At 33.2% G+C, this 72,089-nt stretch overlaps 1 pseudogene; it reads left to right on the top strand.

The window, feature by feature from the left end:
- Positions 1–24,280: 24,280 nt before the first annotated feature.
- LOC149576874 (putative LRR receptor-like serine/threonine-protein kinase At1g67720) lies at positions 24,281–56,893 on the top strand (annotated as a pseudogene).
- The last annotated feature ends 15,196 nt before the right edge of the window (positions 56,894–72,089 follow it).

The raw sequence follows: 72,089 nt of genomic DNA, 5'->3' as shown, positions 1-72,089 counted from the left end.
ACCTATATCTAATTGTAAAGATAATTGAAAGATAAAATTGATACATTATTCACATGAAAAATTGACTTGAGAGATCTTCATGCTATTGGACATAAATATAGTACCTTCTAAGCCATGTTACTATCACAAACATAGATCCTATTGGTTATTCAATACCCTCACCATCAATGACTGTAGATGTCTGTTTCTTTTTTGCCTCAACACATCGACATAGAAAGTAATAAATTCCTCCATCATTATTTTCATTTGAAAAAACTGGATACACACGACCTACATTATATGAAATGATAGGTTAATGCCAAAATTCAAAGTAATAAATTGTAGCCAAGTATAAATTTGATAACTTTGTACCTGGTTCAACTAGGTAAAGTATATGCTCAAAATATGTTGATGCTTCAACATTTTTGAGATGTCATGTTGTAGGAATTTGATATGAATCAATTGGATGAAAGGTCTAGAAGACCATTGGTCAACCCACTCTTTTTATTCACATTTATGCCATAAATGATGCCTACAAGAAGAGCAAGATTACGCAAGCTTTCTAGTATGAGTAGCTAGTCATGCTACATTTGAACTTTGAAATGAATGCATCTCACTTGATCCTCTAAGTGTACAAAAATCTTTAAAAAATTCAATTTTAGGTTCACATATCAACCAAAAATATCTAGAAGTCATAGTTGTCATCGTATAATTACACCATTGCAAAATTATTTCAACATTTTCTAATATTGCACCAATTTTGTTGTTTAATTCCTCTCTACTAAGGAATCTTTTCATACATGGTCCAACACCATATTTCTTTCCCTTTCCATGTTCCACCTTAGTGAATTTTCAGAAATGGTGTACTCCATGTGTCAAATGTATCCTACTCAACAAGTATAACATCCTTACATTCTTGAATTGTACGATCCAATTATCAGACCATATAATGCATTGATTACAAAAATCTTTAAAAAATTCAATTTTAGGCTCACATATCAACCAAAAATATCTAGAAGCCATAGTTGTCATCATATAATTACACCATTGCAAAATTATTTCAACATTTTCTAATATTGCACCACCTTTATTGTTGAATTCCTCTCTACTAAGGACTCCTTTCATACATGGTCCAACACCATCTTGCTTTCCCTTTCCATGTCCCACCTTAGTGAATTTTCAAAAATGGTGTACTCCATGTGTCAAATACATCCTACTCAACAAGTATAACATCTTTTCATTCTTGAACTGTGCGATCCAATTGTTAGACCATATAATGTGTTGATTGTATCTTACATATCTTTCCCTCAAATTCTCATAGAAAACTCTAAATAATTCTTCTGCATACTTTTATGAATGACTTCAATCTATTGGAAATGTAGAGAAGGCTAGATGATTTTGATGGGAGGGGGGGTGGGGAGGGGTGAATCAAGAACCAATAAAACTTTAACTTCAATTCACCAATTAATTCTTCATAAACTAATTTGATCTAGTTGCATGCATGAACTTAGACTAAAAGTAATAAAACATTAATAAGACTCAAAACAATATTTGGTAACCCAAAAACCTTCCAAATAGAAATTAAAATTGGGGTGGGGATCATACCTACAAGCTTTAGTATTGCAGTATAAAGTTGGCCTGTTAAGACATACAAATGATCACTTTTGATGATCTACTCTGTTAGGAAAAATAAAGACTATTAGGTCCACCTTGTAAAAGGATATATATAATACAATAAATTATTTACTCGGATAGGAGATTCTACATAATATTGTTAAGTCCACCTTGTTAGAGGATTTGACTGATGCACCTATTAGGATGAACCAGTAGTTGATCTCTTCTTTGCAACTCGGTTTGTTGAATGAGATTTCTTTGATGTAGAATGATCACCTTAATGTTATGGATGAGACTCTATTTTTCCTTACACTTCTTGTAGCCTTAAAACTCATATGTTATTCATATTTCATAGTTAGTACATACTCATTTGGATATAAAAATTATATCTAACAATTATACCAATCCAAATAATTACCTTCTAAAGTCAGCTACAATATAATATTAACAATAATCATCTAGTTAGCTTAGTGCTGACACTCGAGTTCACAAGTCCACTTGGGTGATATTCTGATACTTGGCAATTTAGTGAACTCAACAATCTATGGTACTTGGTTGACACTAGTGCTCAGTGCAAATCGATCACTCAGGAGTAGGTGTGAACTCGATTAACATTGATGACTCAACAAAAATTGAAGAGCTCAGTTTACACTTCAATAACTTGGTTACTATTGCATCTCGGTCAACACTGCTATCTTGCCTTCTCAGTTAACATTCTATGATCATTTGACACTGTTTACAAGGTTTACTCAGTACTACTTAGTGACAATGTAACCAAACAAATGACTCAATGTTTTGGCACTAATTGAAAAATTGTTTGGCCATAAGGTCAACAATCTCCCCCTTTGGCATTAGTGACAAAAATACTTGTCATAACAAAACAAAAAATTGAATACTCAAAATGATGAGTTAAAACTCCCCCTATCAATTTACCTAGGTCTTTAGCTCAGTTTTGACTACTATGTTGATACTCGGTTGACACTGACTCTATTTTTTTATTTTTCAAAATTGTCTTTGTAACTTTTCTATATACATAGATTATTTCTTCCTTGTACAAAAGAATCCTTAAATTATGTATAAAACTATATTTCTTTCTTTGATTCCTCACATGCTATATTTTCCCTTTGTTGATACAAATGGAAAAAATACATATTTATAAGGTAATACTAAAATGCGAGAGGAAATTAGTATGTACCTTCAAAATTAGAGACATGGTTTTGTCCCAATTTTCTTGCAAAACTTTAGAAGCATGCAAAGCTATCTAAACTTCAGCTGATAACTCAATCATATGATAAAAAATATAAATTTTTTTTTCATGGATTAATGTCTTTACATGAACAATGTTTTTCTAAATTATATCCATGTTTGGAATTATCAAACTCTAAATTTATGACAACGTAACCTTAATTCTTGTTTCTTCTCTCAATAAATTTGCCTGAAAGTTAGACAAATACCTGATCTTGACAAAATGTGTTGAGCTAGTACTAAGGTCAAGTGATAACTAGTTTTCACTTGCCTTCAGATCAATATCAATCATTGACATCTTGTCTCTAGTTTCCTTGTTAAAATTTGTGATATCAATTAATTTTATGAACAAGGAAACAACATTATTAACAATGCTTTCAAAGGAAATAATAATAGTGGACATTTCCACTTGATCTATGGTAATCTTCTATGCCACATTATCCAAAACTTTATTCTCAAATTTTCTCTCTTCCAGCTGCACTAGTTTATCTTGACCATTCAAATATTCATTGAAATTGTAGACTATGATAGAAAGTTGATCAAAAATAGAGTTCTTTTCATTAGCTTCAATACTTAGTGCATCAAGAAATAGACCTTTGATGGCTTCTAGCACATTATTTATTTTTATCTTCTCTTCTCTAAACTTCTATTGTTTGGATCCTTTCCTCCAAAGTTCTCCAAGAGCATCCATTTGATCAAAAGTAATATTGGAGGGATCCCAATCTAGAATTACTATGTCTTCACATAGATCAACTTCAGCAGTGGCAACTTCTATCTCTTTCCCTTTAACCTTTGAAATAGGTGAAGGAATGATTTCCTTACATTTACTCATATCTTCAATGCTCAATTGAGGCTTGACTTAAAGTAGATCCTAACTAACTATTTGATCTCCCCTATCCTCTTCATCATCATTCACATCATTTATCTAAAAAACTTCCTCAGTGGGTTTTATAGCATTCAATCCATAAATTTTTCCATGCATTTTCATTGGATTGCACAATAGATTCGGTATCATTTGATAGAATAAAAAATGCATTGAACTTAGGAGTTAACATTTGTTCATGCTTTTTCAATGCCTCCTTCACTTCTTTGTTTGATAGGTTTTGCATTAGCTTCCTCAACATTTGATCATGGATATCCTTGGCAACATTACTACATTATCCCAATAATTTGATAATGCCTTAATTGAATATCAAGAACTTTTGTTTTTAACTCACTTGGAGAGTATTTTTTTTTCCATCTTTTCTACTAAGGTTTATTCTATTTGCATCCACTCTCCTTTATTTCTAGTCTCATACTTAAGAAATTTAAAGATTTTCTTACCTCCACCTTCTTTGAGTCACTTCAGTCTTTCCTCAAAGGTTGGAGTAGACCTTTTGAATGATATATGTTCCTCTTATTCTTCATATTCTTCTTCATCTTTAAGTTTGAGATTATTTCTTGATCTGGTGGGTTTACTAGTGGTAAAAGAAGAAGTTTATCTTATAACTCTTTTTGATATAGATTTTCCCATTTTCTTAGGTGTTTTTTCTTCTATTTCTTCTTCTTCCTCATGTTCCTCTTCATATTCTTCATTATATTCCTCTGCTTCATCTTCCTCTACAATTTCATCAACCTTACCTACTGTGAGTAGAAGAGGGGAGCAATATTTCACATTCTCCTTCTTAATCTTTTCTACCTTCTTCCTTCCTCACTTCAAAATTTGAGGAATTTTGATCTCAAGTAAGATCCTAGTTTTAACTTCTTCATAGTTTCCAAAGTAAGGTGCTTTTGGGTCTACAGGACCATTGACAAGAGCCTCAATGATGTCCTTAGTATCATCAATATTCACCTCATAGCCAAGAGTTCTTACCCATGCAACTCTAGGTCTGACTACCTAAATATATACCTTATCACAATCTACAAGGAAACATATGTCTTGTTCATAGTCATCCACTAGTTGCTTAGAAATTTTGAATCTAGTTTACATCCTTTCTCTGAGATTTTCAAAATATGCATCCATGATGCCCTCAAAGTTTCTCCATTTTAAATCATGAATTTATTAATCTGATACACAATGGGTCTATCCTTCTTCCATACTACATTTCCCTTAGAAGGAAAAAAATTTTGAACATAAAAGAATAAGCAGACTAAAAGTGAACCAAACTTACATGGATTTTTCTTTGATTCCTATATGCTTTCCATGTTTTTAATCAACTAGTTTAGTGGCAATTCAACGACGTCAAAAGAAAGATTATTCTTGACTACCTTGAAGGCCAAGTCCATAGCTTCACATGTAACATTGTTTGGTCAACTAGAACTATATATCTTATGTGCAATCACATGAATACCAAACTTCATTTCCATGTTAGTGCCTCCATTTAGCTTTGTTCCTTTTCTATTCCACTCGACAAGAGTCTTTTTTTGTAGCTCAACTCGACCTAGGGTTTTGGTTGTCTTGGCTTTATCAAGCATGGGAAACCTAGTAAACCTATGAATCATTTTCTTCTTCATCTTGATAGGTTAATCAAGCCACAATTTTATATTATGAATAGGGTTCAGGATGAACCTAATCCACTTATTTTGAAAATTCTTTGGCATATGCAAAATATGGGTTAAACCCATCACTTCCAGATTTTGTGCTCAGGTTTGAGGTTTCCATCCACACAAAATGCCTCATATGCTTGATTTGTCTCTAGACTTCCTAATTCTTGAATTGAATAGTGATAATAAAATCTGATGTCATGATTTAATAATACCTTTTGTTTAATTTGTAAGTGTGCACCGACTGGGTCCAATTCCTCCACAATCATAGAACAAAGCTTGAACTTTGGGTTTGTATGCACAATATTCCTTACTAACATCTTGGATCCCTTCTAAACCTTACTACTACATGAGGATGCCATAATGCTTGGTGACAGAAGAATAATCCTTGATGGATTTTCTCTGAATTTCTTGGGGCTTGAAGTTTCTATTCTCTGTTCACTGTTGAATTTATAGTAAGGAATGGAATCATTTGATTCTATCTTTTGTTCAAATTTTTTATTTAAGTTACCGTAAATGCATCGTATGATGGACAGACTTGTGAGATCCTGTTTAGCTCGGTAGACATGACATACTTGTATAAAACCTTTAGTCTACAACTCAGGTCTTAAAAACACCATCTACATTCATGCTCGATTATGTCTCTAATCTTGGTAAATATTGGTTAGAACTAACTTGTGCTCAAATTTGGCTGGCTAGATCATGCAGCTCAACTTTTCCTAGTAAGGTTTGATATATTGATTCAAATTGATATTCAACTCAATGATCCCTATGTATCTAAAATCTTGATTTGGATCTTCTTCTTACTGACTAGAACTAATATATAATATTTCTTTGAATTATAGTTCCAATGATATCCATGGATAATTATCTTGAAATGGTTGAATCACCCAATTCATTTACTTGGGTGTCAATGCTCTCTTGACTTTGACTTGCATTCTTTAGAGATTTCTTTACCCATTGTTACCCCATTTGATTTCTGATATTGTTAGGCTTTGCTTTCTTTTCATCTTCAACTATAGCTCGGTTCATGCAGTTCTTGGTTAGATGACCAAGTCCTTTGCATGCAAAATATCTCTTTGTAGGGTCTCTCTTCCTCATGTGAGTTCCTATACAATTTACTCCAACTTGTCCATGCTCACCACACAAGTGACATCTGTACCATGTGTTAAAATCCCAACCAAAGATAGATTTTACAATTTCTTTTGTTGGGTTCGATTTCTTGGTTTTTCATTCTAGAGATTTGTGCTCTTGTTTGTTGCATTTGAAACATTTTCCTTCAAACTTAGTTTTCACTTTGCATTCTCTTCTTTTGTTACCTTGCTTGTAAAAACTTTAACATTCTCCACTAAATTTTTATTTACCATTGCTCCATCACTTTTTTTATGTTTTCCCTATCTTTCCACAATGATTACATGTAGGATTTTTGTTCTTCTAAGCTCCTTGTTATGATGATTCACCTTCATTTATATAGCCTAATCAAGTTTTGCCTTTATGTCTGAATTGACTTTTCTTGTCCAATTGATTCATGTTTTCTTGATATTTTATTATCCTCTAATTGGTTTGTTTTTCTATGTTGAGATCATTTAGCAATCTTGCATTATCTATCCTCATGTTGATAACCTCTTGATTTGCATAATTGAGTTGATTTATCAAATCTTCTTGCTAAAGAGATAGGTGTTGAATTGCATTATCCTTTTGTTCTATCTTTTCAGTCTATAATCTTTTCTCTCTTCTTCTTTTTTTTAATAGCTTCACATATTTTGACTGACTAAATTTATTGTTCTCTTTTTAGTTATCTAACTTCTTCATGTAGAGTGATATTTTTTCAAGTATATATTTAATTATTGCATCAGCTTCTTCTAAATTTATGTCTTGACAAATGTCTTGAGTTCATTCTTGTATGTAGAGATTTTCATTTATCTTTACTATTATTTCTTTCTTTGAAAGGATTTAGAGAGTTGCTCCTTTAGTTTCTTGAATTGATCCATGTCCATCTGTAGATCCAACTTTTTATTTTCAATAACTTTCTCTATTTTGTACACTTCCATTGCCTTTGATCTTTCCTCAAGCTACTAAGTTTCTAATATTTAAATCAAACACTCTAATACCAATTTTTGGAAATGTACAGAAGACTAGGTGGCTAAGGGGGGGGGTGAATCAAAAACTAATAAAACATTAACTTCAATTCACCAATTAATCCTTCATAAAATAATATGATCTGATTGCATGCATGAAAGATTGAAAGTAATAAAATATTCATAACACTTAATATAATATTTGGTAACCCAAAAACCTTCCAAATAGAAAGAACAACTCGAATGGGGATCGTACCCACAAGCTTTAGTATTGTAGTGTGAAGGTGGCCTATTGAGGCATACAAATGATTACATCTAATGCTCTACACTCATAGGAGCAATAAAGACCAGTAGGTCCACCTTTTAAAAAGATTTATATAATATAGTGAAGTATGTACTCAACTAGGACATTCTACATAAGATTCTTAAGTCCACCTTGTTAGAGGATTTGACTAATGTACCTATTATGATGAACCAATAGTTGATCTTTTATCTACAACTCGATTTGCTGAATGATATTATTTTGATGTAGAGTAATCACTTTAATGTAATGGATGAGACTTTTCTTTTCCTTATACTACTTGTAGCCTTCAAACTCACATGTTTTTCACATTTTAAGGTTAATACATACTCATTTGGATATGGAAAAAATAGCTGAGAAATATACCAATCCAAATAATTACCTTCTAAAGTGGGCTACAACATCATTTTAACAATCTTCACCTAGTTAGCTTAGTGCTGACACTTGGGTTCAAAAGTCCAATCAGGTGATATTCTAATACTTGATAATTTAGTGAACTTGGAAATATCTAACACTTAGTTGACATTAGTGCTCTATCCATATTGATAACTTCGGAGTAGGTGTGATCTCGATTAAAATTGATGACACAAAAAATATTGAAGATCTTGGTTAACACTACAATAACTCGGTTGCTATTGCAGCTCAATCAACAATACTATCTACTCCACTTGGTTAACATTCCATGCTCAGTTGACACTATCTGGAAGGTTTACTTGGTGATCCTTGATGATAATTTAATGAACCAAATGACTAAGTATTTTGGCACTAATTGACAAATGGTTTATCCATAAGGTCAATTCAATCATCATTGATATACAAGTAATAGTGTCTTAAAACCTTTATATCTTCCTTGGTGCTATCTTGTGCATGAATAGATGTCATTTGTAAGAAAATTGACACTTGTATAGAGTTGCAATACTTTGGTTGCACTTCATTTTTAGGTTTTAGTGTATATATTTTAGTGAATTCAACAATTAACACAATCATACCTAAGAGAAAAGTGTCCTTACACAAATTGAAATTTTTATCTAACCATCTAGCTCTATGCGTCTAACATATGTACTCATAATTTTTTTTTTCTTGAAACAATTTCATAAAATCAGCTACACATAAATCACTTTTTATTAATTTAGACCTCTTAAATTCTTTTCCATCTTTAACACCATATGTAATTAACTTGTACTTTCCAAGAGAAACTAGTGTCTTACCAATTTGATGTGTGTATCTACATGTAGGCATCTATGCAACTTTTGTAAACCACCACATTGAGGGAAACAAACTCTAAAACAAATGGTTGTATAATAAATCCACCCATCATATTGTTTACATAGTACACTTGCAATAAATTCTCTTAATGACTTAGGAGGTAATTGTAGACCACATTTCTTCAATATATCATTGGTATGCAAAGTAAAACATATATAATGATAAACATCATGATACATAGAAAGCTCAACATAAACCCTACAACAACATGTAGTGCATCTATAATTTATCTTAACAAAAACTGGTATGGTCATCTCAAAAAATCTTTGGCTAGTTGTATTTTGAGAAAAAACATTGAAGAAATATTTTATAATCTTGAGTTTGAGTCATATCCAAAAATGTGTCACGTGGCTCATGGTTTGTTTTGAACCAATTTGTCTTTTGATGACATTTCTTTTTCTTTGGTGAAGACCCTATGTTTTCATGCCAAAAGTTTTCAATTAATGTTCTTAGTGCATCATTAGTAACTTTATCCTTACATGAGATTCTACATTGGAATGACCAAAAAGAAGTACTATTAGAATTCTCAATTTTATCTTGCTTCACTAAGACTTTAACTAACATTTTTCTACTTATCCTTAATGATTTACTTGTTTTTCTTATGCTATGAGATTTTTCCATTTTCTTTCCCATTATGGTTTATGTGAGGACATGTCAACTTGTATTAGCATCTTTACTACATGATTTTGATCCAATAGATTAGTATGCATCAAAAAGATTTTTAACAATGCTTCTTTCACTACTATTTTCATATATTATTAACCCTAAATTTCAGATGTTTAAGCCTTTTAGCAACAAGTTGGCATCTTCCACTTTGATTTCATTTTTAAAAATTGTTATTCAAAATCTTTTTAACAATTCTTCTATAATTACTTTCTAACATTTTATCATGCATTGGCTTCAAAATATTTTCATCAATGTAAGTTAGAAACTTTGGGTTTCTTTGAAATATTGTAGGAGATGTTGATGTACATGAATGCTCTATATTTTAATTATTTTCATTATGTGCATTCATCATTTCAACTTGAGATGTCTCATTGTGGGCATTAGGTGATGTAGGTGTATTTGTCATAATCATTTCAATTGGGGTATCTTGAACATTTTTGTTTGTCAAATTAGGTGCATTTTTGAGATCAATATTAAAAGGAAAATTGTAATCATGCTTACATTGAAGGCATTTGATGATGTAATTATACGTAATCTGCTCATGCTCCCTTGTTTTTGCCTTTGTTGGGCCTAATTTTTCAATCATTCCTCTCTTATTTTTTTCTCATGATTGTCCATGTAAATTTCCCTATAAATAATAACATGAACAAAATACACAATAAAATACAAATAAAACAAATTTATATGATTATTTTATGCTCAATCACAAGATACAAATATAAAATAACATGCAGACACAAGAAAATAAAGAAAATTCATCATTTCCAAGAAAATTGCGTTATAAATAATAACATGAATACATGATCAAATACAAAATTAAACAAATTTTCACCACTCTTTTATGCTTAATAAGAAGATACAAACAAAAAATAAGATGTCGGTACAAGAAAATATATCAAATTTAATATTGCTAACCAAAAAAAAGGCTAAATACTTGCATATCTAGTGCAGAAATACATATGAAACAACAATAGAATCTTGTGCACCTCAATGAAACAACATAATGACCTTTGGCATGTTATTTTATTTACACTTTTCATAAACCAGTCTTGTGTTCAATAACTTGATCTGGCTATTGTGTCCTAACTATAATGTCCATAGGATCTAATAACTCAATTGGATTTTACAAAACTCGATTAGGTTATGTATAACTATTACAAATAGAGAGATGAGGGATGTGTGTGTGTGTGTGTGTGTGTGTGTGTGTGTGTGTGTGAGAGAGAGAGAGAGAGAGAGAGAGAGAGAGAGAGAGAGAGAGAGAGAGAGAGAGAGAGAGAGAGAGAGAGAGAGAGAGGGTTTTAGAGTGGGGGAGAAAGTAGTTAGGGGTAGTGAGAGAAGGATGTTTAGGGTTGGAGATGTGGAGTTAGGATTTAGATAGAAAGAGATGTATGTTAGGGCTTTGAGAAGGAGGGAGAGAGATAGGTTAAGGGTTTAAGAGGGAAGGAGAGAGGTAGGTTAGGGGTTTGAGGAGAGAGACGATTAGGGTAGCCTGGATAGATAAGGGTTACGTGTTAAAGGAAGTGGTTTTTAAGGGTTAAAGAGAAAGAGAGAGGTTATCAATATACGTGATTGCATATACAATAATAGATAAGAAATATTTAATTATATGGGTATAAGCAAGAAGTTGGGTCTCAAAACTATAGAAATCCACATATTGAGATCATGCTCTTTTAGAAAAGGGCACCCATTTTTAAAAATCGGGCAGCTATATTAGGCTAAGATGCCTGATTTGAATATCAAAAAATGGGCTTCCATTTTTTAAAAAACTAGGTATCCTTTTTTTATTATCAAAAAATAGGGGCCTATTTTTAAAAAAATAGAAAATATGAATTTTTGGAAAACAAACACCCATTTAAAAAAAATAAAAATGGGTACCCATTTTTCAAAAATTATGTGCCTATTTTTTATTTTTGGAAAATGGGTGCCTAATTTTAAAAAATTCATTTTTTGAAGCTTTTTTGTGAGTTTTAAATGTGTTTTAAACACCAATTTTACTTTTTCAAAATGGGCACCCATTTTTTAAATTTCAAATAACAGGTGCCTATTTCTTACAACATGAGGTGGATTTTTTTCTCCTGCTTTAAATTTTGGTTTGGGGTAGGCTTGGTGAGACCAAGCCTATGCCTTGACCTCTCAAGATTTGGCGAAGGTATTGAACTGACAAATTCAAGTCTTGCCATAATTTTTAGAGGGTCTTCCCCATCAAATGTTTTTAAGAATAAAAAACACATTAAAGTTCTCACTTTGTTAATTTTTTAAATATATATTTTATATTGTTATGACTTTTTTTACTATTTTTGTGGTATTTTTTAATCAAATGTGGTACCCAACTGTAAAATAGTGAGGTTTACCAAAATTTGAATAACTTTTTTATTTTATGTTTTTTCTTAGATTAATTTATATGTCATCAATCTATATACATTTATTTTAAATTTATTATAAAAAAATTGGAAAAATAATTTTTTGATCAAATTATGGTGTTCATAAATGAGAGGATTTAAATTTTATCTTTATACCCAATAAAAAATTAATAATATAATAATTATAAAATAAAAATAAAGGAAAAATAATTTCATCAATGTTTGGTGTGTTAGGTAACTTCTTTTAAAAGGATTTATAAAAAATCATTTATTTGTGTCAAATTATGGTTTCTGTACACAAGTTTGGTATGGTTCTCAAACATGTATTTTGATAAAGTGGTTTTTAAAGATCCATAGAAAAAAAAAGTCTATCATATAAGTACACAAATGAATTATATGTTCAAAAAGTAGCTTCTAGGCACTACAATTTTTATTTCTGAAGTTGTTTCTATATTCAATCTCTAAATGCCTCAAGTTTTGACATCAATTGATAAGAAATTTCAAAAATAGGAAAAACACTTCAACTTTTATCCCAAAAGTGACACCCAACTTCTTGCACTTACCCATATATGAACTTAGGTGTAAACTTATACAAATAGTTATAAATCTATATACATGATATTGAATTATATAGTTATAAAAATATATATTGAATATTTAATTGTAAACATATTTTTTTAAAATATTTAGTTTATTTATAGTAGATATAACCCGATAGGGTTATTCATGACTCGATCGAGTTATTACTATCAGAGTAACCTGAAAGGGTTATCTGAATATAATGTATTTTGCATTCACTCATTAATAACCCAAGCAATTTATTTCTCAAAGAAACTATATTAGGATCTTAATAATTTCAACACATTTTCACTCCAATAACCCATTTGGGTTATTTGAAAACATAAAACCTGATTGGGTTATGGCTTGGATTTAGCCTTGGCAGTCGACCCAAAAAATTAGGAGATCATTTTCACTTCAATATAATCCTTAGGACATTTCTTCATCTTCTAAGATGAATTCTCGTCTTTCCCTTCAACAAATTTCTAAATGATAAAGTGGGTATCTCTAAAATCACCACCATAATTAGACCCATCTTCTTACCTTTCTATATATGTAATTTTTTCTTTTTTCAAAAACATTGCCATTATAAACATTAATTAGTTTTACCACTACCCTCATTGTCCTCATAGACATATGTCTAGCTAATTTTTAATAACTTCTAATATAGTTAAGAAAATGCAAAAGAAATTACATATTATTTTTCAATACTCTATTTTATACACTTATAAAAAAATGCATTTTCAATTATTTTGATGCAAGTTATGATTTGTACATGAACAATTTCTATATCTAGTCACTTCAATAATTCATAAAAAATACTCATATGAAAATTAGACAAAAATACACAACTTCCAAATATCACTCTTAACTATCATTCTACGAAAGGGAACTGAAAAATATTGAATATAAATAGGTATTTTGTGTAGCACACGAAAATAATTATGTTATGTTTTCTAAAAAACTTAGCGACTATTTTTTTGTGTGCGTGGGGTTCCAACCACTTAATCATATCTATTTTGTAAAAAATCTATTAAATTAGAAAGTAGATTTAGAGTATTGTAATTTATTGTTTTTACACATCTTGTCATTTTGAGTGGATGATAAGCAAACATCTCGTCCAAGTTCAGGGTTACACACTTTTAACAAAAGGGTTTCCACTTATACCCCTTTTTGTAAATGATCTTGGTGCAGTTACCCTATCTTCAAATTCCCATTGAAGTTTAGAAATTGCTAATTTCAAAAAGAAAAAAAAAGGAGGCATCTTAAACCCTCTTTTAGTACCACAACTTTGTGTACTTACCCAAGACTCAACACAAATTTTTGTGATGATAAATCAGTACTTGGACTTTCAAAGAACCATGTTTTTCACAAAAGGAGAAATGACATTGATCTAAGATTTTATTTCATAAGAGAACTGGTTAGCAACGGAGAAATTCATCTTGACTATTGCAGATTTGAAGACTAGCTAATTGATATTTTCATCAAAGCATTTCCTAAGAAAAGCTTTGAATATCTATGAGAAAATTTTGGAGTGACTGAAGCTAAAGAAATTGAGGAATGATAGAAACAACAATTTCTTCATGTGGTGGATTAAGTGATACTTCATCTACTTGATCGAATGAACAAGGATGAATTCACTGAAAAAATAAGCATGCATCAGTTATAGTTTAGATGCATTTCTATATGCTTAAAATAAGGAGAAAATATTGATCTCCAAGTTTATTACATGTAGAAGTTGTAAATTATAATATTTTATAGTTAGAACTTAAACTCTTTGAATAAGGATCTCCTATATTCTTTATGTATACACATAGAACTACATCTGTTGTATTTAATCATTATTTTCTTCAATCATGCTTTAGTTGTGATAGCATGCATCTATTGTTCATACCTAAAAATTTAGGTAAAGACCCACCATTGATGGTGTGAAAGATTGTTTAAATAGAGGCATTGTAAAGTCATTTTCATGGTACAATGAACTTTTAAAAAAATGAGTTTTTAATAAGTGTATTTTGTTGTAGCAACGTGCATGATTAATTGGTTTTAATTTATGTTTTTGGCTTTATCTCCTCTCCTTTCTAACAAAGGGGACATTTTATTGATTGATAATACAAAACTGATTACAATACCTCTCATTTATAGAGAGTTTCACATCATAAATAAATTAGTAGATCAATTACAAATCAAACTCTTATATCCATGATAATCATTTATTTCTACTAATTAAACAACCACAAATCTAAATATACCTAGAGTTTGAATTGATCAATTCATATTCTTGTGATCTAACTTCTATAATCAATTTAGTCTCAACAAAGAAATACGGAGATCAATTTTACATGACTGCATGCATGAAGGAGAAAATATTTTTGCATGATTCTTCATGAAGAGTTAATAGGGAGATATTATCTCATTCCAACACTAGTTTGGTTATTCTAAATGCATGCCAATTGTTTATCAGTTTTGAAAGAATAGAAAAGATTGGTCCCATTCAAAAAATTTGGAGAATCCAATTTCCTAATTTGATTTCATGACTTGGTTTGAAAGTCAATTCAAGTATTTTGAATAGTTGAACCTTGTCAGTTTACTTATTATTAACCAATTCAAGAATCAATTGTACATTAGATAAAAGAGGAATTTAATAATTGTTTCAATGTGCAAGTTTTCAGTCTGGTGAAATTTCCAAATTTATGATTAGGAGTTTCGACTTGTCTTGTCATTGGCAACCCAAAGATGAAGTATAAATTTCAAAGAGTTAGTTATTTTAAATAAATTTCTCTATGCTAATATGTGACTAATTTGGAGATGATGTTTCAGTTTTAATTATGTGGCCCTTTGTTGTCATGCAATCATTATTATTTGGTCAAGTTTATATCCTTTGTATTGCATGCTTCATATATAGTATTTATTCATGAATTTTAAGTGAAATGACATTATTTTAGGAGTGAAGATATTCAAATTAATATTCGATTTAGCAAGATTTTTATGTAGTATGAACAATGAAATTTCAATGAAAGTTTTGCTACATGAAGATGATTGTGAAATTAGTGGATATGAGAATATTGAAAAAAAAATTTATTATGATAGCAAACTGAGGGCTCAATTTGTCGATGTTTTGATTCTTTACAGTTTGGGAAAATGTGTTTGTATGCTCTACATCAAGTGGTATGAAAGCTCAGTGAATGATCCGGGTTAAGAAAATATTTGGATATTTGATTTTTGTTTATGAATTTTTGTTATAGATGCATGTCCACTCACTAGAGGGACATGGACATGAAATTCTACCCAAAGAGCCATAGGAGATGATTTAGAGCCTAAGAACGAGGTCCAATTGATTGCTAAAAGACCTAGGGAGAGAGGCAAGAGAAGACTTTTGGGTGAGGCAAGTTGTTTGTTTGATATGTGGTATTGAGGAGTGGACTTGGTGGGAGTCACTTTGAAAACAGTTTAAAAGAGGTATCAAAGAAGAGTTGAAGATGAAGAGGCAAATAATTATTGTGTAGGTTAGAAGTGATACATTTCCTTAAGACATGGAAATCATTCAAGCCCAAGATTATTGTGCAAAGGCACCCAATCATTAGGAATCATGCATTTTGATATATTAATGTCATATATTACATTCAAATATAAAGTTTAAAAAATCCAAATATTGATATTCTAAATGTAAAAGCAAATGAATATTGCAAATTATATGTCCAAGAAGCTATTCCCTCATTTGGAAGTTGAAAGAAGATTGTAACTAAAAGAATGTAACTACCCTCATAAATATTAAAGGGATGCATATTGATTAAAGGAGTCCAAATGATGGATTTCAAAAGAAATTGAAAGTGACCTTTGAATGTTGACAACCAAGAGTATTTCTTACTTTGAAATAGAATGATTATAAAGTTTTAGTTTTTCTTTCAAGATTGGCTTGGTTTCATTAATTTATGATTATGTTTTGAGGTCAATTTCTGTTACTTTAATCATTCCTTAAGAGTCCCAGTTTATAATCCATATTATCAACTTCATTATATTTGGACTGTGATTGTATAGATCATGGATTGGTTATGCATTTTAAAGTTTCAAATTTAATCATGAGCCAGTTATTAAAGTAATTTTTCATGTGGAAAAAAAAAATCAAATAGTTAGAATATGATAGTGCATATCGATGACAAGGATTGATTACTAACAAACTAGAACCATTTTTCTTGTGATATTTGTTTGAATGGAACCTAATTTGGCTATTTCAAATACATGAAAATTGTATATCAGTTTTGAAAGAATGCCAAAGCTTGGTCCCATTTGAATAATTTGGAGAATCCCATTTACTAATTTGATTTCATGAATATGATTGAAAATTGATTTAACTATTTTGAATAGATTTAATTGGGAAAGGTTGAACTTCATGGGTTGACTAGTTGTTAACCAATTCAAGAATCAGTTGTACATTAGATGAAAGAGGAATTTAATAATTGTTTCAATGTGCAAGTTGTAGGTTTGGGGAAATTTCAAAATTTTTGATTTGGAGTTTTGCTTGTCTTATCATTGGTGGTCGAAAGACGTGGTATGAATTTCAAAGAGTTGTTTACTCAAATAAATTTATGTATTCTAATATTGCTAACTAATCTTATGGGATATCTTTAGTTTAATTTATTTTTATTTAAGAAGTAGTTTTTTGGTAGTTTGATTATGTAATGATTAATATAGTTTTTTCTCAACTGCCTGAACAGTTTTTAGGTTGTATATATTCTCTTGATATTATAATAAATTTTCTATGTGTGCATTTCCATTTCACATTCTTTGGGCCTATTACAGTGGTATCAAAGCCACATTGTTGGAGAAAAGGAATTTAGATTGAATTGTGATTCCAATGCATTCTTTAATTTCAATCATTGAAATAGTTCTTTTTGGATAAGAGAATTACCATGAATGGTTTCGAAAAGTTAAAAATACTCTTATTTTTAATGATTTGTATGATGATATTTGTGAAAGAAAAGATGAAAATGAAGAGCCAAAGTAGCCTACAGATGTAAAGGAACTCGTCATCTGGAAGGATAAAGACAAAATGGCTTATGCTCTTATGACTGCCTCCATTACTAAAGAGGTAAGTAGACATATAATCACGTGTAAGAGTGCATTTGCAGCATTAAAGAAATTCAAAAATATATATGATTCTCATTCAGAACTTGAAATCATTCAATTATTAATGAATTTATTCAACTTAGAAATGAAAGATAATGACCCAATGAAGTTAGCCTCCAAAATTAGGGCTTTATTTTATGATATTGAAGCCACGGGTGTAAAAATAGACCTACAACTCACTAATTTTAGTAAAGCTCTTTATCCTACCTATTCACACTATCTTGAATCTCTTCAAGCTAGTGAAAGGATGAAAGATATAACATTTGACAAACTTGTAGAGAAGATTGCAAAGAGGGAAAAAGTATTTGAGAAGAAAAGAACACTTTCAAATGCTACGACTTTGTGCCTTGCACAAAAAAAAAAGGGGCAACCATCCAAAGATGAGCCTTCTAGACATGACAGTAGCAACAGAGGTCATGGAAGAATACAGTCTAGAGGTAGAGGGAATAAAAATTATCAAGGTGATAGAAAATATTCTTAGTCACAACACTAGCATAGCAATTATCAACAAAAAGAGAGGCAATCTATGCAATGCTATAGATGTGGAAAAATGGGTCATAGTGCCAATAATTTTTGAACTCCATGTGAGAAGATTTGTGACAAGAAGGAGAAGGCACCAGATAGAGGTAACCCTCTTGAATCTGCACATTATGTTATAATACATTTTAGTGTTGGGATTGAAGAAGTTTTTAGTACTTCAAATTCTAGTTTGAATGATACTTGGTTGTTAGATACTAGAGCCACATGTCATATGAATTTTAGAAGAGATTTTTTGAGACATTCAATGATCAAGGGGATGGAGTAGTATATTTTTCTTACAAGGCTGAGTTAAAATCATCAGGCATTGGATCTATTAGACTTAAATTACGAGGTCTTACTGATTACATACTTTCTAACGTTCTATATCTTCCACAATTGAAGAGAAATTTAATATCACTTGTACATATTAGACAACAAGGTCATTCAATACATATGTTTTATGGTATTATTGAGATTAGAAGAGATGATGATCATGTGATTGTAATGGCTAGAGTGGAAGATGAAAAACTTTTATATTTGAAAGGTACTTCATCAAGTTCTCAGAATTATGCAAATTTCTCACAGCATGGTGGTCATATTTCCTCTAGCTTGCTATGGCATGCAAGATTTGGTCGCATTAACTATGATAGTCTCAAAATTATGAAACAAAATGGAATTCAAGGACATCCCACTATCCCAAACAAATTTCTTGATGTGATGCTTGCATTTTAGGCAAACACAATAAACAACCTCTTCATGATTCTATATTTAGAGCTTCTAGAATGTTGGATCTCATTAACTCAAATTTGTGTGGGCCTATGCCTTTTCCATCAGCAAATGGAAATAAATCCATAATGAATTTTATTGATGACTATACCAGGATGTGTTGGGTTTATTTATTAAAAGAGAAATCTCAAGCTTTTGATACCTTCAAAAAATTTCATTTCTAGATTGAAAATGAGACTCAACTCAATATTGAAACCCTAAGAAGTGATAATGGTGGTGAATACACTTCTAAATATTTTGAAAACTATTTGCAGGAAAATGGTATTAAGCATCAAACAACCATTCCTTATAACCCACAGCAAAATGGTGTAGTAGAACATATGAATCAAACACTCTTGAATATGGTAAGACCTATGTTGTTTTTAAAAAATGTTAAATTAATGTTTTGGGGAGAAGCAGTTCTTTGTGCTGTCTACATAAAGAACAAAAGTTTTTTTGCTGCACTACAAAGTAAAACTTTCTATGAAATATGGCATGGCCATCTTCCAAGTGTCAAGCATTTTAGGGTTTTTGGTTGCACATGTTATGTTTTAATTCCTACTCAGCTGAGAAATAAATTAGAAGCTAAGAGTAGAAAATGTATTTTTTTGGGATATTCTACTACTTCCAAAGCTTATCATCTATATGATGAGGAGAATAATATTTTTTAAAAAAATCTAGAAATGTTATATTTCTTGAATTTGAAAAAGATGCACACAGTATTGACAAACAACTTTCTCATCTTGATAGATTTCATCAAAAAAATTCTATCATGAATGGGATAATGAACCTTTAACTCTTGAAGGGGGAATTCCCTTTCTAGGTCAATCTTTAGAAGTTACAAAGAATGAAGAACCCGTTGAAAGAGAAGACAACGGTTCTAAAAAATTTGAAATTGTTTGTGAAGAATTTGTTGAAAAAGAATATGAACTAGCTTGTGAAGAATCTAATTCAAAGGCTCTAGAGATTGATAAAAAATTAGAGCAATCAATCCATAGATCAATGCAAACCAAGATAATTCCTAAGAGGTATGAAGTTTTTGAATTAAATTTTTCTATTGTTGATGAACCTTCTTCATTTCAAGAAGCAACAAAAAGTGATGCATGGAGAAGAGCAATGCAAAGAGAGTATGATGCTCTCATAAAAAATAGAACTCGGAGGTTAGTGGATCCTCCAATTGGAGCCAAACCTATTGGCTACAAGTGGGTATATAAGAACAAATATAAAGCTAATGGTTGACTTTACAATCACAAAATAAGACTTGTAGCAAAAGGATATGCTCAAAGAGAAGGTGTTAACTACACTCAAACTTTTGCTCCTACAACCAAGTGGGGAACAATTCGAGAATTGTTTTCTTTGCCAGCACAAAAAGGATGGAATATACATCATATGGATGTTAAAACAAGCTTTTTGAATGGAGATTTGAAGGAATATTTCTATATGTTGCAACCTCAAGGTTTTGTTATCATAGGAACAAAAGGTATGTAAATTAGTAAACAATTTGTATGGTTTGAAGCAAGCACCACGTGCTTGGTATGAAAAATTAACTAAGCACCTCCTCAAATTAGACTACAAGCATTTTATTCTAGATGATGCAACTATCTTTGTCAAGAAAATTGGTAGATCAATTGTGTATCTAGTTGTATATATTGATGATCTTCACATCACAGGCAATAATGATGATTATATAGAATCTATTAAGAGAGTTGAAAAAATGTTTTGATATGACTGACTTGGGATTACTTCATTATTACTTAGCTATTGAAGTCATCCAAAATCCTAAGTTCATTTTTATTTCTCGAAAAAAAATATTGGAGAGTTATTATATAGATTTGGCATGAAAGATTGTAATTCTAGTTCCACTCCAATGGAGAAAAATATGAGGATTTCATCCAATGAAGGAAATGCTTTTGAAGATCCAACAAAGTATAGGAAGCTTGTTGGAAGTTTTATTTACCTCACCACTACTCGCCCTAACATTACCTTTGTAGTAGGAATTTTGTCTAGATTTATGCATAAACCATGTGAAGGGCATTGGATTATAGCACAATGAGTTTTAAAATATTTAAAAGGAACTCAAAATCTTGGCATAAATATTCAATATTTTCAAACTTCCATCTTACTTCTAGTTATTTGATGACCCTAGGATCAGCTACTATTACTTGGAGATCAAAGAAACAAACAATTCCTGCTAACTCTATAACTGAAGCAGAATATGTAGCAGCAACTTAGGCTATGAAATAAATTGTGTGGCTAAGGAAAAGTCTTGATGACTTGTAGGAGAAACATATAACTTCAACAAATTTATTTGTTGATAATAATTCTACAAAATAATTGGCCAAGAATCCTAAATTTCATGATCAAACCAAGCACATCAATACCAAATATCACTTTATTCGATATCATGTTGAGGCAAAAACTATACAGGTGAAACATGTTCCATTGAAGAACAAATTGCTGATATTTTTACTAAAGCACTAAGATGTGTTAAATTTGAACAATTTTGAATGCTACTTGGCATGACAAATATCCCTTCAGCTTAAGGGGAGAATGCTGACTAATCCTTTGGGATATCTTTAGTTTAATTTATTTTTATTTAATAAGTAGGTTTCCAATAGTTTGATTATGTAATGATTAATATAGTTTTTTTTCAATTGCCTGAACAATTTTTAGGTTGTATATATTCTCTTGATATTATAATAAATTTGTTATGTGTGTGCATTTCCATTTCACATTCTTTGGACCAGTTACAAATATGTGACCAGTCTGGAGATGATAATTTGGTTTTAATTATGTGGCCATTTGTTTTCATGGAATCATTATTATGTGGTCAGATTTACATCATTTGTATTGCACGATTCATATATAGTATATATGCATGAATTTTAAGTGAAATGAAATTTTTTTGGGAGTCAAGATGTTCAGATTGAAATTGGATTTAGCAAGATTGTTATGCGGTATGAGCAATGAAATTTTGATGGAAGCCTTTCTAAAAGAAGATGATTAAGTAATTAGTGGATATAAGAATATGTAATTTCCTTCTTTTATGATATTAAATGAGGGGTCAAATTGTTAATGTTGTGATTGTTTATAGTTTAGGGAAAGGTATTCAGATGGTTTGCATCAAGTGTCCATAGGGTTAACCCCATCATTTGTAGCTCCACCACTAAGGATTCATCATATGTAATATTTTCCCCCACTAGCCATAGGATTAGTCCCTGACGTTTTTAGTTCCACAACTAGGGAGGTAATGAAAGTAGCGCCCACCTCGTTTCTCCCAACATTGGAAATACCTGGAGAAGACATGTTCTCCATATTTTTTTGGGTAGAAAATTATAATCAGGGTCAAGGTCATCAATATTCAAGCATCTTTGGCACAAGGGGGTACAATTCTTGTTAAACCAATGACTAAGACTGAGTTGGTGTAGTGGTGAAGAACTTGTATTTTTGAAAGAAAGATCGCAAGTGCAAATCGCATTAGAAAAAGGTATGTAACTGATGTGGTGATCTATTAAAGCCTAGACTTAGTTCTAATCACCTACTCCAAAGTGATGGAAGTGCCCAAACAAGTTTCCTAACCAGGTTCACATCTCCCTCCAATGTGGAACTGCACCTGGAGAATCACTTGGTATGTCAACTATTATAGGATGCCCTCCACTCTTATAGCAAGCTCCTGTTGTGAAAAACAAATCACAAATTAAAAAAAATTGCTGGGCACGTGAAGGTGCCGAGTGACAGTTTTGCTCGCCACCTTAAGGAGCTTAGTGGCAGGAGCGTGCCGAGTGAGCTTAGCACCTAAAGGAGCCTAGTGAGCTCGACACTCAAAGGAAAACTTGGCACCAATGGATGCCGAGTGAGCTTGGCTTCAACTATAGAGAAAAGACCAAGTTGAGTGACCAGGTTTATAACATGAATAATTTCACCATTAAAACTATAGAGTCAAAACTTAAAATATTCAACAATAATCTTCTCAAATGCAACAAATAAGGGAAGAGCAATGGATTCACGTATGCCTGCTTGCTTTCTATTCATCTTTGAATTAAAATATTACAAAATCTAGGAGCATTCGACTTCAACCAGGAAAAACCTAAAATAACCCTAAAACTTTAAACTAATAAAACTTCAAACTTTAAACTCCAAACTTGTAGCTCTAATGGCTGCATACAATAACATTTGGAGCAATCACTACTTCTGAGGTCGAAACCAATAAAATACAAACTTACAAAATGACCAGAGAAGAAATACGTGCATCTCTAGGCATGAAATGAACTTCCTTCTATCTCTGCACTTTGACAACAGGATCTGCTAATCACTTCTTTTTCTCTACAACTTCTAATCTCTTCAAAATGGCTCTCCCTCTCTGTCCAGATGGTAGGTGGGTGTTTGGATCTAGGAACAAGAGAACCACCGCATTAAATTCCAACACCTATTTGGACCATTTCTAACATTTTACCTTGTATTTGTGAATAAGCTATTTCACTCATCAGCAGACTTGCAAAAATTAGAACGAGCACCTTCACAAAGCACTTCATCACTCTCCTTCAATCAATGAATGTAAGCGAACTCATGTTTATCATATAAATTCACCTAAAATCATGTCATGCGTAAGTAAAAAAACTCGTCGTTTCAAATGGGTCATCTACGACTTGGACGGGTCGCTAACAGTGTGGAAAACTCCTCCATTAATTATGATTGGTGTTGGAAAAGCTCCTTTATTAACAGACGGTTTAGAAAAATCAGTATTATGAATGGGTCATACACGTCATGGGATTTTCTTAAGGTTTGACCAAATAATTCTGTGCTTGCATTCAATTTCTTTTACTTTCGGACACATCACCAATTAGTTATAATGTTGTATCTATTAAAATTCAACTACATAGTTTTGACATTACTTTATATTTTATAGATCAATGAATTGAATTGTGAGAATTGATATGAATTAAATAGTATATTAGTTTGACTTACAAAAAGTAAGTCAATTTTGACTATTTAACACTTTCAATCTAAAATTCAAACATTAATACTATTGCATTCACCAATAAACTAAGACCCATTAACTATAAACTATTATTCATATAAACCAAAAAAGTTGACTTCCAAATTAAACAATTGAATTGAATTCTTATACTAATGTAAAATATTAGACAACTTCAAATTAGATCTGCCTTTCTCTATTAATAGGTTTAACGATCGATTTGATCTATATTGCTCATTTGTATTGAAGAAATATTGGGGATCTCTGTGGAAATATGCTCCTTTATCATCCTCTGTTTACGAAGATGTACAAGACAGGTTACAAAATCAGAGCTTTGCCTATTTTTTGTTTCACCACAAACATCCTTGTCCTGTTTGTCTCAGTTGCCGCTCAGCCAGGTAACTACACGCATATGCACGAATTTCGCCCCCAAAAAAACTGCTTTTTAAATGCTCTTTTCGTGCATTATTTCGATAGCTTATTATTGCATGTTGGCGAAACAGGATTCCTCAAGATCGATTGTGGTGGGAGAATGAATTCCACGAACCCGGAGACGAAAATGACCTGGATCGCGGACTCCAATTATGATCAATCACAAAATCTTCCTCCCTTTAGTATCTCCATCAAGACGGAAGGACTGCTTGTTCAGAAGGTTCAAACAATCAACACTGCGCAAGATAATGAATGGACAAGTGAAAAGATTTTGACAAGTCCAAACGGGGTTCTTTACGTTTGCTTCATTCCAACTTCCGATGACAGCGATCCTTTCGTCTCTGCAATCCAGTTGAGACGTCTTTTGAGTGGGATGTACAGTTTGCAAGTGAAGCCAGGGACGATGTTGAGCTCTGTCGAACGACGTGATCTTGGTATTAATACAACCGACCGTGTCAGGTATGTTAATTTTTCATAATTCATTTACATATTAATCTTACAACAAATTGACAAAACAAAATTATCTGATTTATAATAATTAATAATATGGGTTAAAATACAGATAGACAATAATACACATATACCTAAGAAATCTGAGTTTGGAGAAAAACTTGAGTTTGTAAAAAAATATGTAAATGTTAGATCTTCTATTTAGTCTAATTATTGTAATTGAGTACTAGGGTACATTGGGATGGTGGGACCAGGGACGAGTTTGGGTAGTACAACATACCAAATTAAAATACTTGAACATAGGAAAACTGTAACGTGAATTAGAACCAGAGAACATTCAACATAGTAACATATTACATACTCAATAGTAACATTAAAATATCAAAATTCATATATAAATTCAAGTACCCATCTCAGTAGCAGCATGGCTGTTGAATGACAGAGGTGGGTACTTCAAAATTTAGGATGGGGTGGAGTCCCAGAATTACACAGCTTAATAGAAAAAAAATGAAAAAATCTTTTGTTACAACAAATCTTTTCTTAACAAAACTGGTGCTAAATATCCAACTAAAATTACTTTAGGACACTCCACTCGATCTTTACAACTAAACAACTGGAAAATATTAACAAAATATTTATCAACTTCTTCAACACATGGAGAAATCTTTCTATGTATTTAGATTTTATTCTTTATAAGGAGATCTCGATTATATGGAATAAAATTTTCAAGTTTATATTTACATTCAATATCTTGAGTCTACAGACTAATTGGTTTTCCTTTGAATCAATTAGGTATCCTCAAGATGATTCAATCGGTTTTGGTCGACAGACAAAGGTATAGCTTTAGATAACAAAACTTTACCAATATTATCCAGACGTTCCATGGATTTCAACGATCAAAATAATAGCAACAATGTTCCTCCAATCTCTATGTTGCAGTCAGCCCTAACTGTACAACAGTCTACGGAACCGTTGGCTTTTCATCTGGATAGGCAACTTATTAAAACCTTAGTTGTACTTTACTTTGCAGAAATTGAGGTTGTTAATTTTTCTGAATATAGGAAATTCAAAATTATAAGAAAGACAGAAAATGTTTGCAATGTAAGCTTGGATGTGAAAAATAATTTTGTACAAGTGCCCCTCATATACGACTCAGAAGAGCAGGTAGACTTTTCTCTAGAGGCTATACACAATGAGCAAGGTAAATCCAACCGCGGACCACTCATTAGTGCTTTTGAATCTTATAAAATATTTGACAGCGAGACGGCAACTGAAAGGAAAGGAAAGGAAAGGGGGTTTTATAGTCCACAACACTATGCCATAGTTTTTGGGTTTACATATGGTGACAGTGATATAGGACTACCTCGTACTCTTTTTTGAGAGGCGCTTGGCGCTACAAACAAGGCGTACATACCCTACCCCCCAGCGGGATTTGATGTAGGCAATGGTAAGCTCGAGTGCTTTATGCTTATGAGATGGATTACTCTACGAATTATTATTCATGAAATAAAGGTCAACTACACTGTTAAATCATAATAACAATATATATATACAATTTGACTTATTGCGATTTTTTTTTAATGTGTTTGAGATTGATTTTATTATAAAAATGATGATTTGAGAATGATGCGTTTGAGATACAGTCGGTGCTCTTTTATCAATCAAAACGGCTTTTGGCATTAAAAAATGGATATCAGATCCTTGCTTTTCTATTCCGTGGGAGGGAATCAAGTGCAACAAAAACTATACAGTTAGAGTTGTAGAAATGTAAGTTGAATCATATCACTTACATGTTATTTTGTATGTTATAGCAATTGGGTCGTGTAGGGAAGGCTGATGAGAGTGTGTTTATCTCATTGTAATCATCAGCGATCTATCAGGAAGGAATTTGTCTAGACCACTACGAAATCATATCAACGACTTAACTGAATTGAGAAGCATGTGAGAACTCTTCGTATCTTAATTTTTCTTTTCATTTTCTTAACGAATTGAATATAGTAAAATCTTTCTGATTTTCACAATCCAAGATCATTTTTGTTGTACTTTTTGAATTCGATTGAATATCCCGTTTTGTGATTCATTATCAGGACTATCCTGAGAGCTGAAGAAGTAGAAATCAGCACTCTAAATTTTCTAATGATAGAATGTAATGTCCATACAAAATACTCATGTAATTGAAGTTATAAACTATAGTAAGAATGAATATAATAATTTAAATTTTACTGACAAGTTTATTTTTTTAACCTTTTATTTTGAATAGTTCTTTCTAGGACAACCATCTATCGGGAATTTTACCTGATATATGCAACTTAACAAGATTAAAGATACTGTAAGTGGAGTCAAAACCGATCATCCGTTACATATGCTTTTAATTGGCTATAAATGACTCTTACAAACAAATTACAATTATTTTGACCCGATGTCCAGGCGGTCTCGAAACAATAATCTCAGCAGTGTTGTATGTGAAGTTCAACAGTAACCTTTTTTATTATGCACATTTTATTATTGTTCCTTTCAAATTGTTTGTCTCTTCACTTTCTTTGAGACTTTATAAATATGTTTGCAGGTTGTTCATTGTGAATTGTATTCGAAGAGCTGAAGCAATAGCTGCGATGTAAAGTTCAATTATTTACATTAATAGAGATCTTCCCTACAGTGTGGACATAGCGACAATTTGTGGTGAACCACGATAAATCATGTGTTTGTGTTTCTCTTTTCTTTTGCTTGTTATGTTCAATTCCAGTTTGCACTTTCAACGAACTTCACAATTGGTATCAGAGCTTGGCGTAGACGCTGGAATTGATTTTGGTATTTGAAAATCCAGAGTCATGGAAGATTTGCGAGTGTTAGGACAGAATTTCAGTTTGTGGAAAGTTCAGATGTGTTCATTGTTAGTCAAGCAAGACTTGGCAGTAGCAATTGATGGAAAGGCAAACAAACCGGCTGCAATGAAGGATGAAGACTAGGTTAAGATTGATGATAAAGCAAAGGCAACAATATTTTTTTCTTTATCACAAAATGTTTTATTCAATGTTCGCAATGAATCTTCGAAAAATGAAGTTTGGGATAAACTCCAAACTATGTACGAAATGGCCTCAACTACAAATAAAATATTTATTATGAAGAAGCTCTACAAGTTGAAAATGAAGGATGGGACGGCAATGTCGAATCTTATAAATGATTTGAACACCTTGCTATGCCAAGCAACCTCTATTGGAATGACACAAGATGATGAATCTAAAGCTATCATCTTGTTGTGTTCATTACCAGATAGCTAGGATCCCATTGTTACAGCAGTTAGTACTTCTAACTCCTCAAACAAAAATTTGGTCTATGATGAAGTGATGGCAACTCTACTTAGTGAGGATATATGGAGAAGCAACAAGGAATCCACATCTGGTGAAGCCTTGACAGTGGTTAGCACCGAAAATAGAGGAAGAAGCCAAAATAGAGGAAGGAACAATCATCATAGAAGATCAAAATCAGCTAGGCGCTCGAAGTCAAGGAAAAGGAAAGGAGGAGACTGCTGGTTTTGTGGTAAAAGTGGTCATGTGAAAAAGGATTGTAGAGGTTATAAGAGAGCACAAGAACGAGTGTGGGAAAGTCAAGCCAACACTGTCTATGAAAAAGATGATAGCCTGTTGATTTTATCTACAACTAAAACCACTTCAACCTCATGGGTTTTGGATTCCGGCGCATCATTTCATGCCACTTCATGTACGGAATACTTCTTGGATTATCAAGAAGGTAAGTTCGGTGAAGTATACTTGGGTGATAATAAGGCATGTGAAATAATAGGAAAAGGAGATATTTTATTATCTTTGAAAGGAGACATTAAATGGCTATTAAAAGATGTGCGTCATGTTCAAAAATTAAAGAGAAATCTGATTTTTGTAAGTCAACTATTTGCACAAGGTTTTGTCACTTCTCTAACTGATTCATGGAAAGTCACAAAAGGATCCATGTTAGTTGCAAAAGGAGACAAGATTGGGAGCTTATATATTGTAGAAAATATTGGTGAAGTGGGGGCTATAGAACTAGATCTTAGTGTGCAAGGATCATTAACATTAAAGAAAGCATTCACAAACCAAAACTAAGTTCACATATATGCTTAGACAAAGAAAACAAACAAGAGATGCAAACCTCGAAAGATGAAGCACTTCATTGCTTTCTTGATTTTGTAGATGCATCGTTTGATGTGGATGTATGCTCAAGATGCTCAAAGTTGCTTCAGTGGTGGAGATGGGTAATGGCAAATTGGTAGCTTTGTGAGCTCTCAATTTGGCATTATAAGGGTATGGGTATGGCTTTTGGCTCTTAAAAGGGCATGATAACTTTACTCAAATGGTTTTGATTGTTATGGCTTGGGAGGGGATTCAATTTATAGGCTAAGGACTTGAGGGATGGAGGGCTAAGATGCAAGGAGAGATGAAGGCTTAAGGAGGGCTAGGATGCACTCAAAGGAGAGCACATGGATTGTGCTTGTTTAACACCAATAGAAAGGTGACACTTGTCACAAGGAGGATGAGTGTGAGAGGGTAGGGTAAAGGGTTGGTTAAAGGCATGATGAGTGGGGTTGAGTATGTAAGAGAGATGTAAGAGGAATGAGTGTGGAAGAGGGAAGAGTGTAGAAGATGGATGTAAGAGTCATGAGTGGGCTTGTAAGAGTCTTTTATGGTTTGTAAGAGCACTCATGACTTGGTGGTTGGGATTTTTGAGGAGCGACTTTGGTTTGGTTTAGGAAAGTCTTAAACTTGCTTAGGGAATGTGACAACATTAGGGGGTGGATTAGGCTTAGGTTTAGGATTAGATTAGGGATGTTAGAGATGTGCAAGTGGATGGCTTTAAAGAGGGTGGGTGAGTTAGTGGCTAAGCTTGGTTAGTATGGGTGGATGGGGTGGATTAGGATAAATGGAGGATTAGGGATAAGTTAGGGGTTTTTGGATTTGAGGATTTTATTTATCAAATAGATTTATTTAATAAATGGGGATTTTTGAAATTAGGTAGAAGAATAGGATTTAATTGATAAATAATAGGTTATTTGATTTATCAATTAGGACTATAGATGATTAATTAAATTAATCAGGTAGGGATGGAAAAGGATTAATTAAATAAGAATTTAATTAATGATGCCTTTAGAGATGGCTAAATAGGATTACCAAAGAGGTGTAATCAAATTTAGGTGTCTATAGGGGCTGCCATGACAGTTGAAGATAGCAATTTAGAATTGTGGCATCAAAGGCTCGGTCACATGAGCCAAAAGGGCCTTGCTGTTATGCATAAAAGGGAGCAATTACCAGGGCTAAAATCAGTTGACTTACAATTTTGTGAACATTGTCTTTATGGAAAATAGAAGTGGACCAGCTTCTTGAGGACTAGACATGAAAAGAAAGGTACTCCTTTGGCTCTTGTTTATTCTGATGTGTTCAGACCCACCGAGGAAAGCTCTATTGGAGGAGCAAACTTTTTTGTCACCTTCCTTGATGATTGCATAGGAAAGGTCAGCAAGTTTAAAATCTTTAAGGCTTTAGTGGAGAATCAGTCTGGCCACAAAATAAAGTGCTTGCAAATTGATAATAGCGGAGAGTTTTGCTCATCAGAGTTTGATTCATTTTGTGCAGATAATGATATCCATAGAATTAAGATTGTTCCATTCACCCCATAAGAAAATGGAGCAGCAGAGAGGATGAATAGAACAATCCTTGAGAAATCTCGTTGTATGCTCTCTAATGCTGGTTTAGGCAAGGAGTTTTGGGCAGAGGCATGCAATACAGTGGTATATTTAATCAACCAAAGTCCCTCTTTTTGGTTGGACTTTGGCATACCTGAGGAAGAGTGGCTGGGAAAGAAAATCTCATATTCACACATCCAGGTGTTTGAATGCAAAGCTTATGTACATGTTCCAAAGGAGAAAAGACAAAAATTTGATCCAAAATCACAAAGAGTTATTTTTGTGGACTATGGTGAAGACCAGTTCGGTTTTAGAATATGCGATATAGTTGGGAACAAAATCATCAAAAGTAGAGATGTCATCTTCAACAAGAAGGTATTTCAAGCATTACACAAAGAAGAAAACCCGGTATGTGAATATACACTTTTCTCTATTTTTGATGACGATAATACTGGTAGAAATCAGACTCTTGTCTCTCCAAATGTTCTATCTCCCACCTCTGTCTTGGCCCTTGCCCCTCCATCCTCTTCTTCTACTAGTATGTGGGATCAAGATCATGAACATGATGGACAAACTTCTGATTATCATAGTTAGAGTGATAACATCTTAACTTCAAATTTAAATCAAAGTAGAGATTGTAGCAGCCTATTTCAACACATAGAATTAATTGGAATAGAGCATGGTTATATGGAGGGTGACACTCCTAAGTCTGCACAGAGAATAGCAGACATTCATGACAATCAGCACAATGCTCCCTCTACCTACAGATTCTGCCAACATGATGGGACTCTGTCCAAATCACAGTCCTCTACTTTGCCTGCCAATGCTCATGGCACTATCAATGCGGTTCAAACTATCACAGACCATGACAGACTTAGCTCTTGGCATCAAGAGACTGTAGAGAACTGCAGACAGATCTTTCAACATGCTAGGCAAAACATTGAAGTGTCTCTAGCCGACAACATAGTGGATCGGGGGTATAGCTTTACCTCTCCAGCCAATAGTCCACATCTCCCCCATGAACTTGGGCCAGAAGCAACAGAAAAACTAAAAATAGACCATGCAAGAGAGGTGTAGACCATTGAAAGACATCATTCCCAAGGTGTGGTTGAAGCAAGCTTGCCTACAATTTCATTCCTACGTATTGAATCAAGTCATATAGCTACCAGACCTACAGATTCTAGTCATGACTACCAGTTTGGTCCTAACATAGGTTCCTATAAGCAATATCAAAACAAAGAACAGAGCCAACGTATGGTTAGAAACACTCGGCACAATCATATTGACAGGGGTGAAGTTACCATTGACAGGGTCATTCATAGAAATGACAAATTCCATGGACTGCAAACACAAGCTGCTCCTTCCTCTCCTTATAAGCCCGCACAGTTTTAATTATAAGTCTGGACATGCCCACATTGACATGGAACCACAGGGTCACATTGCTTTCCTTGTTCATACTCGCATTACTAGCATTGGAATAATAGGTACACAAAGTATAAATAAGATTATTGCCTCAAATAATCAATCTACGCTTAAACAAAATGATTTTTAGTGTAATAATAATTCTCATGTTTAGAAGAAGCATTACACCTCTTCAAAGGGAAGTGAATTTGAACTCCACACACCAAACTCTCAGGATCAACAAAAAGAATATTCTAAGCATAATGATAACATTCAAGGGCTGAGAAAATCAACAAGAAAGAGAAGGCTTCTTGCCTGATTCTCTGATTATGAACTCTTGTACTCTGAAGAAGTAGAGCCAGAACTCTTGCTTGTAGACCAAGTTGAACCAGCAAGCTTTAAAGAAGCTCACAAAGCATCAAATTCTCACAAATGGGAGGCAACGATGCAGGAAGAGATGGATTCTCTAATGCAAAATAATACTTGGGATTTGGTTCCTTTGACACCAAATCAGAAAGCTCTAAAAAATTGATGGATTTATCGACTAAAAGATGAAGGTAAAAATCAAAAGCGGTATAAGGCCAAGCTGGTTGTTAAAGGTTTTGATCAGAAAAAGGGCATAGACTTCAATGAGATCTTTTCTCCTGTGGTCAAATTGACTAGGATCCGGGCTATTCTTTGTTAGTTGTTGCTCATGATCTTGAACTTGAGTAGCTGGATGTCTAGACTACATTTCTCCATGGTGGTCAGAATTAAGAAATTTACTTGATGCAGCCCAAAGGATTTATTAAACATGGTAAAGAAAACTTATATTGCAGATTGAGGAAGAGCTTGTATGGTCTCAAGCAAGCTTCGAGGCAGTGGTACCTCAAGTTCGATCGATTCATGACTGAACATAATTTCATTTGGTATGAATCTGATCCATGTGTCTATTACAAGAAGTTATTTGATGGTTCCTTTATTCTTTTACTTCTCTATGTTGATGACATGCTTGTCACCGGTTCATCTATGAAGCTGATTTCAGAATTGAAAGCAAAAATGTCAGAAAGGTTTTCCATGAAAGATTTAGGGGTAAAAAAATGGATACATGGCATGGACATTATCCGTGATAAGCACACGAAGGAAATAAAGCTTTCTCAAGAACACTATGTTCTTAAGGTATTAGAAAGATTTGGCATGGCTGATGCCAAACCGGTCAGCACCCCTCTCGTTGATCATTTAAAATTATCTTTAGCCATGTGTCCCAAGACACAAGAAGAACAAGACTACATGAAGATCATCCCTTTTTCTTCAGCAGTCGGTAGTCTTATGTATGCAATGGTTTGCACTCGTTCGGATATTGCCCAAGCAGTGGGGGTTGTCAGCAGGTTCATGAGCAATCTGGGTAAACAACATTGGGATGTGGTAAAGTGGATCTTGAGATATCTTAAAGGCACTTTTGATTTTGTACTGTGTTTTGGTGGCAAAGACACTTCACTCAGAGTTTATATGGATTTAGATATGGCTGGAAATTTAGACAATAGAAGATCAACTACTAGTTATGTCTTTACATTTGCTGCAGCAGCGAGCAGTTGGGCATCAAAGTTACAACAAGTGGTCTCACTTTCCACTAATGATGCTAAATACATTGCTCTCACTAAAGGAGAAAACGAGTTGATTTGGTTGCAACGTCTGTTTGGTGACTTTGATTGTTCTCAACAAGGTTCAGTCTTGCATTGTGATAGCAAAAGTGCTATTGACTTAGCTAAAAATGCAGTGTTTCATAGCAGGACCAAGCATATTGAGGTTTGCTATCATTTCCTTCGAAGTAAACTTGAAGAGCGAAAACTTCAAGTCTTGAAGATTAATACCAAGGAAAATCCAGCTGATGCATTAACCAAGGTTGTTCCATGAGAGAAGTTTGAGTTCTGTCGAACTTCTTTTGGCATTATAAAGATATAATAGTAGGGGAATTCAGGGGAGACTCGTACATTACCATTGTTGGACTTCAATGGGGGTTTGTTGGGTGCATATGTGAAGCCCAACAATCACCTTTTTTACTATGCACATTTTATTATTGTTCCCTCCAAATTGTTTGTCTCTTCACTTTCTTTGAGACTTTATAACTATGTTTGGAGGTTGTTCATTGTGAATTGTATTTGAAGAGCTAAAGCAATAGCTGTGATGTAATGTTCAATTATTTACATTAACAGAGATCTCCCCTATAGTGTGGACATAGCCACGATTTGTGGTGAACCATGATAAATCATGTGTTTGCGTTTCTCTTTTCTACTGCTTGTTCTGTTCATTTCTAGTTTACACTTTTAGCGAACTTCACAAGCAGTACCATCCTAGACTATCTCTCCAAATTGAGAAACTTGAAGGAACTCTATGTCCTCCTTTTTCTTAATGGATGTTTCAATAATTTTGTAGTTTAATTGACTTATGTTATTATTATTTTGGAAGTCAATCTTGTGATGCATGCTCGATTTTGATCAGAAATGTTATATACATGAGTCTATCACACATTGAATTCAAAATCAAATGTAATTCTCATTTGCATCTACCAGAAGTTTGGAGAACAATAACTTTAGTGAAGTTTTTCCTGAAGGACTTTTGCATAATAGATTATTGGACATTAGGTAATCTCTCCTTTATAATATAATATTCTTTAAACAAGTATAAACATGTATACTTGGGGATTGTTAATATTTAGGAATTTTAAAAAAATCCTTTGCCAGGTATTCTTGGATTCCTTGATTACTATGTTTCGAGATGTTAGGAGATCAATGAATGTTGTTGAATTGGGGGATTTTGTTCCTCTTGTAAGATCCCTTGCATCTCTCATCCACAAAATATTCTCTGAATGAAATAATTCCATCTATAATTTGTAGCCCTAAACATGACGAAATAGAGATTATCATGTAGTGAAATTTTCCTATTTTTCAAAATTTCTAAAAAATAGTAATCAATGCAAGTCAAAAGATAAAAAAATGAAGATTGCATTAAGATCAACGATTGGTGCTTCCATTGCTGCTTCTTTGGTGTTGATATCCATTCTTATATACTGACGAAGAAGACACTAGATGATTCCACACCTATTGTTAGGTACTAGAGAGATTCAAGTAAATTTATGTTCTCTTTTGGTTTTCTTGTGATATGTATCTCTATTAGTTTTAAACATCACATATTAATCTAAAAGGTTAGAAAAATAAGTCAACTATCACCTATAGCATACCTCTAATCACTTATCTTTATTATGTTTTGTCAACAATATTGTAGATGGACGTTTAATATCAGTAGCAAAAACAAATCCTTTAAGCTATCATTCATTCAGTTTGCTGGAGATGAAGACAACCACATCCAACTTCAGCCAAAAGATTAGAGAGGGCAGTTTTGTTGAAATATTAATTGCATTTAGTCATTTTCCCCTAGAGCCAAACATCTACCTACCACCTGACGGATTGCAAATTGTTCAAAAAATTTAATATGGGTAGGTGAGTTTTCAAATTTGAAAATGAGAGGGAAAATGTTTTTCCAGTAAGACAAAAGGAATTTTTTAGATTCATTCGATTAGAGAGAAGTTGAAGAGATCAAAAAGTTATAGAGAAGAGAAAACAAGGAAGAAGAAATTATGTGATCAGTAGATCCAGCCATGCAGAAGACAGAAGGAAGTTTCTATCGTGCCTACAGTTGCACGTGTTTCTTCTCTAGTCATTCTTATTTCTTGAATTCATCTTGTGAAGTAGTGATTGCTCCAGGCACTATTGTATTCAGCCATTAGAGCTCCAAGTTTAAAGTTTGAAGTTTTAAGGTTATTTTAGGGTTTTTTGGTTGTAGCCAGATGCTCCCAAATTTTGTATTGTTTTTAATCAAAGTTGAATAGAAAGAAAGAAAGCATACTTAAATCCATTATTTTTCTTCATTCATTTCATTTGAGAAGTTTATTGATGAATGCTTCAAGCCTTGGCTCTCTGGTTTTAATGGTGGTCACATTCACGTTATAAGACTGGTCACTCGATCTTGTCTTTGGTAGAAGTTTTCCACAGTTGTTACTGAACTTGTGTGGCATCCACTTCTAACAAGCTTCACCCTGTAGTGGTGACCAAGCTCACTTAGCATCCATTGGTGCCAAGATACCCTTTGAGTGCCGAGTTCACTTAGCTCCTTTGTGTGCTAAGCTCACTCAACACCCTCCTCCCACTTGGCTCCTTCTCATGCTGAGCAAAATTGGTACTCAACAATAGTTAGTGTCGAGTGAAATTTTTAAAAGCTTTGATTTTATTTTTCACATAGTATCAGAGCTTTGAAGCCCCACATCTATAGTGAGTTAGGACATTTATATTTCTAGGATATTTGACATGGCAGGAGATGCAAGAAAGATATGGCAGCAACCACCATTGTTTAATGGACAGAATTATGATACATGGGCAAAGAATATGAAAACCATAATGGTTGCAAATGATTTGTGAGAATTTGTGATAAATGGGTTCAAAGATGTGACAAACCCAACTCAGTATGTTGCTCTTACAAATCCACAAAAGACTTAGTTGAAGAGTCAAGAAGAAAAGATGCTAAGGCATTAGGTTTGATTGAGGTAGTAAAGACAGAGAGTTTTTCCCAAAATTGTAGTAGAAAATTATGCAAAGGAAGCATGGGATATCCTTGAAACTAACTTCAAGGGAACTGATAAGGTCAGAGTAGTGAAGCTATAGATGATTAGAGGAGAGTTTGAGAACCTTCAAATGAGGGACAATGAACCTATTACAAAGTTCAGCTCATGAATCTCCACTTTGATAAACCAACTCAAATCAAATGAAGAAGAATATGATGAATAGAGAATTGTATAGAAAATACTAAGGAGTTTACCTTAGAAATATGACAATCTTATCATGACCATAGAGGAAGCAAAGGACCTCACCACATTGACTATGGATGAGTTAATGGGAACTCTTCAAACCCATGAGCACTGTATAAACAAGTTAGCAACTACTTCTCAAGAGAAATCTTTCAAGGCTCAAGAGAATTCTAGAGGTAGGGGGAGAGGAAGAAATGTCTCTAGTAGAGGCTTAAGAAGTAGAGGTTGTAGAAGGAATGGTTAAAGGAATGCTGGTGTAGAAAGCATAGGAAGAGAAAGCAACCAAGGGGGATCCATCACCTCTCAAAATAACTCTAGAGGAGGTAAGAAGAATTACAACTCTAATAAGAGTAATGTTGAATGCTACTATTTTCATAAATATGGGAATTATGTAAGTGAATGCTAGAAGAAACAGGGGGATTTGTCAAAAAAAAATGCTAATGTGGCTGATGTGAACATGAGAAATGCAATTCATCCCACAGCCTTCATCATGTGTAACATTGGTGAAGAAGGAAGCCATGAGGTATGGTACCCTAGACAGTGGATGTAGCAACCACATGAGTAGTAATGAAAGTTTATTTTCTTTCATTGATAAGACTTTTACGTATGAAATTAAGATGGGAAATAATGGAACCATTCCCATAGTGGGCAAAAGATATATTATGGTCCTCACCAAGCAAGGTGAGAAGAAGAAAATATAAAATGTATATTTTGCCCCCAGTATGAAGCATAATATTATGAGTGTTGGACAACCCGTTCAAAATGGATATAAAGCACTAATGGAAAATGACAAGTGTGTCATTCATGAAAAGAATGGGAGTGATAGATTACTTGCAGCAATCCAAATGACAAAGAATAGGATGTTCCCATTGAGAATTGAGACATGTTTCTCTTCTCAAGTCAATGTTGCACCTCCCAAGCATGCATGTATAGTAGTACACCAAAAATCAGCTCTTAGGAATGTGATTGAAGATCCCTCCAAGCTTTGGCATCTTAGGTATGGACATCTTGGCTTTGCTGGTTTAAATTTATTGTCCAAGAAAAGAATGATAGAAGGTTTGCCAAGCATTGTAAATTCATATGAAAAGTGTGAGGCTTGCATATTGGGTAAGCAACATAGGCTTCCCTTTAATTCTAAAAATTCTAGAAGGGCTAGAGCACCATTAGAATTGGTGCATTAGGATTTGATAGGCCCTATAAAAACTACTTCTATTGAGAGGAGTACTTATTTTATGACATTCATAGATGATTTCAATCGTAGGACATGGGTATATTTTTTGAAGAATAAATATGAAGCATTTGACATGTTTGTTGAATTTAAAGCCCTGGTTGAAAAAAATGTGGACACTATATTAAGGTCCTTAGATCAGATAGAGGAGGGGAGTATACCTCCAATATGTTTGTAAATTTTTCTGGGAAGAATGGCATCAAGAAAGAGCTTATAGCCAGTTCTACTCCCTAACAAAATGGAGTGGCTAAGAGAAAGAACAAGACCATTGTTGAAATGGCAAGAAGCATGATAAAGGAAATAGGGATCCCAATTGAATATTGGGGAGAGCCTATAAAAATAGCAATATATTTAATCAATAGGTGTCCTACAAAATCAGTTCGTGATAAGATTCCTTTTGAGGCTTGGTCAAGGAGCAGATGGATAGTTGAGCACTTAAGAGTGTTTGGATGTGTAGCATATGCACATGTGCCTAAGGAACAAAGGAAAAAGCTAGATGAAAAAGGTGTGAAGTGCATCTTCATAGTGTACAACTCAGAATCAAAGGCCTATAGGCTATATGATCCAATTACCAAGAAGATCATCGTTTCAAGAGATGTGGAGTTTCTTGAAAATTAATCATGGGATAGCTCGATAGATGAATCCTCAAGCACTTCAAGTAAAGTGCCTACTATTGAAGAGGAAGAAGATGAGATTGGTGATCAGCATGAAGATGGAGTAGCAGACATAGATTGCATAAAAAGGCAAAAAGTGAGGCAGCCCTTAACATGTGGAGCAATAGATCCAAGCACTACAAGATAGACCCGAGCTAGTGTGTAGAATAGTACCAACAGCAATATTGAAAATTCAGATCTCACTCTCGCCTCCCTATTGCCAAGAAAGACCAAGACTCTAAGGGAGGTATACCAAGATGAAAGGTATGAAAAAGATTATGATGAGAGTGTAAATTTTTAATTATTTTCTTATGGTGATCCAATTTATTTTGACGAAGCTATGAAAGAAGAGAAATGGTGCAATGCCATGGATGAGAAAATAGATGCTATTGAAAGAAATGAGTCATGGGAGTTAACTATTTTGCCTCCCAAGAAACAAATAATTGGAGTGAAATGGGTATATAAGACCAAGTGCAATATTGAAGGAAAAATAGATAGGCATAAGACATGTTTAGTGGTCAAGGGTTACAAGCAGCAATATGGTAGAGATTATGATGAGACATATGCCCTAGTTGTAAGAATGAAAACCATGTGTGTTGTCATAGAAATTGCAGCCCAACACAAATGGAAGGTATATCAAATGGATATGAAGTCCACCTTCCTAAATGGTGTATTGAAAGAGGAAGTATATGTAGAGCAGCCACTTAGTTATGAAGTTGCAGGTGAAGAGAACAAGGTATATAGATTGAAGAGAGCTCTTTATGTGCTCAACCAAACTCCACAGGCATGGTACAACAAAATTGACTCATATTTGATGAGCAATGGCTTTAGCAAAAGTGACGGTGAGCTCACACTATACATCAAGGTAGAAAATGGTAATGTGTTTATTGTTGTCTTGTATGTTGATGATTTAATTTTCACCAGAAAGGATAATTTCCTTATTGGTGAGTTCAAAGAGGTCATGAAAGATGGATTTGAAATGAAAAACCTAAGTCTCTTGAATTATTTTCTAGGCATAGAAGTAAAATAAATGCATGATGGCATTTTCACCTCTCAAGAAAAGTATGCAAGGAAGATCTTGGAGAGATTCAAAATGAAGAATTGTAAGGCAGACCCAACACCAATAGTAGTAGGTCTAAAGTTGAGCAAGGAAGATTGCAGAAAAAGTGTGAATCCAACACTATGCAAGAGCATGGTTGGAAGTTTGATGTATTTGACTACAACTCAACTACACATAATGCATGTAGTAATTTTGATTTCCAAATTTATAGAAACACCAAAGGATTCTCATTGGCAAGCGAGAAAGAGGATCCTAAGGTATGTGAATGGTACCAAAGGATTTGGAATTTTGTATACTACATCAAATGAATTCAAGTTGGTTGGCTATACAAATAATGATGGGCTAGAAGTTTAGATGATAGGAAGAGCACTTCTGTATACATATTTCATATAGAATTAGGTGCAATTTCATGGGCATCCAAGAAGCAACCTATTGTTGCTCAATCTACAGTAGAGGATGAATATATAGTAGCAAATGTAGCAGCATGTTAGACTATTTGGTTAAGGAGGATCTTGATAGATTTGAATGAAAGGCGAGAGGATGGAACCACAATTTATTGTGACAACATCTCATCTATTGTATTGTCCAAGACTCTAGTCTTCCATGGGAGAAGCAAGCATATTGAGATCAGATGTCACTTCATCAGAGAGTTGGTGGAGAATGGAGATATCAAAATGAAATTTTGCAAGTTTGAGTAGCAGCTGGCAAACATTTTCATAAAGCCATTAGGCATTGGAAGTTTTGTACACCTAAGAGAGTTTCTTGATGTAGTTGATTTGGATAAATAGTGATCCTTGTTTGTTTGGCTTGGGACAAAGGGGAAGTGTTGAAATATTAATTGCATTTAGTCATTTGCCCCTAGAGACAAACACCCACCCATTGGCTGATGGATTGTAAAATGCTCAAAAAATTTAATACGGGTAGGTGAATTTTCAAATTTGTAAATGAGAGGGAAAATGTTTTTCCTTTAAGATAAAAGGAATGTTTCAAATTCATTTAATTAGAGAGAAGTTGAAGAGATCAAAAGTTGTAGAGAAGAAAAGAGAAGGAAGAAGAAAGTAAGCGACCAGTAGATCCAGTCATGTAGAAGATAAAAGGAAGTTTGTGTCATGCCTGTAGTTGCACGTGTTTCTTCTCTAGTCATTCTGTAAGTTTTTTGTTTGTTGAATTCATCCTGTAAGAAATGATTGCTCCAAGCACTATTGTATGTAGCCATTAGAGCTGCAAGTTTAAAGTTTGAAGTTTTATTAGTTTGAAGTTTTAAGGTTGTTGTAGGGTTTTCTTGTTATAGCCGAATGCTCCTAGATTTTGTAATTTTTTTAATCAAAGTTGAATAGAAAGAAAGTAGGCGTACTTAAATCTAATGTTTTTACTTATTCATTGCATTTGAAAATTTTATTGTTGAATGATTCAAGCCTTGGTTCTCTAGTTTTAATAGTGGTCACATTCACGTTATAAGACTGGTCACTCAGTCTTGTCTTTGGTAGAAGTTTTCCACAGTTGTTTCCAAGCTTGCTTGGCATCCACTTCTACTAAGCTTCACCCTATAGTGATGACCAAGCTCACTTAGCATCCATTGGTGCCAAGCTACCCTTTGAGTACTAAGTTCACTCGACTCCTTCATGTGCCAAGCTCACTTGGCACCCTCCAGCCACTTGGCTCCTTGTTCTGTTGAGAAAAACTACTAGCATTCAGCAATAGTTAGTGCTGAGTGAAATTTTTAAAAGTTGTTAGTTTATTTTTCACAAGTTTCAAAAGTGTTTACTTAGGTAGGTTAGCTGATGGTAAAGATGTGGTCGTAAAGTTTCTATCTTCCACCTAAAAACAAGGAATGACAGAATTTTTAAATGAGGTAATGGAAAAAATCTTTGGGTTGAAGATCAAATATAGATGTTTAATTGTAGGCAAATAGCCGGCGTATTCTACTTAGGAGAATCTTTCCTTAGTTTCCTTTTAGATTTAATTACTGTGTCTCCATTTTAACAAGTCTTACATATATCTAAGAATCAATTGTAATTCATTTAACATTTAATTAAAATACTTTTAATGGAGTTATTTTATATTTCTTTCTGAATAGCTTTTAATTTTAACCATTCTTTAAACTTAAATTCCAATGTCTTTTGTTGATATTTGGATAATCTCCTTTCTAAATCTAAATATTTTATTCTTATTTTCTCATAATTTCATCTGATTTATCTAAACTATAATAAAATTAGAACATCACTTATCAATGAACAAAGTAGGATGCAATAGCCACCCTTATACATTACATAAAGAGGAAAATGTTAAGTTTGAGAAAATAAGTGAACTTTGACTATTTAATACTTTTAGCATAGAAATGAAGTCTTTCGTCCAACCTAAAAAAACATAATAAATGATGTATTTATAATAAAAAATAGAATTGAATTTGTGTACATCTTTATCTTTCAGTGCAAAATGCATCGATTAGTCTTCTTTTTAGTTTACAACTGGTAATTCTCTTCTTCCATTTTTGCAAGCTCTATTATCCAGATGCTTAAAATATTTTTTCATACTCAGATACTAATTCTAGAATCTTAACAACAATATACTTATATTTAAATGAAAAAGAATTATAGAAGATGCAAAATCTTTGTTGATATTTCAATAACAGTTTTGAGATTTAAATAACTATTTATCTTATTTGAGATCATGTTTAAAAAGTTATTATAATCTTGGTAATCCTTAAACATCACATATTAAGAAAGAAATTAAGATTAGCAAAAAATTTGTTAACATTAACTATTGAACACTTATAATTTTAAACCAAGATATAATCTTATTAACTAATAGATAAATTTTATTATATAAAAATTTCCTATTCTTTTCAAACTCCACCATTTTTAAAAAATTTTCATTACTTTTGTGATGATCAAATCAACTTGCTTTTTTGAAAAGATCACAAGAATTTGGTATCCTTGATTGGCTACTGCAATGACTGCAAAGAGCTTATGCTTGTGTATGAACATATGTGTGGAGGATCACTGAAGGACCACCTCTATGGTAAGACAATTCTTCATAAGAAAATCCAAGAATAGTAGTTTAAGATACACTAATTAATGTTCATGTCCACCTCTAGGTTCTCTATCAAATGCTTCCACACTTGATTGGGAAACTAGACTTGGAATAGCTATCACCCAAAGTTATCCTAGACAATGTTTGGGCCTTTAAATAGGCATTTTTATGCCACTCAGAAAGCTTCTAGATGCTCAAACTCAATACGTACAGCCGATAAACAACAACAATACACAGATTCGAGCAAATATATCTTTGATAAATTATTTTAGAAATTTTGGAAGCCCAAATTTCAATGCCATAACTCACGAACCATTGTTTTGATTAGTTATTATAGCCACTTTTTGAAAATGCCAGCTCTTGATCTATAGTCTTAAAACTACACTAGCACCCTTTGATCGAGTTTTTGGACCTCATACAAGAAATCTAAGGGCTCCAATGGTGAGCCAAAAGTTTTTTCCACAAAATTTACCACCAAAAATCTACAATAACTTCTCTGATACTAATGCTTGAGAAATGAGAATTTTATGGTAGGCTTACAAATCTAAAATGAACCTTCCTGTTGAAAATGAGAACATTGCAAGCTCGTATGGAAAACTTACTAAAAATGGTAAGTTTCCATAAATAGTAACCACCCTATCTACTAGTCCTTATTAAAATAGAAAAGACTGAAAATAAAATATTTTTGCATGATGCAAGATTGCCCTTGCACCCAAGATTCTCCTACATCAGGTTTGAAGCAATGCCCATAAATGCTTCTCACTTTGAGCTAGATTAATAGGCAACTTTGTACCTGATGCATTGATGTGGCTCTCCAGGCTCAAAATGTGACTTTTGGTCTCTTGGTTGAAGAGTGATGGATTGCACAATTTAGTGTACAATGAGAATATGTTCTCAAGTACCTTCTTCACATCCTCAACCTTAGTTGCTAATGTAACTCTTGTCATTGCTATGCCACCTAATATCTTTTTATTCACTTTATTTTGGAACTTCTTTTCTAATTATTCTTACAATTTAGCATTAGTATCTAGGTCTTCATTACTAAACTTCTCGACTATGTCTATTAGCCATTCCATTAGTAGCTTGGTCTCATCAGCAGTAGGTAGACTAAATATATCTAAAAAGATGTCTTTGATATCCTACAGTGCCTACTTCTGACTATGCTCCCTTCTATGCATTTCTTGATGCTTTTTCCTTGCTAGGGCTTGTCAAAGCATGCCCATTTTCTTTATGGTCACTGTCTCATAGTCATCCTTTGGCAAAATGATTTCTTCCTCAAGGCTCACATCTCCATACTTTATGACTTCCTCTACCTTTGATGAGCTCAAGCTCGGGATTGAGATCTGTAATGGAGTTGCCTTTGTCATTAGCTTCTTAAGAGTTTGAGTAGGAGTGTTAGATGCTAGTAAGGTTACCAGGGCTTGGATGGAAACTTGATCCTTCACCTTAGATTTCAGTTCTACTTCTTTAAGCTTGTCTTATTCTGCCACAATGACTTGAATTGCACCTTGATCTTGTGTTGTAGGTGCAGATGACTCCATCTAACATGTTTCTTGTTATTCTATAGTAACAACTTGTGTTTCCACTATTCTCTTCTCCACTATATCAACCTTGGAAATTGTATCCACCTTCTTAGATGTATCTTCTATTATTTGGACCAAAGATTATACATTACTGACTAGAGGGATGATAGAATGTTGTTCTCGTGGATTCACCTTTTCAATTTCAATATTAGTCACTATCTTCTATAGTTCATCCACACTTACCAAAATAGGATTATCACAAATTTTGGCCTATAATGTGGATTGATCTAATATCTTCTTGAGATCTTCTACAGTAAGGGGATTGATGTTATGTGCTATGATATCATAAACATCTTTAATAATGACTCTTTTGGTATCCATACCTATTATACGGTGAGGACTGACACTTGGAAATTGTGTGTCTTGCACACTTTGTTCTTCATGTTAGTCTTCCTCAACTATTACCTTTTCATCTATGTTCATTTTTGTTCCTCCCTCAATAGTGTCATCTTGATCATCTTCTTCATCATCTTTCACTTCAATGAGCTTTTCCTCACCTTCCTTGACGTAAGTCCATAAGTTACTTTCAAAATCTAAGTGGTCTTCTTAACTACATCCTCAATGTTATTTTGAAAAATGCTAAAGGCTTTATATTTAGGTACAAACCTAACTACATATTTCTTTATAGCCTTAGCAATCTGTGCCTCAGTAAGTTCAGGCATCACTTGTGCAAGTGAGGTTTCTCTAATTTGTCTCTCAAAATTTAGACAATAGTACCATTTTTTTTCAACTCTACCATATAAATTCTTTGGCATAGAGTTGGCAAGTTCTAGTGGAGTATTTTTGGATTTTTCCATCATGGCATATATGGCTTCCTCCACTCGAGCTTTCTCCACTTTACCCAAATTATCAAGATCTATATGAGAAAATCCTGATAAATCGACACTATTCTTAACATTTTCATAGAAATTTTCAAGGTTTGAAACAGTATTATGACTCACCAACTTAAATTGACTATTGTCTGACTATGTCTTCTCTTTATCAGACTCGACTTGTACCACATATTTCCTTCTTGGCCTTTTCCTCTCTTAGCCTCCTTGCTCTAATGGTTTGGTCTTTTGCTTGGCCTTCTGTGTTGTTACATGTGTACCAGCCCTTGTAGTAGGTGTAGTAGGCTTGCCTTGACTTGGGTTGGTAGTGTTTTTAGCCTTTACCATAGTTTGTGCCTTGGCCTTCCTCTTCTTTCGCTTGGCAAGAGTAGGTGCTTCCTCGGCTTCTTCTCCCATGGCACCTTTAGTCTCCTCTTCTTGTTCTTCTCCCATACCTTAAGTCAGTGCAAGAGGTGTTTGTATTTGAGATTCTTCTTCCTCTTCATCCTCCTCTTCTTCTTCTTCCTCCTACTCAACACCCTCTCTAGATTTAGCTTTCAATTTCTTCACCAAACTCTCCTTCTTGATAATTGAGGTAGTCTTCATTTCCATTGTGATTTTGGACTTTTCCAATTCATAATTTCCAAATACCTTTGCACTTTTATCAACCTCTTCTACAAGTAATGTAGTTATAGTTGCAAAGGCTTCATCCACATTTATTTCATAACCTAAGGGTTTCAACCATTTCACCCTTGGTGTAGCAGCTGATACAAAAGTATAATCAGCATCCACTAGAAAACATACATCATCATAGTGTTTTTCTACTAGTGACACTAGTATTCTTAATCTCTCCTTCATTGACTATTTGAAGTCTTCAAAATAACTTGTCATTAAAGATTCAAAATTATCACCTAATTGCTCAATAAATTCACCAATCTACACTATCACTGATCTATTTTTTTCCATTCCATAGTGTCGAATGAAGGGAATGTGTTTTGAACATAAAATAATATGCATACCAAAATAGAACCAAACTTACATTGTGCACTCTTTGTCTTTCTAATTGCTCCAAGGTTATCCATCAATTGTTGCCATTGTAGCTTTGCAATATCATATGTGTAATCTTTTATCCATCTACTATCATATGTGTAATCTTTTTTGACAATCTTTTATCCAACATCTACTACTATATAGGGCAGATTATTTAATCTACGAGATTGATAGAACTTGTTTGATATAAACCTTACAACAAATTCTATTAGAGGATCAGTGATTGTGTCAATTGTCATGCCTCTCTTGTTCCATATAGCTCCAGTGTTCTTTCTCAATCACCTCCTTCAAATCACTTCTTAGTGTCTTAAGCTGATTTAGGGTTGGATAACTAGTAACTTATGGATTATTCTTTTAGTAATTTTGATAGGTCAATTGTCCAGCCACAATGAACCATCATCAATTCAGCTAAGCACTATCCTTATCCATTTTGTCTTGAATACATTTGGAATATCTAGGGTTCATATCAACCCTTCCCTATCAATAATTTTGAATTCTTCTTTCAACATACCATTATCATAGATTTTTTTATATGCTTCCCTAATCTCCATATCACTAGTGCTTCCTATCTTACAATTATAGCACTTTGTCACATCTTGCACCATTAAAACATTTGGCAGTATCATGAACAATGCACTAGAAGGGTCTTTCTTGTAAGCAATGTTAGGAATAGCTTTCAAAATGGGTTTCTTGACCTCATTTCTCACTAATTAAAAATTCAAAACTTCCTTTCCCTCTACATTCTTTAAACTTGATGCCATAATATAAAACTAGGGTTTTTGAAAAATTTAAACTACATAGCTCGGCTCTTGATAAATACCTTATGTGATCTAAATAACTGGTGTGAGATCACTACTAGAATCTTTTGCAACTACTTTGAATGGATTTCTAGATCACCTTCTACTCTATTCGCTCTTTCTTGAATTTGAAATGATGTGAAATGAGCTTAAAATTGATAAAATACCCTTTGAAACTCTATAATTAATGTTGAGTGCTTATATAGTTGTAAACCCAACATCAATCAATTTTAGGCTCACTCAACATCCATACCATTCCACTTACTCAACGACCATTATGAGCTCGACATCTACTAGCAAGTCTGTTAGCTTAGCATCATCTAGCATTTCACTTGACACACATATTAAATATTTCATGATTGGTAGTATCATGAAAAACTTAAAGATTTATCTTGGATTTCTAACAAAATCTTGCATCTTTGTTCATGCTAATGTAATCTTTTTAGTACTAACTCCTTTGGAACTAATGTATGACATAACCTTTATATATCAATACCACATACCTTTTGATTGCCTAGTTTGATGAGGTGTGATCACCTCACCCATTGGGTGAAGTGATTCCTTCTCCATTTGATGTGTTACAATCATCTTTCTTCTTCCATGTATGATTTATCTCATCTCTGACATTTTCAACATCTTCCTTGCCTTTTTTTTTATCAAATTCATGGCTTGGTGCATTTGACCTAGTTGGGCAATATCCATTGATGTGACCAATCTTCAAACAGCTAAAAGATGTGGTTTGAATCAACCACCTTTTCTAGTCACCTCTGAAGTGTATCCTAATACAATTCTTAGGAACATATTTATATTCTTGACAATAATGATAGCTATACCTTGTATTATAATCGCAATTATAAGAGTTTACATTGTTCCTTACCTTTGCTTTCCTATTTGATGACTACATGGGTTTGGATCTACAATCAAAAGCTCTATGTCCATAGTTATAATAGTTGTAGCAATATCCTTCAAATCTTTGTGTGTACTTGGTCTTGGTTCTACATTCATCTGCATGATGACCTTGCTTGTTGCACTTTTGATAGTGAACCATGCTCTTATAATTGACACTCTGATTTGTAGTCTTTCTCCTACACACATTAGTAATATGTCCTTTATTATCACAATTATGACAAGTAGTTTTGGAGTTCTTACCTTTGTTGTCCCTTTCTTTAGCATTTCTGGATGACTCTCCTTCTTTAGTACTTGTGTATCCTAGTCCTGAAGTGTCATTATTGGATGACTTCATTTGGTTTGTTGAGACTTTTAGAAAACTCCTTTTCCCTCTTTAGGTCACTCAGAAATTGTTCATTCTACAACTTCAATGTTGTTGTCTCAATGTCCTTGACATTTAGATCATAGTTAGCATTCATCATTTGACAAAGAGTATCCAATTGCATTTTGGAAATCTTGGTTAGCTCTGATGATTTCTCTTCCATTCTATTGGCCAAAATTCTTTTTTCTTCTTCAATCATAGCTTTGTCTTCCATGGCCTTCTTCTTATGTTCAATCACCTCACATAGCAATATAGCTTGTGATTCTTTCTCTAACTTGAGATTTCTAATTTCCTCAGCTTGGGCTCTTTTATTTTCTATTAGATCTACAACTGCTTCATCAAATTAATTGGATTCTCCATCTACAAATAGCTTAGTAGTGTCTATCTCTTTGTATTGTTTATCATTTTCCACAATAGCAATTTCCTTCCTTCTCTTTGAGGATTTCTTTAGTTCTTCTCTTGTTTCATTTAGTTGATGTAGAATGAGATGTATTTCAATCTACTAATTCTCAATAGTCTTTCCCAACTTGTAAACTTCCATTTCAAGATGTTTCCTCAAAGCTGCAAATCTTCTTATTTAGAGAATAAAGTGAGCTAATACCAATTGTTGGAATTACAATAGGTAAGGTCAACTTTTTCTTGTGGGGGGGGGGGGGGGGGGGGGGTTGGGGGGGCGGGGGGTGATGCAGTAGTTTAAACTTGGTGTAGCACCCCACCATGTGACCTAAAAGAAGTTAACCTAAAGTTTTACTAAGTTTGACAAACTTTTTTTTTTAAAGATAAAGATACAAAAATAGATATAATTTAGTAAAATCATTAACATTCACATAAATGCATACCACAAAACATAGTACAATTCTTAAGGGTTCCATGACATTGAATCACATTTAAGTTTAATTAATATTAAATCTAGCACATAGCAATTTCACATCATGGAATAACTACAAGTATAAATCAATTTAAATAATATACAATCATCTCAAATGCCACTTGGCAATAAATAAAATGCACAATAGTCCATTGTACAAGTCATAGGGTATGAAAGGCTAAAATAATATACATAATAAAATAGATAACATCATCTCATAAGATCTATGAAATCAAATAAAATAAACCAAGTATAACCATCCATCATAGAACTATAGCACTAGGTAGAAAGGAACGTCAACACAAACACATCCAAAAATGACATTTGATGGTTAGATCTCAATGGTATAAGATAAAGCACTACCAGTCAACCTTGTGGAACCGAAAAATTCCCACTCCCACTGCGCTGAGGAGATAGTTTCATGTCCCAAATAGGATAAAACTCAAAAGTCAAAAATCCACATTTAGGTTCAAGGAATCACCTTAAAGCAAACTATCTCAAAGCGTACTAAGACACAAGTATCAACTAATCTTAGACGCAACACAGAAACATAGGAAATCTACTATGCAAGTGGGCAAGTATCATTGCATGAACTATCTCTAGGATTATCTGACTAGTCTTTTAATCCTCTACCCCCCTTGTGATTCTATGCAGCACTAGTATCCTTTCATACTGATAAGTCATACTAAGGAGTCAACTCTAAGGTTACTTGGCTAGTTTTTTAATCCGGTGGCCCCTTAGTGACTTTTTGTGGTACCAATATCTTGTTAATTTATTTTAAACCCATTTAATGAAATGTTATCACTTATTAAATAGTCTACAATGGATTACCTTAGCAATCACTTTGGGCCCCAGTCTCCATTGCATGCCACTTCCCAACTTAACGTACAAATAACCTACCCTAAACATAGTAAAATCAAAAGATCACAAAAGACCACATACCCACATCAGTTCTTGAACAATCAACTAGCAAGTATTGAAAAAAACTAAACATAAACATAGCCACATTAGTTCTTAAACAAACAACTAGCAAGTATTGAAAAACAGTGAACATAATCATGAATTCCACCAATACGATAATCCTAACATGACTGATCCCAAAATCAAGTATGCATAAACCAATCCATGTAATAACATGACATCACCAAGAACAAATCATTCAAACACTTTAGTCCTATAAAAGTGACTGGAAAGCAATCCAAATACATTTGATCAAAGGCTCAAAGGTTATATCAAATAGGTCGCACCATTCATCTTAGTTTAAGACAAGAACACTAGAAAGCAATAATAGTTGATAGATCAAAACACGTCATAGAGCATACAAGACACAATACCATCCTTGAGTATAAAAGATCATATACAACGCGTTATCATGACATCACAAAAAAAACTCCCAAGCCTCTGGTAATACAACCTAACTAACCAAAGCTACGTCAAACCTTGACACTCAATAGTAAAATTACATGTCATAGAAAGAGTACATATAAAAGTAAATTTCATAATTCATTTTGTTTTGGAATACACACAAGTTTAAAATTCACTAAAGGTTTGCAAGTTTTCATTTTCATTTTCAAATATTATAGTTAATGTTTTCTATCTCTATTAGGGTTTCAATTTCTAATTTCTTTACTTACTAGATTCAATAAGTTTTTCTCGAGTTCACTAGAATCTTAGATGATTCAACTAATTCATACAAAGTTATTTAAACGTAGTTTCATAGCTCAATTTGGTATCAAACAAACACAAGATTCGATGTTCAAAACTAGGGTTTCAATTTTTATTTTCTCAAAGTATTATAATTACTAAGGTTTTCGAATACCAAAATTTCCCTAGTATTACAAATCATTTTCATATATCTAAACCATATAAACACATCCAAGTTTATAAAAGAAAACATCAATTCTCACAATTGATTTCTTTGATTTTTAATTTACTTTAGAATTATATTTAAATGATGAAGTAATAAATCAAATTTCAAATTTTAACAATACTTATTAAAATTAATAATAATTATTATTATCAATTATTACCATATAAATTTTAAATCAATTAAACTTTGGAAAAACTTTCCCAGAAAGGAAACTTGCTAAAAATAGAAACTTTCCCAAAATAGAAACCTATTCAAAATATAGACTTTCTAAAAATAGAAACCTACTAAAAATAGAAACTTTCTTGAAATAGAAACCTACTAGAAATAGAGACTTTCTAAAAATAGAAACTTGATAAAAATAGAAACCTTCTAAAAATAGAAACTTTCCCAAAATAGGAACTTGCAAAAAATAGAGACTTTCTAAAAATAGAAGCGTGCTAAAAATAGAAACTTTCCAAAATAGCTATGATATAGAAATCTGAACAAACCAGTCAAATTCTATAAAATGATTTTTCTGTTCTTTTCAGAACCCAAAACTTGATTTAACAATTCCATATACAAAACCTCAATTTAACAATAAGGGTTTCAATTTAACTCTTTCACAGATGTATTCAAGAATAAACAACAGTAAATCTTAACATGAGAATTTTTCTAGTTTCAAATTTGTATACAAATGTTTCTTGAAAATGATGAACAACCAAATCCACACACAAGGTTTTCAATCATTAAATTAATTATAGAAGTTCTGAAAAATGAAGAACAATAAATATGCAAAACAAGGGTCTCAAGCTAGAAGAATTCTAAAAAGAAAAATAGAATAGACATGGAGAAGATAGAAATTCAAAGGATACAAAACCACTATACAAATAAACCATAAGATCCTACCTGGATTTGATCCTAAAACAACAATCACATGAAGCACACAAAATAACCCCCTTTCTCTGAAAACTTCCTTCTTCAAAATTCCTCCTCCAAAACTTGTGTAATTGCATAATGAGCTCTAGATCTCTGATAAAGAGTTCTCCCTTAATTCAGGGCTCTGATTGTGTAATCACACAATTTTTGATAAAGAGTTCTTAATTTGGAGCTCTCATTGTGCAATCATCTGGGAGAACTCGTTGAACAATTATTGTTTATGACTTCTTATCTTTTACCTTTTCATGTAGAAACTTTTAGATATTTAATTAATATATCTTTATTAAAATAATTAGCTTTCTCTCTTTAACTTTATTTATTATATTTTAATTTCATGCATATGCTTTATGTAATTTAATTAAAATAAACTTTATTAAATAATTGCTTACTCACTTTTTAATTAATTTCCTATATTTTAATTTCATGCATAAGCTTTGTCCAATTTAATTAAAATAAACTTTATTAAATTATGTTTTCTCTCTCTTATTAAAACATGAGACACTTTAACAACATGTTTATTAATTCAACTAATAATAATATTTAGATTTTATTATTAGAATAACACTCCTAAATAATTATCATTAAATTAAATAAATATAAATACGTCAAAAATAGAACTTTAATATAATCTTTTAAACTTAATTCCTTAATTAATTTCTCAATTAATTAAATAAGATTATATATTGAATTATTGTTATAAATTTTTTATTAATTTAAATTATTAAATTATATTTTAATTTTATTTAACTAAAAATAGAAAATCATCACAAACCCACAAACCAAATATGGACAACTCATCATACAGAACATAAAACTAAATTAAACATTAGGGTCAAAATCATGAATTCACATCACTTTACAAATTCAGAAAGGTGAAACTAACTTAGATACTTGTCCTATTTTCTAGGACAATTGGATTAGGTTAGGACTTGGACTCAAGAGTTATCTCCCCACTTATACCATTGAAATACTATGATAGGGTACACTTGTCCTCGCAATTCATGGAAGTCAATACTTGGTACCTACAATCTCCATAAACTTCACACATGTACAAATACAATATTCTAAACTAAATAGGAAATGGTAGGAAGTGGTGCATCCTATAGATCTCAATTAGAAGATGACTACGAATCCCTTCCTCAACAAGATCAGAAATGTCAAAAATAAAGAAAACACACACACATACACACATGCAAGTATGGGGTAAGTATCCATTGAAACTACATAAAAAATATTCATCTAACTAACATCACTAAATAATTGAACATTAGTATATAAACATATATATCATCATCAAACTATCATGAAATAACTGAAATAACTAACCCAACACACACACAAACACACACACACACATATCAATTGAATACGAAACAATATCCAACAAATTGGAAAACAATGTCACTAATCATCAAGCATAAATATAAAGTTGGCCTAAAAGAGTTTAGCAATATAATACAATAATTCAAGTAGGGGTAGGCATTACATCCACTCCCCCTAGACTTAAAATTACCCTTGGAAGTCTAGAAGAAAGATACAACTAAACTAGGGGTAGGCATCACATCCACTCCCCTTAGTCTTCGGCTTACTCTTGGAAACCTACTAAAATGACTAAGGTAGCTAAAATTCAAAGAGTACTATCTACAATGTCAAATAAAAAGCTCATTTAAGAGACTAATACAAATAAGTTAACTATGTATACACTTTTAGTCACTTAGAGAAATATGATTCTAGTTTAAATTGAAAATGATATTGATCCAACATTCATCTTTTTAAAAAATATAGAAATAGATCCCCTAAAACACTCCAAACAAAAGATCAACACCTCTAAGTCTATCAAAAAACATACAAGCTATAATTTATAGTCATAAATAGAAAGTCAAACATAAATGTTATGAGTTTCCAAGTTTCATGTTGAATAATTCCACTACTTCTAATTTTTCTTGTTTAAACTATTTAGTTTCAAATTTGTAACCTTATAGAAAAAAACCAAAAAAGAACAACATAATATTCACAAAAAAAATCAAAGGCATATTACCTTAAATCCCAATCATAAGGAAACATGTCTAAAATCCAACTCACAAGTTTTTCCTTTTTCTATATTTCAAGTATCAAGTCTAAAGTTTCAAGTGTTTGACTTTGAAGTTTCCAAGTGTTAAAGTTGCAAAAGATACATAACACTATTTATGTTTCATTTTAGTTCAACTAGTTCAAGTGTTCAAGTTTATAATGGATGCACATAACACTTAAATTTTTTTTTTAGTTCAACTAGTTTTGATTAAGTAAAAATAGGTTTTGAAGGACTTGAAACCTTTACAAAATAACAAAAGTCTAGAGATAACCAAGAGAAGTGAACATCAGAGAAAAGAAGCACAGAACAACATGAGGTACAACTCCAAAAAAAATATCCATGAGGTCACCCAAGACAAAGCTAGAGAAGACAACAAAAGAACAGTAAAAGAATAACAACTAGTTATCAACTAGTGGTGTTCCAATAAACCTAGAGCTTCCAATGTAGAAACTTGGGCTCTAATATTCGAACCCATAAAACTTTCACCACACATCCATCTCATACATTCAATTTATAAACTGAAATGACATGTAAAGCATGTAAGAAAGTAAACATTCTTGCACATATGACACTAGATATTATTACCCAGAAACCCTCCAAGTGAGAAGGTAAAGCTAGGGTGGGGATGACACCCACAAATCTTCACTATTTTACTAATAAAGTATATCCAATGAAGGTTATGATGTTTTGATCATGAGACATGATCTACCCTGTGAACGGTTTGCACTATTAAAGGCTTACAAAGACTGTTAGGTCTCACCTTGTTAGAGGATTTCAACACCGTGTTAGAAGTGTGCCTTAGTAAAGGACTTTAACTTACAACTAAGTAAGCAACATGTTAAATAATTTCAATACAACCTGTTAGGACTACTCTGTTAAGATATTTTGATTGAAATCACTTGTTAAAATGTTTTAGCATTAATCAATTAGCCAACACTTGATTTCTTAGTAGTAGATCACCTCTAAACAATTATCTTCTTGATCCTTCTTGATCAAATATCTCTTTATTGTATCATTTTCCTTTCCTTTGTTCTAATCTAACTGATTCTACAATGTTGTCTCACTTCATAACTCCTTAGCCACCATGAATGCTCTATTTGCACAACAAACTTCTCTCTTTCCTCCTTCAATATTCATAAAGAGTTTAGGATTTATCCTCTTTAAGAAGACTTTGTTGACTTAGGGTTAGGTATGAATCTATGGATAAGATTCATCCATTTTGCCACTTAATCCTTCCCATTTTCTAATTGGCTACATTTAATTGCATAGGGAATCCAACTTAAGATTTTTCTTATTCTCTAGAATATCATTATTCATTCTTAAGTCAGCTCAAAAAGGTTTTCATATTTGTTTGTACTATTACAAAAAAAAATGTCAAAATTGTCTTACTCGGCATTTGAAGTCTCTGATGCTTGACACACACTAATCTATAAACAATGACTCATCATCTATATCACTCAGCATCAACTGTCCACTCAGCTCCTGAATCACTCACCATACACTATCTGCTCGGCACATGAGTAGCTCGGCAGTCACTATGAACTTGATATGGTCTATTATTTATATGTTGTGCTCGGCATGTACTACTTTTTTGGCATGAACTAAGTAAATACCTTAAGTGTATTGATACTCACTTGTTAACACCACTCTTAGATCAACACTCTTTATATCTAGAAAAAATATTTTTGGTTGATCAACCAAATTTGAGATTAGTTTGAAGAGCTTTTTCAATATGTAATTTGGAATTGAATATTTTTTAATAGAATTGAGTGGTATTAAGGAGTCCCTTCCAAGTGAATTTGTGATCATTAGAATTCTCTCCTACATTCAAGACTAACCAAAGAAACACTATATTCTTCCTCATTATTTGTCATGATCCAAAAATTTACTGAATTCTATTTCATAATGGTTCTACTATTATCTTTATCAAGACATCATGCTCTACTCATCCTCCAAATTCCTTATGAGGCCCCCATAAAAGTCAAATTTGACCCACCTAGGGAATGAAGTAGTTCATAATAGTCCTCTCAAAGGCTTATAGACAAAACAACCTAATTCCTACCCCTAGTCAAGGGGTGGCTTCCTAAAATGACTTATGATAAAGGTAAACACAACTTTTAATTATTTTATTCATTTATATACTCATGACTATCAAATGATCTAAGAAATAATTGAAAAATTCACTAAAAAAAATCAGTAGCCTTCATATAATCTCTCCTTAAAGGTTGTAGGTTTCTAAACAATAAAATTAGACAATTCTTTGTCTCTTACCATCTATTTCTTTATATTTTCATTTGTATTTTTGTTGATGAAATTATTATGTTATTTTATGCATTTTCTATCATATTTTTGATATCTTCTTTTGTTATTCAAGTGACTTTATAATCTAGTGAGAATGTAACATTGTTAGAAAAATATATTAGATAAAGATTATTATTTGTGAGAGATATTGTGCTAACACATGTGCATATCCCAATAACTTCCTAGATAGTGAATCATATATTTTGTTTCCATGTTTCTTATTTCCTACAATTTGTGCTTCTAAAATGAGTTCTCCATTTCTATACTATAAATTTCAATACAATAGTTTACCTTCATACTTTAATTAATGTAATAAGAACACTTTATAGATAACTCTTTTTCATCACTATATTAATAAATAGGTTTAACCTACCAGAAAGCATGTTTAGATTCAAATCTTTAAAATATAAAATATACATACAAAAATATAAGACACTATCTAATTTATAAAATTACCACTAGTTTATTTTAGTTGTCATTCATAGGAAATATCCTCAACTAAGAGAATGTGAAGCTTTGAAAGGTATTCATTGCAGTTATAACATGGGAGCTTCAGGGGAGGTTCCTAGTGAAGTAGTTGAAGTAGATGATGATGGTAACAATGTCCTCGTTGCTTAGGCTATTTGTAGTTCTAGTGTTTCTTTATAGTATGGGGTTTTGAGAGCTTTCTCCTTGAGGGATTTTCTCTTGAGGATGTCACATTATTTAAGTGACGGAGACATGACCCAAAAACATAATGGACACAACAGAAAAGGAAAATTATATTAACTGAGAAAATAAGCTAGTACAAATAGTATAGAGAAGATAAACTTCAAAACATGCCCTAAGGGCTTACAATAGCATAAATCTGGAGAATATTTCTCCTTTTAGCACCTCCTCTCAAACTCCACTCCAAACTGCCTTTTACAATGCCAGAAATCTCCTTAAATAGACCCCAGAGGGTTAAGGACTAGGAGTACATTCTAGAAAGTGCTAGTAGGCATCCACCGACGAAATAGAACGTTCCAGAAGCTACCTTAGAAGTCGGTGCAAATCTAGAAGAATCTAGAAACGGTAACCAAACTTCCGGGAGGCATAACTTTTGAACCGTAGCTTCGATTGACGAACCGTTTACATTTTTGAAAAGCTCTCGAAGCGCTCTATAGTCCTATGGAAAAGCTTCGCCCGTCCCCCATTTTTTGACCCTTTTCGAGGTCATTTAATGCCCCAAACCTGACTTTGAAGCATTCTTAGGAGGTCTCCAAAATCCAAAAAATTGCAATAACTTTCAAACCATGGGGCCTATTGACCTGATTCTTTTTCTAGAATGCTCTAAATCATGATTACATTCATCTGGCCAATTCACACCTTCTAGTTTATGAACTAATTCTTTTTTTGGAATACTCTAAATCATGATTACATTCATCTGGCCAATTCACACCTTCTAGTTTACCGAAATGATGGTCCAAATACATGCTCCTATTTTTTTGGGATTTTCAAACGCACTGATAGTTGAACTATGAGAGTTGGAACCTTTATTTGAGCCAAATGGGTATCCAAAAATGTAAAGACATGAAAAATAAACTAAGTCTAAGTACATTTTTTTGGGTGACACAAGATTGCACTTATACCTCTGGATGCTCCTGCATCATTAAGTATGTGGAGAGTTTTAAAATATAACTTTAGATTAATAAATAAATAAATAGTTGATTTCTAGTTTTCATAAAGTTACATGCTGGTAGATAGTTTCTTATAAAAATAAAAATCTTTATAGGTTTCATGAATTTAATTAAAAGACCAACTAATTGGATTGAAACCAAAATAAAATAATGATCACTTTATATTATCTTTTTTAATATGGTATCAATTTACGCAATGATACTATCGTGTGAGTGAATGTGGTTAAATGGTGATGAAAAAGAGAAGTGTTCATTGCAAGTTATTTGTTTTGAAAAATAAATACCATGCTACAAACTTTGCTAAAAGAAGTTTTTTCTTTTTAAAAATATATTATTTTTCATTCAAAGACTATTAGTTTTGGTAGCTTGGATAGTTGCTCATCCATATGCCATTATTTGGAAAGTAATTGTTTTGCTAACTAATTGGCTAGATTAGAGACAAATATTTGTTAATTAGTTGACCACTTTTTGAAACAACTAGAAACTAATTTGGTTAGGGTTGTTAAGTTTTTTTTAATCTCAACCATCAATTGAGAATCAATCTCGCCGATTGGTTTTCCAATAGGAGTAGTAGAAAAGGGGGTCAAGGGGGCATTTGGAGAACAAGTTTCTAAAAGAATTTGTAATGTTAGCAAGGGTATATCCACTGAGTTGTGGTGCCAAAAAGGTGACAACCTTTTTTTTTTTCTATTTTTGAATAGCATGTACGCGCTTTAAAAAAAGAATTTTTTTATAAATGGGATGCATATCTACAACCCATTTATTTTATCTCTATTTTTTACCTTCCTACAATAGCAGTGCATACACGAATTGTAGAAAACAAAGCTTTTCACTGCTCACCTTGCCAATATGCCTCCTCGCTAGTGAAATTCAAGATCATGAGCACGCCCATGCTGTATGTGACCTAAATTTCATTTTGCATTGTTTGATATGTTTTTTATATTGTTTTGTAGGTTTTTTATATTATTTTGTAGGGGTTTTACAATTTTTCTTTAGATTTGTTTATTTATTTAGATTTCAATTGATTTTTTATGAGGAAATGTCAATAATCAACTAAAAAATCCCAAAGAAGCTCAAAACCCTCAAGAAAATCAAAACCAAAACCCTCCCCAAGAAGAACAACAAATTTCACAGCTTGAACCAATTGCAACACCTCTGCCTAGTACACAAGAAAGTATAATAAATGAAATAGAAAGAGACAAAATTGAATTAGAAGGACTTATTGGTTGGTCGAAAGAATCTAGACAAACCAATTCAATGAGGGCTTAATTGGCATCATCCCTCAAATCCATTAAGACCCAAATAGCCTTAGTTAGTGGTTAGTTAGATGTTTGGCGGATTAAGAGGGGTGAACAAAAAAGATTTAATGCAAATAAATTTTCATATCAAGATGTTAAAAAAAATGAAATACCAAAAGGTACAATATGTGCATTATTTGGAAAACTTAGTGAGAGAAATACTATTAGAGAGGGTACTAAATGGTTTCCCATCCATTGGTGCATACACAATGCTATTAGAAATAATTTTTGGGATATATGGTGGATTCTTTTTGATGCCCCTCCTTTCAACAATCACAAGGTCCCCATGTATTTTTTAGAGAAATTGTATTATGAGTTTGTCCTTGGGGATATCTCCAATTATTTTGATATATTAGACTTCTAGGGTAGAGGTGGAGGATCATCATTTGAGAGGCTAGGATCATGTCATGACCCTAATGTAGTTAGGGCACCTATGGTCAAGCCACAAAGCGAGCATGTGACTATTCCTTTAGTTGTGAAGGAACATGTAGAGGGCAGTGCTCTAGGGACCATTAATGCTTTGACACATACCCTCATCCATTGCATGAGCCCATTAGTTGAGGGGGAGCCTTTTGCATATTGCGATCACATGTGCACATCATGCAGATCCTTATGCACATTTGGCACTCATGCTAGAGATGGTGCAGATGATGGGCTTGTCACTGATCATTTCCTTAATGACAAATTTGGCATTGACACATAAGTAAATTAAAATTATAATTTACTAATTTGATCACATTTCATATGTATAGTGAATGATTAATTAATTAGCATCTATTGACATTGTTCAAAATTTAATGTCAGAGTGTTGGCAGGCCTAGCAGTGATCCTCGAGCCCTATTTTTTGTCCTGTCCACAAGTCCAAAGGTATGTATTGATTTAATCATTTAAATTAATACATATATTTATTAAGTAATCATATTAAGGATTGACAAAATAATTATGCATGTGCATCAGTTCTTTATAGGACCGTCAACATTTACTATAGACTCAGAGCATAGACATCATATGAACTACTTAGAGGTACATTTGTTTCATGTTAATTTAATTCATTTGATTATATTTGTTCCATGTTTCATGCTACATGTAACATGTATTGTATGACATGTATCTCATGACATCAGGCACTCCTCATCTCTGATAGTCTATCAATCATGGAGTGGCCACAACTATGGCTACTTCACAGTCATTGACTGAGGTATGAAAGAATTTTCTTGTTTTTAATTGTTTTTTATAATAGTTAGTATCGAAATTTATAATGTTATTTATAAGTGATTATATTGATTGAATTGTTGTAGGGTCTCATTGTGCTTGATCATCCACAAGCCTTTGAGGTGGACTTCTAGAGTGACTATTTGATGGCGGTAAGAAAATAATTAATTTTGTGTGTACATATATTTGATTTTAATGTATAATAATTATTGATTCATATCTACTTTGATTGTATCAGCTTGAGTTATAGAAGAGCGTCAAAAAGAGGACGAGGGAGCATGTTAGGAGGACCCCATCATCTCCACCATCTCCCTCCACACGAAAAAATAAGATGTCAAGAGATTTGTTTCCTTCCCCTCGTGGGAAGGAAAAGATATAGTTGATCAACATGTATATGTATGCATCAATGGACATATTCTATATACATTTTATGTATATATGATATTTTATATTTTATGTATGACATTTATTTGATACATGACATTATTTGACCTATGACATTATTGGTTAATATATGATATGTTTGTTCATGTATGACATTTAATTAGATATGTTCGTGTATGACATTAAATTAAATATGTGCATGTATGAAATTAAATTAGATATGTTCATGTATGACATTAAATTCAATACCTAATAAATTCAAAACTTTGATAGAATATTCATTAACAATAAAATTTATCATTGTTTAAGCTTAAGTTAATCAGTTCCAATATGTCATCATCATATGATTTATGATCTTGTTCATGTTTAAAGTTTTCCTTCTCTGTCATTTGTTTACCAAGTTGAATTCAATAAATAATTAGTTTGAATTTTTGATACAATATTGATCAGCAATAAACTTTATCAATCAAGATCAATCTCGCAAAGTTTAAGAGGCACTGCTTGATAGCTTGACTTGTTTCCGAGGTAGTCACAAAAGGATCAAATGCCCTGGAAAGAAATCCATTGCTGTAATATACCTAACACTTCCCTTAACAAAAATAATATTTGCTACCAATTTATTCCAAATCAAAGCAATCAAATTCAAAATACATTGAGGATTAGATAAAACAACTAATAATATAATGCAAGCCCCAATAAGCATAGTAACAATGCAAGATCTATATTGGTATTACCTACAAATCAACATTGCACCAATCCTACCCTTTATAGTATTAACCCAATGCACAAAGTGATATTATGACTATGCCCCTACCCTATATTTCACCCATATATTTTATGTCTTAAGTTTTCTATGAGGATTAGTGGTATGGAAAATACCTTGGGAGGGATCATTAGATCACAAGAGTTGTGTTATCTTGTGTTATCCAAGGTCAAATTCTTCAACTACACCAACTTTGTATTAATACAAACAATAATCAACCATGCAGGTATCCTAGATTACTGTGTAGATTAGATTCATTTTAGTACAATACAATGGTCATAAATTATTCTTTCTATGTAAAAAATTTGCAAATTTAATTATTTAGGTTAATCTTAAATATTATCAAATTAATATATTGTATTACCAACATATAAAAAATTATTGCACAAACATGCATTGAGTCAACTCTAAAATTGCTAAGAGAGAAGAGTGTTAATCAACAATTTAAAAATTTAAAAAAGTTAGAATTGGACTATGTAATATTTCCCTTGCATGTCATAGAAAGGACTCAAGATGGGGGATGATGCAGAGTATGCACAAGGAAGCACCAAACAAATCAACGTACTATCCAAATTTTTCTAACTCCACAAGGACTAAACAAGGGTTCTAACTTACTTCTGAATGAATACAACACAGATAATTCAACTTTCCAATAGGTTACAAAATCCACTCACCCAAGGGAGACAAGAATCTGACTTCCACTTATTAGATCAGCAATGACCTTCTTCCGACAAGGTAACAAAGTGGGTTTTGATGTTCCAAGACCTCCCAACACCAAAAGTGGTTTGGAGAAACTTCAATACAACCAAAATAAGGTAAAACATTGATTGGAACCCCTGTTAACAACCTACAATGCAAATTGTTGTAACAAACCTAGTTGGCTATTAGGTCTCTTATCACTATTTTCCACCAATAACACAAAACTATTTCAAAAGACTTGGAAAAATAAAGATAGTTTTAAATACCCTTTTTGAAGTATTAAAGGACTCCAAAGTTACAAGACCCTACTCTATTCTATCATGTCTTAATCTCAACCATGCACTTAGGCCTAATTAGCAAGTTTAGGCGTGGTCTACAAGGCAATGATCAAGAAATGGGTTCATGGGATCAGTCTTCCAACTCCAAAGTGTTCTCCTAACCCAAATAAAGGTGTTTCACTATTTCACCATGACCTTAACTCCTATTCTTCATATTTCTCCATCAAATTGCACAAACAAGGTCTGGTACATGGGAAATATTAGACCTAGGGCTTGCCTTCATAAACCTCTACTACAAACTCATATATCTAGGGTTTTGAAATATGATAGTACACTGCCCTAGCCTACTCCATGCAAAATTGGAAGAATTTGCAATAGTGGAGTTTCAAACTAGAGCCATTTCTTTGGCCAAACCCTTGTTTTGAGGGTTTCTCAAACAGTGACCAAAATTTTTTTATAACTTGAACTCCTAGATTTAAGGAACCCTGAATCCAACTCCAAAACTCCACAAATAAATAGTACTATCTAACCAATGCAAAAAAATTCATCCTCCCATCCTTTCAGGTCGTACTCTACAAAAAAACCAAATAGAATAACTCAAAAACAACAAATTTAATTGATTCAAAAGGAAAGTCAAATGTTATATCTCATCCATCAGATGCTTAGAGCCTTTATAGGCCTTTACTAGGTAGGTAGAACCACCTCGTGGCAATTTTAGTCATTGGGAGTGGTTTTTGAAAAAGTTGTCAATTTGTTGTAAAAAGTTGCTAATGCAATTTTTGCACATTTTGACATTTGAACTAATTTCAATCCTAAACTAAACCAGATTATTCTTACATATGTATATACTTATAGTATTATTGACCAAATCAAAATTAGCAAAATGATTGTACATAATCTCCATTACAATAGCACAAAAGCTTTGGAATTTTAATAGTTATATTCTTTAGTCCCACTAAGGGACATTTGAGATATTGCTCACTAACCCTTTACAACAGAAAATGTTTACAAAAAATGGCATGTACTTGTATGAGGACATTATATATTACAAAAATCACACCCAAGCCGTTGGCTACCTGCTCAAAAAATAGTAACTGAAAGTAAGTGGGATCATAAAGATACCTTAATAAACAAGTATCCCCTTTACTCAAGCAACATCTTGGTCATCTACTTGATTGGAATATGTTTGGGAACTAATAATCTCCATTTAAACTCAAGAATATAGAAGCAATTATATTTATTAGTGAAGGAGATACACCCATTTGGTCTACAATAACTTTATATTTGTTAGGATCTCCATTTCTCTTTGATTGGGATACTTTTTCCAGAATTGCATCTACCCTTTTACCAATTTGAGAAATCAGCGAGTCTATTCATGGACCTCCTAGCAGTTGATCACCTAAATGAGAACCTTGAGATTTATTAAGAACTCCATGAAAGAAATCAGTAGCTTGAGAAGCTCTCCATTTGTTAGCTGAATTAAAACCTTAGATTGTAGACGGCTGGCCTTCATTATAAAATGAGTGAGACTGCCTCACCAAAGGTGGTAGTGAACTTTTTGTTGTTCTATTAAGATCATTAATATATTTTGACAAAAACTTTGAGGGATCATGCCCAGCTTGAGTATCCTAGAATCCCAAGTCCTATTAATGCAAGGGCATTGATGAATAAACATTTCTAATTGGAACATATGTGGTGTTGGAATGAAGTGCATAACCAAATTCTTTGTCTACTAATGATCCAATCTGAGGCTTCACTTCAAATTGCTCAATGGATAATTCTATAGCACTTGTTACTTCTCTATCTAAAAATTTTGTGTCTATGTACATGTGCACTAAAGAGCTTCTGTCATTACTTGAGCTACTAGCAGACGGTGAGTATTCATCATCATCATCTGACATAGGCTCACATGCATATGTTACTTCTTTCCTTTGTCACTTTCCCCTTCCTAGCTCTTCCTCATTATTTGTAACTTCTTTCATGGGTCCAACAAGGTCTTCTCACTCTTTCCCATTAACTGTAGGTTTTGTCTCTTCATCTTGAGTGATTGACATACCCTGGATGGCCCCAAGATAACCATTTTCTTCTAAAATGTCCTTATCTTTCAGATTAATCTCTCTATTAAGTACGTTTTCTATATCTTCCTCTGTGTATTTAATAGATTTAGCAGCAATTCCATGCTCATTAAGAAATTTCTTGCACCATGGATTAATATATCATGCAATTCCTTAATAGTTCCACTCTTATCAAAATTCATAACCAGTTTCTCCATGGCTAGTTTTCTTCTTGATCATTGTAATATTTTTTCCTCAACTGAACATTTTGTAATCAATTGATATACAATCATAGTTTTCTCTTGGTTAATCCTATGGGCTCATGATTGAGCTTGTAGATCCACAAAAGGGTTGAAATATGGATCTAATAGAAGAATAGTATTAGCAAGAAGTCATTCACTAACATTTACAACTTTATAACAACTAAATTTGGATGAACAATAAGAATTAGTTCTAGAAAATAAATAAATAGTACAACATACCATATATGATAACTAATTCAGCACTTGACTGCATCATATAATAAGTTGAAATTAGATAACCATTAAACACTTTGTAAAGTAATGCCTACATATCATTATAGCCACATCAACTGAGTTCAAATTAATATTTAGAATCTAGGAATACATCAAGAAAGACATACTAGATTGATCCCAAGGCCACCAATCCGAGTTGACATAATAAAAGAAAATATGGTGCTGCCTGCAATATTAAAGTTCTTGATCCTTAACTAATTTTAACTAATTAATAAAAGTAGTAGATACTTTGTATTGTCCAACACTACAAGTTTTAGCATCACCCAAGATGTCATCACAAAATAAAAATAGAGTAAGATCTCAAAAAAAGTGAGAGAGGCTATTGTAGGTCTCTGCAACACTATCCTATAGGAACTAGAATCACATCCATACCTTGCACAAGCTTTGAGATATGCCCCATCAAAGATCACAGCCCTATGGCATTGAGTGACCCTTACAAATGTTCTAGTTGGGCATGCCTGAGAATGTTTGAGCACTAAACAGGATGGGACAAGGTTGGGAATAGGGTTTACTCGGCCACCCAAAGCTAACAAAGAAGAAAGTTTGATCTCATGATGAAAAGTGAGAGAGATTTGGCTGTTTGCAACTTTGTACTGGCCAACACTACAAGTTTTAGCATCACCTAAGATGGCATCATAAAATCAAAATAGAGTGTGATCTCCAAAAAGTGAGAGAGGTTATTGTAGGTCTCTACAGCATAGTCCTACAAGAATTAGAATTGCATCCATACCTCACACAAGCTTTGAGATATGCATCGTCAAAGATTGTAACCCTATGGCATTTAGTGACCCTTAGGGACATTTTGATTTGGCATGCTTGACAATGTTCAAGTACTGAAGGGGACAAGATGAGGTTGGGGATAGGGTTTACCTCACCACCTAGAGCTAACAGAGTAGATAGTTTGATCCTACGACGAAAGATGAGAGATATTTGGCAGTTGGCAACTTTGTACTTGCCAACAGGGAAAGTTTTAGCATCACTCAAGATGGCATCGTAAAATTAAAATGGAGTGTGATTATAGGTCTCTATAACACAGTCCTATAGGAACTAGAATTGCATCCATACCTTGCACAAGCTCCAAGATATGCCCCATAAAAGATTGCAACCCTATGGCATTTAGTGACCCTTAGGGGTGTTCTAGTTCATCATGCTCAAGAATGTTTGATAGTTGAAGGGGATAGGATGAGGTTGGGGATAGGGTTTACCCAGCCACTCAGAGATAACAAAATAGATAGTTTGATCCCATGATGAAAGGTGAGAGAGATTTGGTAGTTGACAACTTTGTACTGGCCAACACTACAAGTTTTAGCATCACCTAAGATGGCATCGTAAAATTAAAACAAAGTGTGATCTCCAAAAATAGGTCTCCACAACATGGTCCTATAGGAACTAGAATTGCATCCATACCTCACATGAGCTCTGAGATATGCCCCATCAACTATCATAACCCTATGGCATTTAGTGACCCTTAGGGATGTTCTAGTTTGGCATGCCCAAGAATGTTCAAGTGCTAAAAGGGATAGAACAAGCTTGGGGATAGGGTTTACCTAACCACCCAGAGCTAATGGAGCAAGAGATGTTATTTGAGCTCTCCACAACATGGTCCTATAGGAACTGGAATCGTATCCATCCTTACACAAGCTATGAGATATGCCCTGTCAAAGATCACTGCCCTATAGAATTTAGTGACCCTTAGGGATGTTCAAGTTTGATGTACTAAAGAATGTTCAAGCACTGAAGGGAATAGGATGAGATAGCATTTACCCAACCACCTGGAGCTAACAGAGCAGATAGTTAGATCCCACGATAAAAGGTGAGAGAGATTTGGCAGTTGGTAACTTTGTACTAGTGAACACTACAAGTTTTAGCATCACTCAAGATGGCATCATAAAATTAAAATGGAGTGTGAACTCCAAAAAGAAAGAGAGGTTATTGTAGGTCTCCACAACATGGTCCTATAGGAACTAGAATTGCATCTGTACCTTGCACAAGCTCTAAGATATGCCCCATCAAAGATCGTAGCCCTATGGCATTTAGTGACCCTTAGGGATGTTCCAGTTTAGCATGCCTGAGAACATTCAAATGCTAAAGGAGATAGGATGAGATTGGGGATAGGGTTTACCCAGCCACTCAGAGCTAACAAAGTAGACAGTTCGATCTCACAACGAAAGGTGAGAGAGATTTGGCAGTTGGCAACTTTGTACTAGCCAACACTACAAGTTTTAGCATCACCCTAGATGGCATCGTAAAATTAAAATAGAGTGTGATCTCCAAAATGTGAGAGAATTTATTGTAGGTCTCCACAAGATGGTCCTATAGGAACTAGAATCACATCCATACCTCACACGAGCTCTGAGATATGCCCCATCAAAGATCGCAACCCTATAGTATTTAATGACCCTTAGGGACATTCCAGTTTGGCATTTTTTAGAATGTTTGATCATTGAACAAGATGTGATAGGGTTGGAGATAGGGTTTACTCAGCCACCCAGAGCTAACTAAATAGACAATTCGATCCCACAACCCTTTTTCCATTAAGTCACAAATTTGTGCAACTTTTACAACTTTCAACAATGCAACTTTGCACAAAAGTACAATGTTTACATTTTTCACTTGATTTCAATTCTATTACTTGGAAAAGGTTTGAAAACATTAAAATAACTTATTTCCAAATACTCAGTCCTTCACCAATTCCCAAACTCTTGCAAATATGTTAGCATTTTTGCAATTTTGGTTTGACAACTTTTGTAATTTTTTGCAATTTTTGACATCTTAACTCATAGAAGCCTAAAACTTAACCTAATGACCTTAAGGACCTTTATAACCTTCTAATAAATATAAAATTTAGTTTTTCCTTGAAAAATCACCTATATTGCTCATTTTTATGCCTAAAAAGTGGCCCATAGGCATATTTGATAGAAAACTCCACAAATACAAATAATGACCTAAGGTGACTTCCAAGCATGGAAAGGGTCTATTTAGGTCCAAACTAAAATTAATCCAACATTAGATCCAAACTATGTAACTTTCATTGGCTAGTTGTTTCACAAGCTTAAGACTAGGCTTGTAGCCTTGAACATGGAAAATCAAAAACATCTCCTCACAACCCAAAGAAAAGAATCACTGATTTGGATACCATTTTGGGTTTTATACAACATACTTAAGCCTTGGGATCTCAAGAGAAGTATGCAGCAACTGAGTTTTTTAAGGCTTGCTTAGGAATGTAGGCAATTAGGCATCAATTAACAAAGGAAGTACCCTATCCCTTGAGGAAAAATTCAATCCAAAAATTTGAATATGAGGGGGACCATGTAATATGATCACATACCAATTTTCAAGCCTTGAAACCTTCTCTGTAGAGAGTTATGGAAGATGTTGCTACGAATTTCTAGCATGCACATGGATCTTCCATGACTAGGGCATCAAGTTTTTCTCTCCAGCCTCATTCTTTTGACCTAAAACCAAAAGGAACATAAAACACATTTTCCTAACTCATATTCCACCAAGGGTGATTAATTTCCCATGGTGGAATCTCAAGATATGAGGGAAAATAGATGAAACCCTAGGTAATGGCATAAAATGGGGACAACAGTTAGCAAAATGGGAATATCTTGAGTTGTAGAGTGAATTAGAACCTCATTCTAAGTGAAATAGAAATAATATTCAAAAAAATATCTAACCATGCTATATATCCCTACTTATATGTGATAAACTTGACCAATGAGCAGCAAACATTGAATAAAACTTAGAATTTTTGACTTTTTCTCTATTGTTTCAATTTGGTATAACTTGTATGGTTTGGTAGTAGTAAAATTTTGGTATGGTTGAATAGAGGATTGAGTTATTGTTCCATTGCATTTTTTTTAAAGTCTTTATCTTAGCTACAACAAAAGTTACATCAGTTTTTGTAGAGGTTGGTCAGATTTACCCTAAATTTGAGGGTTTCTTCAAGATGGCCTCCTAACATACAATTCCACTGTAGGATTTCAATGCCACTTTGGGGAATGCAAGTTACAAGAGGGTACTTCAAGATGGCAAAGATTTAGAACTATAGGTGTAGGTTACCTAATTTTACCAGCAAGCCTTAAATTGGACATTGCATTATATCTAGTCTAGATTTGAAGAAGAAAGAAGGTTTAGGCTACCAAACTAGTTGATTTGACTTAGGTGAAGGGTGTAGGAGGATGAATTGGATTTGACGAAGAGTTCCAAGGGGTGGAGTTAGGTCTATGAACCCATTTACTCATACTTCCTTTGTAACCTGGCCTAATCTGACCAATTAGGTATGTGAGTCAAAGTGGGTGTTAGTTGGTGCTGGAACAGAGTTGAAGTTTGATCTTTTGGAATCTCTAAGAGGTTTTTAAAGGGTTTCTAAATAGGTGAAAAGATAGTGTGACCCTTTCAAAATTTTGGGAGTTTGACTGAGAAAGCTAGGATAAGCCCTATGAGAAAGCTAGGATTAGCCCTATCATACCAAAATACCCTTTAACTTTGCAAGAAATCAAATTCTTTTTATTCAATTTGCTATAGCAGTCCCTACCATGGATTCTCTTCTTGTACAAAAAATTTCTAAAAAATTTAATAAACTCCTATCAACTACCCCAACCAATCCAAATTGGTTGGATGGTTTAATTTGGCTTAAAACAATAAAGAAACTAATTCCCTCCTAAATGTCTATGACCGTTATAATTTGAAAATTCAAATTGATAACTTTGCAACTTTCAAATTTTTGAAATTGCTAAGTGATGAAACTTTACCAAATCATTTAAATGGACTTATTAACCTATTAAAAAGGCTAGTTTATCCTAAGGACCCTAGGACCTAAATTATCCTTATTTAAGGTATTTCTACCTATTTCCTTAGATACTAAATGCCCTATATGTCTTAAGGACTCAAAGTTTATAGAAACACCAATGAGTCTCAAGCCTTTAAAAATGAGCTGATATCAACTTCAAACTAGTCTTAACATTCTAAAACATTATAACCTCCATCATGAGCCACTTAGGAAGGTAGTGCTATGAAGGATCACTGCAATGTCTTTTGAACTGCCTTGTATTATCTTTGTAGAAACTATTTTAAAAGGTGTTGGGTATGTTAAGCAATCTGAGAAGTTTCCAATACCTATGCATCTTCTTCATATATTTTTGAAGTGAAACCTGACTCCCAAAGTCTACTAATCAATGTGTGCATGCGATCTCCATGCATTCTGCATTTTGAGGATAAATAAGACAAATGCCTGTTCAAGTTTGGTTTAAAACCAAAAATGGTATTTTGGAGTTTACATACCAAAGGTTTTTCATTTGAAGTCCTTGCACCTATATTTGATGATATCCCTATTTGGTCCTGATTTGTTATTGTTTTTACTTCCTTAGCTCTCTTAGATTTTCTTCCACTTCCATTTGTAGGTGTGTTCATAGATGCAACTTGTTTATTCTTTTGCTTTGTCCTCCTTCAGTTACAAACCAATATTACAATCACATTAAATGTTTGGAATAAATTTAGGATTGAAATTAGTTAAAAAATTTAAAAGTGAAAAAATTATAAAAGTTACATTAGCACCTTTTTGCAACAAATTGACAACTTTTTGCAATAACTGCAAAATTGCCTATGGGTTGGTTGAAATAGTTGGAAATAGCCTTTATAGGCCTTGTGCACTCGAGCTAGAGGTAGAGAATAAGTTTCACATGTATTTGCTTTCAAAATCAAATAAAGAACCTGTTGTTCCAGCAGTTTTTGCCTTATTTTACCATACAATACATACTTTTACTAGTTACATGGTGGTTGTTTTTCATTGATAAGTTGGAGTTGCCATTTTGGAGAGTTTTGGCATTGGTTTGAAGGGGGGATCAATTTTCTTTCAAAACTTATCCATTTTTCTCTCTCATTGCCCAGTGAAACCCTTAAAACAAGGGTTTGGCCAAAGAAACAACCCTAGCTTGAACTCCCAATGTTGGAAATTCCTCCAAATTTGTATGGAGAAAGCTAGGGCAATGTACTATCATATTTTAAAGGTCTAGCGATAGGAAGTTGCAGCAAGTATTTATGGAAGCAAGCCCTAGGTCTAATAAGACCCATGTATTAGACCTTGTTTGTGTGAATTGATTGAGTAATAGGAAGAAAAGGAGTTGAGAACTTGGTGAATCAACAAAAAACCTTCATCTAGGTTGGGAGAACACATTGGAGTTGGAAAATGGAATCTATGAACCCATTTCTTGATCATTGTTTTGTGAAGCATGCCCAAACTTGCTAATTAGGCCTAAGTGCATGGTAGAGGTTAGGATATGCTGGAGTAAAGTGAAGTTTTCAAGCTTTGGAATCATTTAGTGCTTTCAAATAGATGTTCAAAACTATTTTTGGTTTTCCAAGTCCTTTATAATAAATTTGTGTTATTGGTGAAAAATAGTTATAAGAGGCCAAATTGCCTACACGGTCTGTTATAGAAGTTTTCTTTGTTGGTTATTAGCGAGAGTCCCAACTAGTCCTTTTACCTTATTTTTGGTTATATTGAAGTTTTCCTAGACTAAATTTAGTGTTGGGAAGTGTTGGAACATCAAATCCCACTTTTTGTTACCTTGTGTGTAATTGTTCAAGTGTTGCATTTTAGTTTGTGGGTTGATAATAGTGGATCTGATCACTAATTTGACTTGTTTGGGTCATGTTGGAGTGGTTTTAAGTCACTACTAGTGTTAGGAAGATTGGAATTTCCAAAACCCACTTTGTGCAAAGGTTGGGTGTAGTAGGTCTTGTTGGTTCAACTAGGAAGAAGTTGGAACTCAATCTTGTGTGAAGAATTGGGTTTATAAACCTATTGAATAGTTGTAAATATGAGAGTAGTTGCTTTTAGAAGTGATTTAAGCCTTGAATAACCTTGTGGAGTTTTGAGGTTGGAATTGAGGGTTGATTGAACTTTTCTTCCTTGTGCTTTACTCTAC

Source organism: Cupressus sempervirens, chromosome 1 (genome assembly GCF_028749045.1).
Source record: "Cupressus sempervirens isolate cs-2001-9-10 chromosome 1, ASM2874904v1, whole genome shotgun sequence".
Classification (NCBI taxonomy): Eukaryota; Viridiplantae; Streptophyta; class Pinopsida; order Cupressales; family Cupressaceae; genus Cupressus; species Cupressus sempervirens.
The sequence above is the reverse complement of the archived record's forward strand: the minus strand, read 5'-3'. Positions and strand labels throughout refer to the sequence as shown.